We start from the raw sequence: 72089 nt of genomic DNA, 5'->3' as shown, positions 1-72089 counted from the left end.
AAATAACATTTCACACAGTACCAAACAGTACACATATTTCTGGTTTCAAATATCTCATATACTCTGGTATTCAACATGTTCCAAATATCAAATACATGTATTAAACCAGTGCTATAACATTCCCAGTCATTTGCATAACAATCTCTGCATTATAAGTGCAAGTGTATTTGGTATGAACAGGCATTAGAAGAAGTCGTCATGTCTACTGACAACAATATGAACTATGTTGGCATATTGCCTTTGACCAACATCTCACACATAGTCCCTTAGGTACGGAGGGCGCTGTCGTATGGTTCTGGAGGGGTACCTTTGTGGCCTTGGTGAGGCACCAGCGACAGTGTCACCATCATCCTCTTCGTCGGGATCTGATGTAATGTCCTGTATCTCTGGATTCACTCTTTTGAAGAAATATGAATTGCGCGTAATGGAATGTCCATCTCTGGTCGCGGTGACCAGTGAGCCCTTCACTTTTGAAACAGTATGTGGCTCACTGTTGTAGGGTGTAGTAAGCTTGTTGTGCTTGGGTTGTTTGTGAAGCACTGTGTCGCCAGAAATGAGGGGGCGTGGTCTCGCGTGACGGCGTGCGTCTGAGTCGCGCTTTATCTTGGCCTTAGCTGTGTTGTCTCTGTCTCTGATCGTGTGGTCAAGGTTCTTTTCGATGGTTGAGGTGAGTGTGGAGACCTTTGTGTGCATCTTGTACCGTAGTACAAGTTCGGCCGGTGATATTTCAGTGATGCTGTAAGGCGTAGAGCGATACTCACAGAGGAATGTGTTGAGTGTCTGCTTCCACGGGATGCTCACAGTCTCTGACACTCGGATGGCTTTCCCGAGTCTGCGCATGAAACGCTCTGCTGTCGCGTTGGCCTGAGGCCAGAGGGGTGTTATCTTCCGATGATGGAAACCTAGGCAGTCAGAAAACTTGGAAAACTGTTCACTGTTGAATGGTGGACCATTATCAGTTTTGACCACTTGGGGTATACCAAACATGGAAAACACTTTATCAAACACTGGGATAACTGTTAGCTGAAGTAGACCTTATTATCTCAACTACAGGGTAGCGTGAGTACTCGTCTATAATAACTAAGAGATACTCTCCCGTAGGGAGGGGCCCACAGAAATCTGCACTGACATTAAGCCAAGGGGCTTCTGGTAGATCTGACATACTCAGGGGCTCTGACTGGGCTATGGGTGTGTTTGCTTGACATGCTAAGCAGTTCTTTACAGTCTGTTCTGCTTTCTGATCGATGTCGGGGAATCATACCTTTGACCTGAGAAGTGTCTTTGTTTTAACAATGCCCTGATGTCCTTCATGGGCTAACTGTAACACTCTGCGTTCAAGGGACGCTGGGATGATGATTCTCGTGCCTCGGAGGATGATGTCGTTGCTGGGCAGCATGCTCAGCTCTTCGCCGACTCGGATGAACTTCTTCAGAGTAGCAGCATGCTGGGTGTTGTCAGTGATCCTGTGCCACGTGTTGTGTCTGATGTAAGAAGCGACCTCCTGTAGTATCGGGTCCTTGAGTGTTTCTTCTCTGATCTCGGCGAGGGTCATTGCTTTGGGTGTAGCATGGTGGGTGATGAAGTTCACATTCTTCTGCTAGCTTCCCTGCTCTTGTAGATTCTCCCATTGGTGTCCGGATGGGGTTGACGTGACATGGAGTCGGCGGGGTTCTCTGCGCCTTTCCGGTACTCCACGCGAAAGTTGTAGGGCTGGAGTCTCAGTCCCCATCTCTCGATTCTCGCCGGTGGTTTTGATTTTGGGTTATTCCAGATCACTTCGAGGGCCTTGTGGTCTGTGACCAAGGTGAAGGGGTTTCCGTAGATATATAAGTGGAAATGTTCAACACTCCACATGATGGCCAATGCTTCCCGTTCAGTCTGTGAGTAACGTCTTTCCACGTCACTCAGAGCACGACTGGCATATGCTATGGTGTGCCTCACCCCTTTTTTGTCCATTTGATAAAGAATGGCACCTAGGCCTACCGGGCTGGCGTCCACGATCAGCTCTGTGTCCTTAGCTGGATCAAAGTACCCCATGACTGAGTCACTTGTGAGGCTGTCCTTGATTGTCTGTAGCGCAGCAGTGTGCTCCGGTCCCCAGCTCCCTTGCGTGTCTTTTTTTGTTAGCTTGCGTAGTGGTGCAGAGATGGTGACAAAGTCTGGTATGAATCGCGCACAGTAGTTTGCCATGCCGAGAAGGCTTCTGACCTCCGACGGGTCCTGTGGGTCGTTGGCCTGCTTGATGGTGGTGACCTTTTTGGCAGTAGGGCCGAGATCGTTTATTGGCCTGTGGCATGTGCCACCGACCACTGACATACCATGGCATATGCCGTTTAGGACCAGTAACTGCCGTTCAGGTGGAACGGCACATGCCGTTCAGGAACGGTAACTGCCATTCTGGAACAGCATATGGAGGAACGGTAAGTGCCGTTCCCAACAATGGTATATGACACCAGCACGCCCCGCCTCCTCCGTATAATTTCAAGACAAGTGTAACCGGGTGGTACAGTCATATAGGATGTACTGTAGTACTTGGGAATGGGATTGCGGTTGGTTTGCAACGGGAAGTGTGGCCATCTGGTCGCAGGGTGGCAGTATTGAGTCAGACTATATAATGCTGCGTTTTTCCCCAAAAGCATTTCTCAAGTATGAAAATAAATCACTAGAAAGCACAGACTGGCCCCTCATGCATAGTCTAAATTCTTCTAAGGCAGGAAAACGTAGAAGAGATACTGTCGAGTCAAACTGTGGTTTTAATTTTACTTTGGGGTTTAAGAAAATAAACTGGAAAAAAAGAAGAAATTAACGGACAAAAAAATAGTGATTTAATGTTAAATTGGGAGCGGAAGGACTCACCAGCTCAACTAATGGTTGACGCAAAGTTCTGGCCAACGGCAAAGATAACCTACGTCATACGCGCGACGCAGACACGAGCAGCACTTGAGCTTCAAGGAGGCACGAGAGGGAACAAGAGAGTGGTTAGAAAACCACAGCAAATGCGCAAACTAAAATCTCTTGGATCGTACATACTGAACATCTTTGAAATCTGGAGAGGCAGCCGGTAAGAGAATGTAGCCTACTTCCGATCTTTTCCATCAAAGTCCGCCGCTGCTCCTGTAACGTTGTTTGTGCTATTTATAGCTTCTAACCGCAGCATTCGCTGCAAGTGGGGATGCCAATGTTGTCTGCCTATACCGTAAACTGTTAACTAAGTTGTCACTTGTTAGAAATAAGGTGATGGTGAGGCTGCAGTAGCCATTTTTGTATAAGTGATGGTTTATGCATTTAGTATTTTATTATTGAATGTTCCACAATTGAAGAATGTAATTTCTGCGTTGTTTGTGTACTTTTTAAGTTTAAAATTCCAGTTTATTTTGTACAAGAATTTATATCTGAGAAAGTCAATTATTTGCACATGTTGGTGTCGGTTTATTGTGGTGTGTATTGCTGATATTCATGTGTGTTTTCTATGTTTCTGTTTATCTTTAAAGGTTTTTTACCTAAAGGTTAATGGCAAGAGAAAATAGCAAGCTACTGTTTAACTGAGAATAAAAAGGAAAGAAAAGTGAAAACGTAGCCATTTTACATTTTGAGTAGAATCCAGTTTTCCCAAAACCTCCAATAGATGTCAGTTCCTCTTTCAAGTTGGGGAAAAAGTACAAAACACCAAAAAACACGGACAACTTGACAGTAAAAAACCGCGGAGTGCAGGAACTGGAACCAAGGAAAATCAAAGACGGATTAAAATCCAAATAATAAACAAACTCTTATCACCTACGTGTCACCTGCAACAGGGAAAAGATGGCGGAGGAGCTGAAAATGAGAGAACAGTTGCGAAGAGAGCATTTTCTCGTCTGGCCAACAGCTTGCAGAGGACCTACGAGGATCTCTCTGAGCAGGAGCTTGAAAATGGGTTTAATGCACTCTCTAAAGCTGCTGAAAAAGTCTTAGAGGTAAATGATGACTTGGAAGCCAAGCTCATTGCTGACAAGAAGGCGGAGCTGGGCGCTGAAGAAGAAGCAGTGTTAACAGAACAGCAAAAGACCGACCTGACACACACTGCCATTGAAAGTGCATCTAAATTAAAGGGAATCAAACATCTTGTCCAAAACGTGCTGTGGTCCAACTCTGGCGCCAATGAGGTTGTCACGTCACTGGAAATCGCAGAGTCAGAGTGCAAGCGCACTGCTGCAGTAGACCGAAGTACGAAACAAGAGGCCTATGATTTCATGCTCAACCACTTGCAAGACCTCACAAAGACGGCAAAAGGATTGCATGATCGCTGGAAGCGATGGATTCCATCAGATCAGAAAAAAGTCATCCAAGACCGACTTAGAGAGCTAGACCTCACAGTACCTGTGCTTGTGTCTATGAAGGCTGAATTCATACAGGTAAAGCTGAAAGAAGAGGATAAAAGACAGACGTGGACTGCCCCCCTAAATCCTACCATGCCCACAATCAGGTTAAAGCCAATAGCTCTCCCCAAGTTCTCTGGCGTTAAACGAGATTTCCATAGATGGAGGAAAGATTGGGAAGCGCTGCAAAGGCAAAGTGAACCCACAGGCTCAAGAGAGGTGAAGAAATTCCAGTTGCTGGACAGCCTGGATGAAAGAATCACCAGAGACCTCAGGCTCACCACCTACAACACTGCAGAAGACGTTTTCCGTGTCCTGGGAAATCGCTATGGAAACCAAACCGCCATCGCCATTGAAATTGTGGAAGAGTTGCAGAAAATGCCAGCTGTTAGGAGTCACCAACCACGAAAGATAGTGGAATTGATTCAAGCAGTTGAGAAGGCATTGCAGGATTTGAGTGACCTGGGAGACACAGGGGCAATCAAGAATCCGTTGGTCATAAAGTCCATCGAATGTAAGCTTCCTGAAAATCTGAAGAAGGAATGGCTTGTCTATGTGGCTGATAGTCAGAATGCTGTGTTCCCAGACAACAGATTTGACAGTCTGTTAGCATTCCTGAAAGAGCAAGAGTTCATTTACGAGCAACTCGAGCAACTGATGGATGAGGAACCAAGAAAAGAAGCAAGATCTGATTCAAGACACGCCACAACAAGAGCCACAAAGTCTGATGGGGCCCAGGCAGGATGTGTCATCTGTGGTGACGAGAAGCACAGAGCAAAGCTGTATTTCTGCAAGCAATTTCGAGCCCTAAAGCCAGCAGAGAGGAATGCTGCCGTAAAGGAGCTAGGGGCATGTGAGAGGTGCCTCGAAATCCATGATGACTTGGCATTCTGCAAATCCACCTTTCTCTGTAGGCATCCATACTGCAAAGATGGTCGTGATCATCACTACTACCTGTGTCCAAATGCTGATGAAAGAAGCAGTGCTGTCCAGAACAGGGGTAGACGCCATTCTGGGGAAGCAAAGGAAAAGTACACTGCTGACCAGGAGGACTTCATAAGAAAACTCTCCCCAGAACTTGCAAAACAGTGTCGGGATGCCTTCTCGAACGCCGCCTCAAAGACCCTCAGCACAGTCACCAAGCCATCAAGCCTTCTCATTGAAGGTGGTCTACAAGAGTTCCCGGTCATAATGATGCTCCTTAATGTAACAGCCAATGCTGGACAGAAGATCGGGACCTTGATCGACCTGGCATCGGACACGAACTATATCACCCACAAAGCTGCAAGCAAGCTGAACCTCAGAAGCGAGGAAATCACCCTTGTTGTCCATGGGGTTGGGGGGATGAAGGCTCACGTGGAAACGAAGAGGTACCTGTTGAAGATCAGAGTAGAGACTCCCAGAGGAACCCTTCAATCCCACCAGTTGATTTGCTATGGACTGGACAACATTGCAGATGTCTACAAGGGTGTAACCGCGAGACAACTGCAAAAGTTCTTTCCTGACATCCCAGCCGATGACCTCACAAGACCCAAGGAGATAAGCTTGCTGATTAGTCACAGAGAGGGTAAGCTGGCACCTCAGCGAATTCGAGTTGTTGGAAACCTTGTGCTGTGGGACGGACCGTTGGGGAAGACCGTTGGAGGGACTCACCCAGACCTGTTTGAGAGCATCGCCGTGTCAGCCCACGCATCCAACACTCACTTCGCCAGGTCAATGAGGACTGCCGCCAGTAAATATGAGGAACTCCCCACCAGGATCTTAAAGCAGCAGCAAACAAACAGTCGTATCTGCCACGACATCCAGGAGTCAACCACCTTCACAACTGGGCAAGACTTCCTGGAATGGTGGAGATGGGACAGTATTGGCACTGCCTGCGATCCAAGGTGTGGGGGCTGTCGATGCGGAAACTGCCAGCCAGGTGGGAAAGAGATGACCCTTGCTGAGGAACGGGAACTCGAAGTGGTGAGAGACGGACTCACGTACGTCGCAGGTGACTGCCACAGCAAGGACCCGCATTGGCATGCCAAGTACCCCTGGATAGAAGACCAAGTTTCACTCCCGAACAACAGGGGAGCTGTTGAGGCCACTTTCCTCAGAACAGAAAAACATCTTGCCAAAGAGCCCAAATGGAAAGTTGCCTATGCTGCCCAAGTCCATGACATGGTCGCTAGAGGTGCTGCAATGAAGCTCTCCAAAGATATGATTACCAACTGGACCGGGCCAGTATGGTATGTCAGCCACCTCATTGCTCCAAATCCACACTCGATCACGACACCAGTAAGGCTCGTCTGGAACAGCAGCCAGAAATTCAGAGGTGTGAGCTTGAATGACATGCTGATGAAAGGTCCGGACGTCCTCAACCCGATCCGTGCAGTCCTCCTGAAGTTCAGAGGTGGGGTGTACGCTGCTTTGGGTGACATAAAAAAGATGTACAACTCTGTGTGGCTTGAGGATCGTGAAGTGCACCTCCACAGATTCCTGTGGCGAGACTCTGAGAACGAGGAGCTGGGAGAATATGCTGTCACCAGAGTGAATATTGAAGACAAGCCAGCAGGGTGTATCGCACAGCTTGCAATGCAAGAGACCTCCAACCTCCCTCAGTTCATGCACCTTGAGGAGGAGCGCCGGGTACTCCAGCAGGACAGCTATGTCGATGATATCCTGACATCGCAAAATGACCTCGACCGCCTGAGAGCCATCACTGCAAATGTCGAGAGCATCCTGAAGGCTGGAGGATTTCAGCTCAAGCCGTGGGTGTTCTCTGAGCAAAGTGGGAGGCAGGACGAGCCAGACAACAGCGCAAGAGCCAAAGAGGGAACCTTGGTCCTCCCAAATCAAATGGGTGATGACGACAATAAGGCACTCGGCCTTGGCTACATTGTTGGGGAAGACAGGCTTCATGTCTTGACTTCCATAAACTTCTCAAAGAGGAAGCAAAAGATGCGGCTTGGTCAAAACCTCCTGCAAGAACAGGTTAGGCCTCAGACTCCCAATCCCCTGACAAGAAGAGAGTTGCTCAGTCAGGTGGCTGGATTGTATGACCCAAGTGGGCTGGTGACGCCTGCAAAGCAGAAGGGAGCTATCCTGGTGCGCCAAGCATTCCAAGAGGCAAAAAACAAAAGTTGCCCAGCCAAAGACACATGGGACACGGCGCTCTCAGAGGGCCTCAGGGAAGATGCAATTGAGCTTTTTGAACAATATGTCCAGCTCGGCAAGGTCAAATTCACCAGGGCTCTAACTCCTTCATGCCATACCGGTAAGCCGTGGGCAGTTACATTCTCAGATGGGAGCGAGCATGCCTACGGAGCAGTGATGTATCTGAGGTGGAGCTCTGATCAAGGCCCCATCATCAAGCTGGTGGAGTCTAAAGCCAAACTAACCCCTTTGGATCAGAAGAGCGATGCTGTGAAATAAGAGGTATGTGGAGCAGTCTTTGCGTCCCGCCTGAAGAGGTACTTTGAAAAGCACAGCCAAATCAAAATTGAGAAGTGGTTCCATCTTGTCGACAGCCAGACCGTTCTTGGCGCAATCCAAAGAGAGAGCTATGGCTATCAAACTTTCTTTGCAAATCGGATAGGAGAAATCCAAAGCAACTCACAAGTCCAGGACTGGTGGTGGATCCCTGGTCCGCAGAACATTGCAGACCTAATCACGAGAGGAAGCGGCCCCAAACAACTTGATGAAGACTCAGAGTGGCAGAATGGTCCAGAGTTCCTGAGCCTTCCTGTGTGTGAGTGGCCGATCAAATCTGCAAAAGAAATTGCTACTGCTGCCAGAGAGAACATCAACAAACTGCAAAAGAAAGCCTTTGTCGCTGCTCTGACGAGAGCCCAGACAATGGGACCAGGACGGAAAGGGGACCATGTCCAAGTAGATCAGCAGAGACCACCCGCAGGGTCAGCAATCCAAAGCCTTGTGGACATCAAACGGTTCAGCAGCCTTACCAGACTTGTTAAGACCATTGCTTGGATCTGGAGGGCAGCTAAAAGGTTCCTTGGACCAAACCGGATCCCGAATAGACCAAAGTGGGAGGCAGTCCATTTAACCGGAGTCGTCTCTGTCCAAGAAAGGAAAGATGTGCTACGAGACCTTTTCCTTGCTGCACAAGAGGGCGCAAATTTCCCAAGTTCTACAACAGACCGGCTTGTGGTCTATAAAGAGGACTCTGGGCTCTTTGTCTGTGGTGGAAGAGTGCAGGGCTTCAAAGAAGACAGTGTCGCCATCCCCCTCTTACCTTGTGACTCATGGGTGTCTACATTGCTAGCTCGAGAGTCTCATGGTGAGGGTCATGACGGAGTGGCTGGGACCCTGCTCAAGATGAGAAGGAAGGCCTGGGTTGTAAGAGGAAGGAGAATAGCCCAAAAGGTCGTTGACGGCTGCCTGGTCTGCAGGAAGGCAAAAGCAAGAAAGTGCCAACAAGTGATGGGTGATTTGCCGCCTGAGAGGACTGAACCTGCAGCACCTTTTGAGTACACCTCTGTGGACCTTTTTGGACCCTTCCAGGTGAATGATGATGTCAAGAGAAGAGTGACTCTGAAGGTGTGGGGTGTGGTCTTCTGCTGCATGGCCAGCAGAGCCATCCACACTGAGCTGGCAAACTCTGTGTCCAGTGAGGCGTTCCTGATGGCCTACCAAAGGTTCACAGCAATCCGGGGGCATCCAAGGAAGATCTGGTCAGACCCGGGTACCAACTTCATAGGTGCAAAGCCGGCCCTGGAGAACTGTACAGATTCTTGGATAGCCAGAATAAAGCTGCCTTGGAGGAGACTGCTGCAAGGAATAGAACCGTGTGGGAGTGGAAAATCCATCCTGCTGATTCCCCACATAGAAACGGTGCTGCAGAAGCCGCTGTGCGCATCGTGAAGAAGGCGCTCCAGAGTCTTGGGAAGGAGTCTGGATTGAGTTACAGTGAGTCTCACACAGCCCTGTACTTGGCAGCCAACCTTGCGAATGAGCGTCCAATTGATGCAAGGATGCAGAGCCGGGAAGACTGTATTCAGTATGTAACACCGAATTCCCTTTTGCTTGGACGAGCTTCTCAAAGTGGAGACGTCAAGACCTTTGACTTTACTAGCTACCCTTACAAAAGGCTCAGAGCGATGCAATCTGAAGTGACCAAGTTCTGGAAGAGCTGGAGTCAGCTGGCTGGCCCCAATCTTTTCGTGAGAAGCAAGTGGCACATCACAGAGAGGAATGTCGCTGTTGGGGATATCGTCTGGCTGTGTGACCAAAACTCAATGAGGGGGCAGTTCAAGCTTGGCAGAGTCATCAGCACAAATCCAGACGGCAAAGGCATTGTGAGGGATGTGAATGTCAGGGTCTTCCCAAGCTACAGTGTTCCTGTGATTAGACCTGGAAGCGTGAAGAAACCAAAAACTGATGGGCCAAACTTGAAGGTCCAGGCTACTATCCTTCACAGAGATGTCCGGCGACTGGTCGTTCTGTTGCCTGTTGAAGAACAAGTGACTCACTGACGGTAGATCTCCTTTAAATTGAGTTTGACTTTGAGGTGGCGACCTTCCCAGTATGTCTACCGGAAAGATCGAGTGGGAGGTGTTGAGTCAAACTGTGGTTTTAATTTTACTTTGGGGTTTAAGAAAATAAACTGGAAAAAAAGAAGAAATTAACGGACAAAAAAATAGTGATTTAATGTTAAATTGGGAGCGGAAGGACTCACCAGCTCAACTAATGGTTGACGCAAAGTTCTAGGAGCTTCAAGGAGGCACGAGAGGGAACAAGAGAGTGGTTAGAAAACCACAGCAAATGCGCAAACTAAAATCTCTTGGATCGTACATACTGGACATCTTTGAAATCTGGAGAGGCAGCCGGTAAGAGAATGTAGCCTACTTCCGATCTTTTCCATCAAAGTCCGCCGCTGCTCCTGTAACGTTGTTTGTGCTATTTATAGCTTCTAACCGCAGCATTCGCTGCAAGTGGGGATGCCAATGTTGTCTGCCTTTACCGTAAACTGTTAACTAAGTTGTCACTTGTTAGAAATAAGGTGATGGTGAGGCTGCAGTAGCCATTTTTGTATAAGTGATGGTTTATGCATTTAGTATTTTATTATTGAATGTTCCACAATTGAAGAATGTAATTTCTGCGTTGTTTGTGTACTTTTTAAGTTTAAAATTCCAGTATATTTTGTACAAGAATTTATATCTGAGAAAGTCAATTATTTGCACATGTTGGTGTCGGTTTATTGTGGTGTGTATTGCTGATATTCATGTGTGTTTTCTATGTTTCTGTTTATCTTTAAAGGTTTTTTACCTAAAGGTTAATGGCAAGAGAAAATAGCAAGCTACTGTTTAACTGAGAATAAAAAGGAAAGAAAAGTGAAAACGTAGCCATTACCTGGGACTCAAGTCATTACATTTTGAGTAGAATCCAGTTTTCCCAAAACCTCCAATAGATGTCAGTTCCTCTTTCAAGTTGGGGAAAAAGTACAAAACACCAAAAAACACGGACAACTTGACAGATACTATGTAGTCACACTTTTCTTCTGGTTTCTGCTCTCTGGACCTCAAGACCCTTTCAACCTCTTCAATAAACTCTTCAACTGATCTCCCATCTGTACCACCCTCCCCACTAAATGGTGTGATGTGACGTTCTCTTGGAACATAGATGTACGAATGTGTTGGTGCGGGATTACTATTATCCCTCTGAGCCCTTGTTTCAGCATTTAACCGGGAAAGCTCATCACGCAATGTGGCGATCTCTTGCAAATGACCCTGCATTTCCCCTGTAGCCACGCTACTTATACCTGGAACCTGGCTTGGCTGGGCATTTTTATCAATAACAGTACCCTCATCTTCAGATTCACTCGACATGATGAGACTTTTAGGTCTATGCACAGTCCGGTTATACGGTGAAGCAACAGTTTAAATTGTGAGTTAAGGATACTGTGAACTGAGACAGTCTTTAACTTGAAGTCTTGCGGAATGCTTTTCTTTGCAACTGAAGTCCTAGTCTGTGAATCCTCTGCACAGATGTTCTGGGACCGATGAGTCGTCTCTACCCGGGAACAGCAGCACACCTCGGAGCACCTCAGAACGTCTCCCACTGCTCATCCCCTCCACCGCAAGCTGGCCTCACCAACTCAATCACCAAAGGACCTGGAGTCTTCACCACTACCGTATTTTCTAAACCAAAACTAAATCACTCTGTTGCCAATTAAAAAAAATATAGTTTTGTTCTTGCTACACCCCACTCCTGGTACCAAATTATGTAGCCCGTGGAATTGGATACCACACAGGACACAATGACTTTCGGGGTTTCTTGTAGCATTAATTTATTTTGGAACACAACGATTTTTGGAGTCAGAGTGTTATATATTCTTTTAACAGATTATTTCTACTGTGCTCAACAGTTGCACTTCAATCTACATCAGCTCGAATAATAAAGAGGAATAAAACAAATAAAAGAAAACGCCTAATAGAAAGATAGTTGGTAACACTTTATATTAAGGTACACCTATTCACCATTAATTAGTTGCTTATTAGCATGCAAATTAGCAACATATTGGCTCTTAATTAGTCATTATTAAGTACTTATTAATGCCTTATTCTGCATGGCCTTATTATACAACCAGTAAGCCATTAACTAAGAGTTTTCCCTCAATAACCTCAGAATTATTGCTTATTAGCAGTAAGTAAGGAAGTTGTTGCATACGAATTATGATCTTAATATGCTTTGCTTAGTATGGACTTTATAAGGTGGTAGTACCACAAGAATAGTTATTCTCCCTTAATAACACTTAATGAATATGGTCTGTTCTTACATAAAAAATACACATAACTACAAGTGTTAATAGTGTCCAAATAACTCTAAATTAAGTCTTTGTTACTTAGAATATGTTCCCCATACTAAAGTGACATCTTGATCATTACTAATTCACTAGTAATTGAACACTTATTAACCAACACATGTTCCCTAATCTAAAGTTGCCTCCTTTTTACACTTAGTTAATATATTATAGCACATAACTACTGCAATGAACAAGCGATGGGTTACACCTTTGAAAAAAATGGATCTATCTATAGGTTCCCTCTCATTCAGTGGTAGAATAACAAAGACAGCACAAGTACAAATACCTCATTTATTAAACCACTGGTTCAGGTTTTCCCAAGGCTGACAACAAATACTGCCTGAAAATTCAAACACTGACAAGTATCAATGTTTATAAACATGTCATACAATATGGTATCAAATGTATAAGCAGGTCATACTGTATGATAATACAGGTACTCTATTGTTGAACATCTGTGTGATCCTTTAACCAAAATCTGCCTGCTTAAAAAAAACACAATATAAAATACTGCACAATATTAAGTACAAAAATACAATAAATTGCACAATCTAAAAAATATAAAACCTGCACAGCTCAACATGAACTTGCTCTTCATCAGCTAAACTACACATGTCAAAGCTTAGAACAAATGTACTGAACTGTACAAACATTGCACTTTCACAGCCTAAACTTGCTCTATAATTACTGCATCAGGTTGATTTATTTCCTGTGCACAAATATTTCACTTTTCCAATACAATATAACAGAATTTTAACTGAACAAAGAAGCTCACTTGCATTTTAATACTTTAACAAGGGAAGGAGTTGGCCTTTGGCCTTCATGTCCATGATAATAGTATTTTTCTCAGAGGTAACAGTACATTTAGTGTGTCGAAACTTTTGACTGGTAGTATAAATATCAACTTGATATCTGCATCTACATTTCAGACAGGTTTCATACTGGATATTTTTTCCTAATGTCATGCAAAAGCATTCCAAGTGTTCCGTTATTGTGATGTTTTCCACGCCAATAAGTCCACTCAATTACATCTAAGTGATCCCTCAACAGTTTTTGTGTGCGGTTCCCTCTTTGTCTCCAGATAGTTGACTTGCAAATAACCCAAAATCTCCCCAGGTTTTGTGTATGTGCACCTGTAACAGGGTCGACAAAAAAATCTTGATGGTTGATAGTCAGGTGATTGTACCCTTCATCCTGAAGACGGCGGTAAGACCTCCACCCATCTGAAATGACAGAGCTTCCACGACGAACATACTTCTTTATTAGAGGCAAGAGATGCCTGACTGAACGGTGATGCACAATCTTAAGAATGGGTCTCCTCCTGTCATTCTTAATCCCTAGCATTCCGAACACCCAGGAACTCCTGTTGCTTGCCCGTCCTCTGTTGTACTGAAATTCACAAGAGCAAATATTTCAAAATGAGGACAATGGCACTCACAATACAATGATTCTGCAATAATGGTGGGAAATGGGAGAGAATAAATCATAAGTCAAAAATTCAAAAGTTCTCTCTAGCTTTGGAGTAGTGGTGCATGTTTACAAATATTGAACTGTTCTGGGGTGTAGGAATAATGTGGTTTCTCAAAAACTGACATTCCCCTCTATTGCATCAATGAACTACAATGTATCTTATTTCATAATGCAGTAGTTACTTCTCGAGATACAGCAGATACACCTCCAAGCACCTCAGGCAAAAACAGGTTTTAAATGTATGTATTGTCTCTACTTTCAGTAGCTGAGTTTAGCTCAGACTTAACCAACATCGAATACATGTTTTTAGACACAAAATCATGTATTTGGCATCAAAGTAATACTCATAATTGTTTAAGTAACTTTCATACCTTTCTTTTATGGCCAAATTTGCTTTCATCTATCATAACAATCTCTGCTCTTTGTCCAACAGTCTGCTTGCCTCTTCTTCTCATTCTTTTCATTCCTGATTTGCAAACTCTCCGCAGCTTGTCTGCAAGTTTACTCAGAGTTGCAGAACTCCGAGTAATTCCTTCCTGCAGCATGTCCACTTGTCTCAGTCGAAGGCCTTGGGCGAATCTGTAATAGATCAACCAGATAAATATTTCAATGACACAATTTAGAAGTGGGGGGTTAAAACCAATTTCTTAAGTTGTCATAATTATAACCATAATTTCTCATTTGCAGTCCCACTTGCAGACACAGCAGATACTCATATCCTGAATACAAGAGTGTATTTAACCGGAAACAACAAATCTCAAAAGCAAAGTAGGGTGAAGAACATTCCCTGTATGAGGGGAGGAATGGAATAAAATCCCAAAACAAATTAAATCTGCTGTATCTTTGAAGAGTTTTAAGAAACAACCGAAAAAATGGATACTGAGTAAATTAGCACAGTGAAGTGTCTGTTTAGAAAAGTTAAGTTCTTTTGAACTTGTGTGGGTTTTTTTCTCGCCAATGAATTAAGTTATTTTGAGACAATTTCCGGGAACCACCTAAAACCTAAAAATCCACAAGACCTTTGTACTACATTGGACTCTTCACAACCCAGTACTTATACAATTACACATAGTTGATAAATTCGACCAATGTTCAGAATTCTTCCCATATAATGTATAAACTCATGTCTCGTAAGCATTGGCTCTTATAGGACCCATCCCAACCAACAGTATAGTGAGAACATTCAAAGAAAACAATATGGTCCGAGTTTGTCTTTGATGGCTTTTGTTATTATACAATGTAAAACCACGCACCTGTAGATGTAATGCATCCACGTATGCAGTCGAATGTGAGAATTCTCAAACATTGAGCCACTTCGGATGGACCTCGACACCGTTTTCCCTTTGTGACAGGAATCTCGGCATGTCCTGATGATTAAATCCAAAGGTTAATGTAACAAAATAAAAACCTATGATACTGTGCTGATTTCACTTAATAAAAATGTAACATAAATGAAGATGGAGAGGGGGACATAGATGTTTATGTATAAGTGTTGAAACAGCTAAGATTGGGATTGAACAAGGTAGTAGTCCTTGTGATTCCCTCCCCCCATGCAATCTCAAAGCACAACAGAACAGTCCCATTTCTAGGCCTACTTGACAAGTAATATCTACAACTGTTACACCTTAAATTGGGACATTTGAGTAAATTTAGCTGTCTACTCTACTCTACTTGTCACCACTTGTGCTTACGTGCCACGCAGCATGAAAAGGGTGATATCAATCAATTAATCCCTGTGCATGTACAAGTTTAAAGTCAAGCTGATTGGTGGCATGTATTGTTAAATAGGTGAACAATATGACCAGGAACGTGATCTAAAATTGGTAAAAAGGCATTTTTCATTTCAGATTTTGTACACATATAGAACTTTGTGGATACATTAACACCCCTATCTCTACCAAATAAACAGTAGCTTACTTAAAAATTAAAATTTGCAGCTGTGTGTGTGATTTGTATTGTGACTGTCTCGATGTGACTTAGCATATTTTGTGTGTACACCACTCATAACTTCTGTATTAAAAAAAATGTCGTAAAATATAGGATTTGCCACTGAATTCTAGCAGATATAATTGGATGGCTGCATGCTGCACACTCCCCTATGCTTACACACAAAGAAAGAGTTAATAAATAAGGCACATGTCTAGTTGTTCTACTCACCATGCTGCCTCCTTTTTGCCGTAGGACCGTTTCAACTTCATAACATGAGAGCAAGAGCGGCATTTCATCCATTTTCGAAGTAGGCCTTCTTTCATTAACCATCTGGTGAACTTGTAGTTTTCCTTGGGGCACCGTCTAAAATGTATTCGACTCAAAAACTCGTAACCCAACAACATATTTGTTAAACCTATACCTATGGAATAATATTAGATTCAAAGCTCATAATATTGCCCCGCGCACCCGTCTTCTTTGATGTCTAAATGTGTAAACAGTCTCGCAGTCCTGCATCAAAGAATGGCGCGAAGTGCCATTACAGTAATTGACATAACAATCTACCAATCCGTAGCCGTGTTCGCCGTTGCTCTCATCCAATCATTGACTGTTACTATGCTGTCATGTGACATCCTCATCCAATCATCCAAAGGGAGCCACCAGTCACGTCAAAGATTCGGAGAAGGTGGGTATTTGCCGTTTCGTTCACAGTTTGGAGAGTGAAGAGGGAAATTCGTGTAACAAAAATGGTAAGTTAAGCGCTAGCCTGTTAATTGAAACTCCCCCTGAGTTTTGTAAGCACATCATAACGCCCGTCCTCGGGCCGTTTACATAGTTAAAGAGTAGTAAACCCTCCTATTTATCTGCAGTGTGTAGGCTAATTAGCTAATGTAACGTTAAGCTAGCTGAGTGCGTGAGTGTGCACGTGAGCTGGGTGAATATTAGGAAAGAAACTAACATTAACATAAAATGTGAATGTAGGTGCATATGTAATGCTTTAGTATGAACCATATTTTGTAATGAAAAATAAATTATGCACTATGCAGTCATTCGAACAAGAAGAGCTTTTGAATCTTGTGTAGATTATTTAAGTTACATTTTGCCGGTTATAGTGACATGAATTTATTTATATTTTTACAGCCTAAGGCCAAGAAGAAAATGTCCCTAAAAGTCCCTAAAAATGACTCGATGACAGAGGTGACCAAAAATGATTTGGATGGTAAATTTTTCTTTGTCAACTTTCAAGTAACTTTAATACCTAAATAATTAGCTTGTCCAAATGTGTTTAAACATTGAAAGTCCTCTATTCATATGTTGATTTTGTTGTACCTATGCCATACTGTAGGTCCTGAAGTTGAAGGAAGCTCTGCTCCAAGTCGCAGCAGCATAAGCAGCATTGGATCAGGTAATGATTTCTCATTTTCTAGCAGTGTATCTTAGCAGAGTTTCATTTTTTGCTAGGGATTTTTCCTGCCTGAGATTAAAGTTGTTGGCAGATTTTGTCAGTATACATGTGCTTACAAATCAAGTTGAGGCAGCCGCACACACCATATCTGGTCCACTACCTTTGTTACATGCATGTCATTCTCTCTTCCTCTCTCACTCACTCACTCACTCACTCAATACTGTCAAATCATAATATTTTTTGTATCCTGCTCTCATTTTTGTTTTTAAGGATCAATCTCCAAAGTGGAGTTCCTAGAAGCAAGGATCCAATGGCAAGAAAAAATAATAAAGGATCTTGAGCAAGAGCGCAATTTCTTGCGTGAGCAAATCATGGGAAAGAAGAAATCATGTGAGTGATTTGGGAGCAACTTGTATCTGCAAAATGTAATGTAATTGTAATGAAAGGTGTGATATGTCTTCATAACAATCTGATCTTTGTCTCATCTATCCTCCTATTTGATCAAAGCTCAACCAAAAGTATTTACTTTGGAGGACGACGACGAGGATGACGATGGTAACATGGATGAAGATGACGTCATTCCCCCATCTTCTCCAAACATCAGTGAGTCCTCGGACAGTGATGTTGTCATCCAAAGACGGAAGAAACGTTGGACACAGCCACCTGCATCTGCAACTGTGGCTGTGCTTGGAAAAGCTCATGTGAGAGGTAAGAATGGCATAACTTGAACCACCTGCCCTGTTAGCAACAAGTGGTCATGAAAAGTAATTATTAATAAAAGCATTGGAAGAGCTGTTAAAAATATATGTTCTGAAGTAATTATGTGGCAAAAATACAGATCTTCAGTTCTAGAGTCTGAATATACTAGGAATTTGATGATAAATAAAAATTAAATGTCTAAAGTAAAAAATGTGGCTTTCATCAAGAATAAAGCTTCATTTTATTTTGCAGCATTCACACTAATTATTATTCAACATCAAATGTATTGCTAGAAAGATTTGTCTCTCAGAAGTAAACATAATTCTGAACCGTAAGACTTACCAACTAAACAGATCTTAGAGTATCATTTTTGTATTGAATTCTGAACCACATATTGTGCATGTAATCATATCAGTAGATGAGCAGATTGTCCCATTCCTAGAATATGCTTCATACTTTTATCAAAAGAGAAGTGACCGGTTTGAGCAATTTCAGCTGACCTTAAGCCGTTGTTTGTGCTCATTTCTCGTGTTCTTTTGTTTTTGTTTTATATATTTTTCAGCAAAAGGACCAGCTGAGGTTATCAGCAGATATAAAAAAGTCTTGAAAAGCTTAAGCAAAGTCCGCACCATGACTGAAGCCTTCAGAATCAATGGCGTGGACCGGGGAACCATCAAGATGACTGCTGCAATTGCAGAGCTCAGCATTGTGGATCCTGAAACCTTCAAGACCCTGAAGTATGATCCTGCAACTGAGACCCTGCAGTCCTTTGCTAAGAGGTGTGCAACGCACATTACCCCTGAGAAGAAGAGCATTATAGAGGAAATGAAGGCCAAAGGCCAACTCCTCCCCTTGTTGATGAAATATTAAAGACTTAAGTGATCTGCTTTGTTCAGTTAAAGATCGGTTGTATTGTATTGGAAACGTGAAATATTAACCTGTGCAGATTTAGTTATATCCTTGTTAGTGCACAGGGGAAATAAATCACCTGATGCAGTAATTATAGAGCAAGTTTAGGCTGTGAAAGTGCAATGTTTGTACAGTTCAGTACATTTGTTCTAAGCTTTGACAAGTGTAGTTTAGCTGATGAAGAGCAAGTTCATGTTGAGCTGTGCAGGTTTTATATTTTTTAGATTGTGCAATTTATTGTATTTTTGTACTTAATATTGTGCAGTATTTTATATTGTGTTTTTTTTAAGCAGGCAGATTTTGGTTAAAGGATCACACAGATGTTCAACAATAGAGTACCTGTATTATCATACAGTATGACCTGCTTATACATTTGATACCATATTGTATGACATGTTTATAAACATTGATACTTGTCAGTGTTTGAATTTTCAGGCAGTATTTGTTGTCAGCCTTGGGAAAACCTGAACCAGTGGTTTAATAAATGAGGTATTTGTACTTGTGCTGTCTTTGTTATTCTACCACTGAATGAGAGGGAACCTATAGATAGATCCATTTTTTTCAAAGGTGTAACCCATCGCTTGTTCATTGCAGTAGTTATGTGCTATAATATATTAACTAAGTGTAAAAAGGAGGCAACTTTAGATTAGGGAACATGTGTTGGTTAATAAGTGTTCAATTACTAGTGAATTAGTAATGATCAAGATGTCACTTTAGTATGGGGAACATATTCTAAGTAACAAAGACTTAATTTAGAGTTATTTGGACACTATTAACACTTGTAGTTTTGTGTATTTTTTATGTAAGAACAGACCATATTCATTAAGTGTTATTAAGGGAGAATAACTATTCTTGTGGTACTACCACCTTATAAAGTCCATACTAAGCAAAGCATATTGAGATCATAATTCATATGCAACAACTTCCTTACTTACTGCTAATAAGCAATAATTCTGAGGTTATTGAGGGAAAACTCTTAGTTAATGGCTTACTGGTTGTATAATAAGGCCATGCAGAATAAGGCATTAATAAGTACTTAATAATGACTAATGAAGAGCCAATATGTTACTAATTTGCATGCTAATAAGCAACTAATTAATGGTTAATAGGTGTACCTTAATATAAAGTGTTACCAGATAGTTAAATAACAGCTTAGACTATAGTTCAGAAAATACGGCAGTGGCCTGACTTTAAACAGGAAATGCAAAATAACACTGGTTACATACACATTTCACCACTATAGACATTAACAGGCCAATCAACAATGCAAACATTAAATGACTGACTTCACACATAATATACACATTGACTTATAACACTTACATTTCAGCAAACTTGAACCCAGGCAAACCCCTCCTGACGTTTCCAGCGGACTTATTTCCCTAAAAGATTAAACATTGTTCAACGGCACTGCAATTCACAAGCCCACCGCGCGGTGCCACACATCTCAATGCAAGCGGACGCCCATGTTGGCGACCGGCGCCGAAAATACCCAGACAGCCAACGCAAACACGGCCATCCACCACAAATACTCACTGTTATCGCCACCCAAATGCTCTATACCGCAGCAACCGCCAGCATGTGTCCATAGTCCACTCCGTTAGCCCACAACGGAGACACACCTCGTCTTCTCAGCAAATACCAACACTGTCCGAACGCTAACAACCGGCAGAAAAGACCAGGATGCACCGGCCGCAGCATTATATAGTCGGACTCAATACTGCCACCCTGCGACCAGACGGCCACACTTCCCGTTGCAAACCAACCGCAATCCCATTCCCAAGTACTACAGTACATCCTATATGACTGTACCACCCGGTTACACAAGTATTGCCGTAAATGTAAATCTATATATATTTGGTCTTTATCGACACTATATCACAACATAACGCCGTAAATAAAGGGATTTATACGTTTCTCGTGTCCGTTCTGTTGTTAGTATATGTGCGATCTGTTTGTTGTTGCTTTTGAAATGACAGATGCTTTTGAAAACAGCCGGACTTGCTCCGGTGACTAATCGATAACAGAGATTTAGAGCTATAGTCTATGACTACAGAGGCAGGTCCCTATATCTACCATGGGGTGGAACTGTAGCCTATGGCTAGACAGTCATCCATTTTTCCACTCGTGTTTTATCAAGGTGTCCTAGTAGCGTAGCCTATATAGCCTACTGTATGACTGCTTCAACTCATAACTATTCAATAGTCCAAATATTAAGTTTTGCATTTGTTCTTATTGGTGTTTAACCCAAAAATTGAAGTAGGCCTACAGGTTCCTATCATTTAACACTGATCCAGTGTCATAAACTTTTCTATGCTGGCATGCGAATTATGTTAATCGGAAGTTCCATTTCCTACTGGAACCACCGTTTTTCCCCTGGCATGCCGCTCATGTGAAATGGTAATTACCAGTTTATACTGGCACCTACCGTTTTCCCACTGGCATGCCACTCATGTAAAATGGTAATTACCAGTTTATACTGGCACCTACCGTTTTTCCACTGGCATGCCACTCATGAAAAATGGTAATTACCAGTTTATATTGGCACCTACCGTTTTTCCACTGGCGTGCCACTCATGTAAAATGGTAATTACCATTCCGTACTGGCACCTACCGTTTTTCCACTGGCATGCCACTCATGTAAAATGGTAAGTAGGCTACTAGGGATGTGCATTTCTGGCAAAAATACTAATAATATTTTCTGATAAGTATTCGAATAATATTCGAAAATCGGTCAATCAAGAACCCCCCACGCACGCACGCACCTCGGATACACGCACACACAATGACACAGGGAGAGGCTTGTTGATTTGTATGAAATCAATCAAAATTATTAAAATATCGCTATTTATTTTACTGAACACAGCCTGCATGACGGTGAACTAGACACGTCTTTAGCATATGGCCAAATAGATTTACACGGTGTGTCTTTTTACAATTTATTTGTTACCAGCATTCGTAGTGTTGATCAGCAGAGAAATAATTTGTCCGCAAAGACGGTGACGTCGCTTAGCAACGGAAGACGCTGGGGTTGACCAAAGGTTGATCCCGGGGTGTAGGCTAGTGACAATGCCCCCCAAATTCTGAGATACCCCTACCGGAGGTAGAACTAAACCCAACAATGTTTTTCCTCATCTCTAAGGTCTCCCATACATGAAAGTGATTCTTGGTTAAAATATTTTTACTGCTAAGATTGTGAAATTGACAGATATTGTTATATACCTCCAAACAAAAAAAGGCCTAAAATATAGCCTGTCCGTATGGGAGTTAAGACATATAAACTAATGCAGAATGATAACACAAGCTCTGAGAGCTTTGAGACTTGGCAAGTTTGTAGCCAGGGAGTCAATGCACCTACTGGAAAAAGCTGGATGTGAATATATTGATGTATGAAGTAGATGGAGACCTATAAACACATACCTAAAATAAGCGGACAGTGAAAAAAATTATTTCTATGCAGAATGTTATCATTTACTTTGTAGTTGCTTTGCCAGGCATTATCATAGGAACACATAAGATGGCATGTTGGAAAGGTGGGATTGTGCTGAATCCAGCAATACCAAATATGTATATATGGTATGAACAATAAAGATGGTATGTCACTCAATGTATGAGGTGTCCAAATTGAAAGAAAATGAAACTCTGATATAAAAGTCCAAAGCTGCAAATTGCAAATTAAGTAAGAGGTTAGTGCTGCTCTATACTACACATTTAATAATGACACAAATAATATAGCATATTGTATATATACTGTATATATCTATACAGTTCATATGGAAACAAAGACTGAAATTGAAAGATGACACGTTTACAGTGACTACTTGTACTGTCCTCGAAACTCATAAAATGGCTTGTTGGAAGGATGTCATTGTGCTAAATCCAGCCAACCAAATATAAAAATATAATATAAATATATTATATATATAATATAAAATAAACCATGCAACCATTCATAATTAGATGTTTTAGCTGTCCCAAATGAAAGAACTCATTGCATTGCAATGTGCTGTAGTGTCCTATCTGAGGCGAGTCTAGTTATGGCTTAGGGCCTGGCAATAGCACACACAGGAGACCAGGAGTCAGGATTGCAGTTTGGCATTGATGAGCCTTTTAATAAAACTATTACTTAAACTATAACATTTCATTGTCACTCATCCACATCATCATCAGTGACAAAATGAGTCACATTTGGACAGTCTGGAAAAGAGCAAGAGCAAAACTCAGTGCAAGTCAATCCCACTGCAAGACACTGGCATTTGGTGGTATCATTGCATTTTCCGTCTTTACAGTACATATGGGTGATGTCTCTGACTTCTTTAGGTGCTGGTTCCTTCTGGAACATCACAGGTTCAATGGACCCATCTTCTCTGAGCTTCCATCCTCTACCAACTGGGTTCCAGAGATGAGGCCTGGCCAGGTGGCTGTGACGCCACACTGCTGTTTGATACAAGGCTCTCAACACATGTTGCTGGAAGGCATCTTCTGTTGGAGGTAGATTTGCTGCAGATGCATCTGTGGTAGATGCAAGTGTGTACCTCAGCTCATCCAGATTGGTGCAAAGATGTCCATCCACCCTTTTCTTTTGGCCATACAGGAGCAGGGCATATTTTCTTGCCACAGGCAAAGCTTCTTGCAGGCTTCCAGAAAGTCCAAACTTAGTCATTTCCTTCAGCTCACTCAGATGGGACTTCAGTCTTGTGAAGGCAGTGGTCTTCCCAATTCTGTATAAGCTGCTTGTTGTATCGCAACCTGTGAGGGCATGGCATGCAGGCAAACAATCACAAAGAACCGGTCCAAGCTTCTGAGTGATTGAACAGACTGGGATGAATCTTTCCTTCAGGCCATGTCCAGAGTGCATGAAAACTGCAGAGGATCCAAACATTCCTTTGCTTGTATAGTAGATCAGCAAAACCAGCACATCTGTGTCATCACATTTGACTATTAGACGAGAATGTGACCTTGCAAGGTGTATTGCATGTAACACCAGTCTCGTATCTGCCTCCTCCTGGTCACTGTAAAGCTCTGTCAAATTGTCGATGCCTGACTTCCTAACCCTCTTTACTTCCTCACCATTATCAAATCCACCAGCCAAGATAACTGTATTCTCTGAAGAGAGTCTCATCGGCCCAGTACTTGTGATGTAGTTACTCACAAAGCTACATAGAGCAGCCTTGTTTCCACTTATCTTAAGGTATTTCCTATAGTTTGGAACACTTGCTTGTCCTGTGATATGTGTTCGTGTGGTTTGAATGGTGCCTCTTCTTTGCCTCTCTAGATCTTTGACTGAGTGTTGATGGTCATATCTGTCAAACACTACAACAACACAGCTGATGCCTTCCTTTCCCATTAACATTGTGATCTTTTTCCAGACACACTCGGCCAGGTCGTTGAATGTTTGAAAGGCTGAATCATGGAGAGTCTGTATAAGAGCCATGCCATCGATGATGTATGCTGATGGTACGTCAACATTTGGCAGCTGCTGTGACTCTTCAACAACAGCCTCCAGTTTCTTGGCAAGGTCAGCTTTAGTTGTCTTCCTCATGCTTCCATCATCATAAAACAAAGAGGGCGGGACAGCTGCGAGTTCATGAGACATCACAGTTTCCATGGACACCTCTCGCTGCTTGGAAACAGCCAGTAACCTTCGAAAGAGCACATCTGAGTCCATGTGAACCTGTCTAGACTGGACTCCAACTGATGTTTTCATATCCTTGAAGGTTGCACACTGGTTTCTTTTCTCAGGCTCCCAGAAGCTCTTTGTTCTTTTTGATTTTGCCAGACGTTCTTCAATAAAGACGGCATTCTGCTTTGCACCATCTTGGAGGAAGCTTGAGAGCCCTTTTGCAACCTTCTCAGATGCAACCTGACCACTTGCAATATTGAATCAATTCCTCAGGAATGCTTTCAAGATCAAAAGGATTCTGTCTCTGCTCCACAGCTTCCATTATCTTCTGTACGTCTCTCTCGTCTCTTTCCGTTCTGGATGCTCCATGCTCCTGGTGTACTTTTTGGCCCTTTGCATCAGTGTCACAAAGCTCTTTCATGGCATCCACATATGCTGTGGTCACATGTCTTGTCATCAGCCATCTTGTGAGAGCTCCCTTTCGCAATGTAAAACCAACAACTCCACCCTGACTCTTGCCTTCACGATTAATGGTTTGCTCCAGTGCCTGATCAGATGCCACACAGTTGAAGCTTCGATGCTCAGACCGGCGAACAACAAACCCACCTTGCTGCATGAATGTGTATGCTTCTGGTTGTTCATGTTCAAGAGCTTTCATTTCTGCAACATAGACAGGCATGTACTTGGAATAATTGGTCCTTCCAGCAGCTCTGAACCAAGGCATAACTTCACACATGCAATTCAGGTGAAGTTGAAAGTCAGCTTCGCGTTCTGAGCGAAGGATCCGTAGCAACAGATCAGCACCATTTAGGAACATTATCCAGTATCCAAATGTTGCTGATTGCTTAACTCCCTCATTTGTGAACTTCTGGATTTTCTTCTGAATCTCATGGAGTTCAGTCTCCACCTCACCGATGAACTGTTGAGCAGTGGCCTTGTCATTACCATGAAATGCATGCTGTACATCTCGTAGGAGTTGCTCTTGTTCTTCAGTCATTGCACATTGGCCTTGTTTTTCAAGCCATGATTGCATAGCTTTCCAGAAGAGCCTGAACAGAGCCTCAGAGGCTAGCTTTATGCTCCTTACTCCTCTTGCCAGCTGTTTCCCTTGAAGCATCTGTCGAGCTGTTCCCTCTGCATACACATCTGACTCAGTAAGTATGTCAAAGAGTCCACCATCGCCATACAGCTTTCCGATGCTTGCCAGGTAAGCCATCGTGATATGCATACCTCCCAGTCTCATTGTGATCTTTCCTTGTAAAGGAAGTGGTTTGCTCCACATTATCTGTTGTGCTTTACTATAAATAGCAAGGTCTGCAGTCACAAGAATATGGTCCTGTCCCAGGTCTGCAGCAAGCTGTACAAGTCTTATCAAAGATGTATAGATGGTGGACAATTCTGAGGGTGATTCTCTTATGAAGGGCATGTAGAGTACACTGGCTACTGAACAAGCAGTGTCTGACGTGAAGGCATTGAATGCAAACCATGAAGGGACATGCTGCTGATTCTCAATTACATTTCGGGACAGCTTCCATACCAGATCTCTGTCTTCAGCTGCTTTAGAGACTGTTGTGTTTGTGTTTAGTAACTCAGGAAGTTCAGGTGGTTCTGGTCGCTTTGTTGATTTGATGTATCTGTCAATTGAAATGAGAGGATAATCTTGTGATCATATGCATTGAATATTATGTCACTTTAAAACTTCACAGCATACATTCACTTCACTATTAAACATTTCATCCACCCATTATATTTTTAGCAGTGCATGTGAATAAGTGGATACCATAACATTAAAACATAAAAATAGATTTAAAAAAAATGTCAATGTCAAAAATAAGTACCTGTGAAGTGTATCTCCATTCAGGTCGAATGTGTTTAAGGTGGTGAGGGACCTCTCTGGAACCCGTGCAAGGCATGTATCTGTTGTGGAGACTTGGCCTCTTCGGAACACAACAGAAGCCATAGCATGAGTTGTATGCTTCCCATCCAGGGTATCTTCATTTTGGTCAAAGTTGTCGATGGCTGCATCAACAATTCCATGTTCAGCGACTCCAGTGAGGCCTGTTGGGATGTAGACACCTCTTTCTGTCCTTGATATCTGGTCTGCTGCCACAGATGTGAGGAAATGCCTAACCTCTGTATAGGAAACACAGTGCCCCAATTCACTGAGCTCATCGATGAGTGTCTTACTACCAAACTCATGATGAATCAAAATGGCGAGTCCCAGTGTGATTGGCGTATGGATGTGACGGCTCTGCCCAATGAGATCATGACAGATTGCTATCACACACAGATTGTCCTTCGAAGCTGGGTCATCATCACATGTTTGGTAACCTCTGTGGGCACGTGAATCAACACACCAGTTCACAAAATCATACAGGGTGTTAGGTACATACTTGCTGCATTGACAACGTGATAGACGATCACTGCTGACATATGATTTACTGTCATGCTCTACCTGCTCCATGCTTTTCCTCAATATAAGCTAAGCACTAATTTACTTGTATGATTCTAGGTCAGCCTTTTGACATGAAATGTAATGATTGTAATGCAATGATTTACCTGTCAGTTTAGGAAAATATCCATGAAGACAATGATGTAGCTAGCTTCATCATTGGTCACATCAAAGGTCAAATCAAAGGTCACATCAAGGGGGTAGTGGGTTCTACTGCCCACTTCTGGTCTGGAGAGACCAAAGCTGCCAACATTATTTCCCATTATTCAGTAATTACTTGACTACAAAGAAATTCAAGTGGATGTAAATATTTTGATATAGGTGTTCTTTTCAATTATAACCTGATTCAATTGAATCTTTCTTTCTGTATGAACTATATAATACAATGTGCCATATTAAAAATATAATCATTAAATGTATTATAATATACAGCAGCACTTACCTCATGTAAGTTAATTTGCAGTATTATTGAATTTATCAACATTCCTCTGACCACTGATATTGGGCATTGGACTGGTTTCATTTTCTTTCATTTTGGACACCTCATACATTGAGTGACATACCATTTTCATTGTTCATACCATATATAGATGTTTGGTATTGCTGGATTCAGCACAATCCCACCTTTCCAACAAGCCATCTTATGTGTTCCTATGATAATGCCTGGCAAAGCAACTACAAAGTAAATGATAACATTCTGCATAGAAATCATTTTTTTCACTGTCCGCTTATTTTAGGTATGTGTTTATAGGTCTCCATCTACTTCATGCATCAAGATATTCACATCCAGATTTTTCCAGTAGGTGAAGTGACTCCCTGGCTACAAACTTGCCAAGTCTCAAAGCTCTCAGAGCTTGTGTTATCATTCTGCATTAGTTTATCTGTCTTAACTCCCATACGGACAGGCTATATTTTAGGCCTTTTTTTGTTTGGAGGTATATAACCATATCTGTCAATTTCACAATCTTAGCTGTAAAAATATTTTAGCCAAGAATCACTTTCATGTATGGGAGACCTTAGAGATGAGGAAAAACATTGTTGGGTTTAGTTCTACCTCCGGTAGGGGTATCTCAAAAACTAAAGCCCTTTCTGACTGTTTGTCACTAGCCTAGTGGACCCGGGTCGGGTCGGGGCTGGTGCCCATGTTTATTAATGTGCGCTGACCCTTATACAAAAATGAAAAATGAATCTAAATAGAAGTAGGCCTATAGAATGGAAAATAAAATAAACATAAAACCTGAAGAAGAAATTATGAATTAAGCAATCCACATTTTATTTTTAATTTACTTGGTTGAAATCGAATAGGCGCAATTTAGGCCTAGTTCCGCTACAAGCCAGGAGTCACCCTGCTTGCCATGTGGTCAGTCGATGGGCCATTAGCACCTGGAAATTGGCCCCGTCATAACCCCCACCGGCTGCGACAGCCGAAGTGAAGTTTTGACGACATGGCTGGTAAGTCTTTAGTGCTTTACATGATTTTAAAGTATGCTATTTCTCAAATAATGAAGTATCAGTCAGTATATTTGTTAATTGTTACTAAAATATCGATTTAGCACAAGTTAATAGTTATTTTTCAATGAACACAGTGTCGCTGGTTAGGGTTAGGGTCGTGTGTTTGGGTTAGGGCCGTGTGGTTAGGGTTATGCAAACAACTAATATTTAATTAATGATGAGAAAACTATTAACTTGTGCCAAGTAGATATTTTAGTAACAATTAACAAATATTAAAAAAGGGTTAGGTAATGATTAGTTTGCTATTTATTATGGCACCTTATTATAAAGTGTTACCCAACACAGTAAAGACTTTAATATTTGCATTCTATGATTTGTCATGCGTGATACAAAATAACTTGATATTTTTGCTAATATTAGATATGACTTAAGTCTAGTCTTAGTCTTATATGCAGCGAAAATTGCCTAATAGCCTACATATTACATTATATTAATAGTAAATGGACTGCACATGTAGATAGAATTACATGAAAAACCATGTAGGCCTAGGTTTTCTTTTTTTTTTACCCCTTAACCCCATACCCCATACACTGCAGTGTGTGCATGTAGCCATTGTCAGAACTATTTTGCCTGTTACAGGTTCTCATCAGGCTTTTACAGACGTGGACACATTTTTGTCTTGCACTGCTGAGGAGTGTGTGTTCTGTCGGACGAAACAACTGGCCAATGACGACCACCTACGGAAAAAACACCTCAAAAAGGCAATCTATTTCGCGGATCAAACCACAGGTATCAAGACACATGACTATATTGAAGTTAATAAGAGTAGCATTTAACTACAAAAACAAGTACTGGTGAGTTGATTTGTTCTTTATTCCACAGAAAAGTTTGTGGTGGCATGCTTCTGCAAGGATACCGCAGATACTTAAAGAAGCCATTACCACTGCCCTTTCTGTGGATATCGACCATTTACAAGGAATAACATATTTATGTACCACTTGCAAAAAAATAACGGTAAGACAGATATTGGATTGTCAGTAGGCAAAGGATTACATTAGGCTATTTGTATACTCTCTGTGATGCCCTACATGTGACTGTATTATTTCCCCCTTCTGTATTTCCAGTTATTGCTGTGGAAAAAAGGAAGGTATGGCATTACACAATAATGTTGTTTGGATTGGAATGTATTTTTCTAATTTACGTGTTAACCTGTTAGTATGATATTTCTATGCAGTGAACTCCTTGACTAGACCGTGACATTAACTTATAATGCATATTCCCAACTGAAAGAGTTTTCTACAGCCCATTGTAACACACCAGTTATTAATTTGTCTCATAATGTATAGTCATTAAAAACAGATATTATTAAAGTAAAGGGTTTAATATTTGCATTCTATGATTTGTGACATGTACTTTAGTTGGTATATCTTTCCACTTACATTAGATATTTGACCTTTTCCCTGAGCAATTAACACTTGTTGATGTAGCCTTTTTATATTTCACAGACGAAAAAGACAGCACTGAACTGAGCACTGACAATCGTTCTGCAGGCAGTTTTCCATGTCGACACTGTGATTCAACTTTCAATGCACCCAATAACCTAAGGAAGCACTTCAGAGAAGTTCACAATGTAAACACCATGCCCATGATGTGCATCGACCACCAAAATGGAATATATGTCACCCCTAAATACAAATCTGGCCCTCTATTTCCCACCCATGTGAGAAAATCCACAACCGCACCTGTCATCAATTGCGAACTTGAAAACTGCCAGCAACTTATGAAGAGTGGATGAGCATCAGGAAACCCAGCTAAAGAGTGCATACATCTTGAGAGGACGAAACATGCAGACCCATATGCACGACCTGCAAGCCTAAGCCTTCAGTCTTTAAAGGAAATGCATGACAAAGGTCTCATTTCAAAAGAGTGGAGTGAAATGGGTGAGGAGTTACATGGCACTGCAGTTGAACATGGAGTAGATACTGTTTACCCCATCATTTATGGGGATATGGGCTACTCAAAGAGATGGGTGTTCTTTTCTGTGTACACTGACAAAATAGACAACTGGTGCAAATTTGGTCGCACAAGAGTCAGCTTTGATTCAGGGTCTGGAAGGTGGAACTGCCAATGTGGAGGGACTGGGCGATCCCATCGCTGTATTCACCGTAAGATGGCAATGTGGTGGATTTTCCAAGAGTCCACACATCTTCTCTTACCAAACTCAGAAGATCTGACAGATGGAGTAGATGACTTGGAAACAGAAATTCACATGTCTGAGGCTGAAATGACTTCCTATGCTGAAAGCCACAAAAAGGTTTGTGAAATGACAGAGTATTTGTTTTCAAGCAAGAAAATTCCACCACCACATGACCTTTCAGTGGATCTGAGAAGTAGGGAGAAGGAAGCCCCCACCTGCTTCATCCCAGAGGAAAAAACATGCCCCTATTGTCCAGGGCCCACTCCACCAGATCTTTTGCAACATGAGATAATAACCAACCAGGCCACTGTGTATGGTTACACCTATATTAAAAAAGGCAAGTGCTGTAAAAAAAAAGGTGTCTACTCTGTGGCTCTAACACCCGTTGGTTACACACTGTGAATATTAAGTCGTTCAATGTGTCCTCTTCATTTTTTAGTTGTCTTAATTTGATCATAATATATCTACAGGCATCTCTGTTGCCATCAAGCAGTGCCCTGTCTGCCAAACCATGTAAGATTCCAGGAATACCAGTCCGGGTTCCATAATTTCAACGACCATGTGTTCCTGACTCTGCCATTATGTGAACTTCTTCTTTCTGCACTGGCCGTAGGTGTAATTATTCATTCTAAATATCTTAATTCAACTTAATGTTAGTTTTTTACTATTTAATGCAAATAATGTTCTACTTCTCCCAGTGTCTAAGGTCTTTATTTGCAGCTGTCAAATTTCATGCTGTACAAATGTGTTATTAAAGTGTCTAATTCAGTTACACATTACTTATATTAGTTTGTGCCAATGTGACCACCATAAGTATATTGTAATCACACTTTTTAAATTACTTTACAGATCAAAACTGCTCCAGGGCGCATGTTGTCAACCCTGACTTTCTTCAACGATAACCGCTTCCATCACCAGACAGTTCGAAAGGCTTTCCATCACTTTCTTGCCCTGACAAATTACGAATTCAAGTTCAGCTGCTATCAGTATGGTGACTCTCCACCTGTGATTATTGCAGATGCAAACTGGAAAATAGCCTTTGACATCCCAGGTACATCTGCAACTTATACATGAACTTTACATGGAGTTAATAATCTACATCAGTTTACTGATGTTTGCAATGTATTTTATTATCAACCAGAAATATGGTTCCGCACTGCTGTTCCAAATCTGATTACTTTTTGCAGTTGGTACATTTACACGGCCTGATCTAGAGGAAATAACTGACAAAGACCTCAACATCGATATTGTCACAACATGGGCAAACCTGGAAAAAGAACTCATTGCTGAAGGCTTTACATCGGGTTAGTCAATCTATGTAAATGTTGAACATTTTTAGACATTATCGCATAACCTTTATGAGCAAATGCACCAGCCCAGTTGTATTCATGTTGGCATACAATTTTATCTCCAAAGGAACAAATGGGAGAAACTCCCAAGAACAGCGAATTAGTTAAAATTAAAGTGTGACTAGATACTTGGTGTGTAATGAATGTATACAATTTAGAAACTATTCCGATACATCTGAAACGCAGACTTTTGGTGCAAGGTGCAAGTGGACCATATAAGTAATTATTTTCAGATTCAGTCTTTCTCTGTAGTGCTTTGAGGGAATTTCCATACTTTTCCCCATTTACAATACTTAATATTTTGCATTTAAAATGGTCAGCACTATCATGGAGCTACAGTAAAGGAACAGTATAACCTAGTGCACCAGGAAAACAGTACAACTTTCACCGATTTTTAGCTTGCACATAGAGTGTGCAGTACACAGTAGTCTTAACAGTACTTATATGTGTAATTGATACAGTATGTTGGTAATACTCATGAATATTATGATTGTATTTCAAAAATATCACCAGGCACATCAAAAAGAAATCCTTATCAATCCAAAACTTCATATTCTACACTTGCTCCATGGATGGGGGAGGATGTGAGGAGGGGTGACTGTCTTCCAAAAACTGAGGTTAAGAAAGGCATGAAAAAAAGAAAAGAGGATACAAAGGTTTCGACTAAAATGGTGGACGAGGACACCATTCTGACCCTGATTGAGTCCAAGAAGGTATGTACTTTTTACATTGGTAGTAGTTATTCTTGTTATTAATATTTTCCATGGAATGTAACACTAAAAACATACTTTTCAAAACACCAACAGCCACAAAAGAGAAGCCTGCAGGACGCCTGTGTTGCATTAGGGGTGAGTGATGAGGGATCCATCACTGACCTCATGAACCAACTGGAAGAGCTTCTAAACTACAAAGAGGTGTATCCAAAGCTATTTTTGAAGTTGCAAAACACTGTAGGTGTTTAAACCCATAATGTCTTTATTGGTCTATTTTCATCTGTAGACATGTCTGCAAAATCTGTCTTAATACAAAATATGTGCCTCATGATATCTGTATTTTCAGGGAAGACATCTAACAATGTGACATTGCCATTTACACCTACACCTACTGCAACAGACAAGGACACAGACAGCACATTTCAAGCCAACAATTACAGCATCTCAGAGGAGGACAAAGGTTAGTACATAAATGTTTTACCATGAAATCCATCCCCTAAATGAGCATACCATAAATCACTTTCTGAATTGTGTACTTCATGAATATACCTTGTGTGGACTAATTAATATACTGTCGTCTATAGGTATCTTTGAAAAGTATTTTCACTGGATCTCAGGATGAGTCCCAAATTGTGAACAAAATTGGGGAAAAGTTCCCAATTTCTATAAGAGACTTGAAGAGTGTATGTCCTCTGGATGTAATGGAGGAGACCTCGCGGGTGATGCCATGGTTGACAGATGATGTATGACAGTACTGTTTACATTGAAACATCTGATCAAAGATATATGTGTATAGTCAGTTATATCCTGCAAAAATGTATATCACAATAATTTCTAAACTACTCAGGCTGTCAATTTCCGGGTGGCACAGCTTGCACTGGACTGTAGTAAGGTAATATAAAGTAGTTCTATGTGTATGATGAAATAAATTGAATATATTTAATGTTAAATAGTGTATACTATAACATGTTTGCTAATGCTAAAAGACAGTTAGCCTTTTAATCTTTTTTCCCACTGCACAGTCTGTGAGTTTGGGGCACTTTGACTTCATTATCTGGAGCTGTGACTGGTTAAAATATGGCAATGTCCAGGACAAATCTCTAAGAAACTTGGAGGTGGGTTTTACCTTTTTTGTTAGTTACATTGTATTTACAATTTAATGTTTTACCATTGACATTTAATGCTGAAATCACACTTGTATCCACCACCCTAGATTGCTGACAGAATCTTTCTGCCAAGGATTGTGGGTCACAGGACCACCGAGACTGGTAACCACTTCATCCTTTGGGTAGGCACAAATAAGAACACATCAACCATCATGCAAAATGTTGTCAAAGAAATGTGGTTGACGAGGATAATGTGATAAGAATGTTTAAACAAGATGTGCTACTAACGAATTTTCATGTACAATCTATGTTTATGGTACTTTGTAGCAACCAAATCAGAATTACACCACTGCCTAGTCCATTAATTTTCCCCTGACAACAGCGGAAAAACGGTAGGTGCTGTCACAACAAATTTGTACCGGGTGCTGTCACACCAAATTTGTACGGGACTCTCTAAATCGACGCCACTTCGACCTGGGCGGGACTTTACGTCCTACGTCACTCGCTATGGGTGTGCATGTGTGCGCGTAGCCGTTTGTCTCAGGGATCTGTGCACGAACTCCCTTGTGTCGAACGCGATGGGCGGTGTGTGACATTCCTACAGTCTGTGATGATAGGCTATATTTCTACAAATGACTTACTATTACTAGCGATTAACATGACGAAACAACACGAACTAAGCTAACATTAGACTATAGCCACACCAGATAACGCAATACCAGCTAACCCTAACTATTTCTATTAACTTACTAACATTAGACTATAAAGCAAACACTTTTGGCGGGTAAAGGGGAAACTGACTTCAAAAAGTCAACATTGTCAATGGTGAAATTGTCCAGATCATTAGATTAACATTAATCTTTACTCTTTTTCTCGATCATCTTATAGATCCACCCTGGGTACCGTCGTATTTTAAAATAATAAATACAAGCAATGGATACATTTCTGGATTTGTCCAGACTCAAAAAGAATTAGAGAGTCTGCTGGAGGTCCACTCAAGGGCCATACTGACATCGTTTGTCAAATGGTAGGTGTAAGACCAGAGTGTGATGTATGAAGGAAAAGGCATTTGATGGATGGTTTGTGTTGTGTTTATGTTTTTTTTAATTCCATTAACATTGAGAAGAACAAATAAGCAAATATTCATTCTAATAAATAATAATGTAGCCTAATGAAGTTTGGGTAATTATAAAAGCCCCTTTCATATTATCCTACTATAGGTCTGAACACATAAAAGATGGCACCAAAGAGAGGCATCTATGGCAGGGAGAGGATTTCAATGAAGACACCCCTCTATGTGTAAAGAAAAGAATGGTCCTTGCTTGTCAGCATGGCAAAGCTCGACAGAAAAAAGAAAAGGTACATTGGTAAACAGTATAGTAAACAAACCCTCCTGTCTGGACCCTCAAATCAGAGAAACTTTGGTCTGTGGGTCCTGTAGACTTATAATTGAACACCCCTGATCTAAAGTAACACACACTCACACACCCCTGTTACTTTAGATCAGCGGTGTTCAATTATAAGTCTACAGGGTCCACCGACCACAGTTTCTCTGATTCGAGGGTCCAGACAGGCACAGGTCAACTGTTCAAATTACATAACATTTTGTGGATTTAATAATTTTTTGCTGCAATGTCTTCAGTTTTAATGGATGTCTAATAGGTGCAGGCCTATGCAAAATCTACACCTGACTTGTTTTGCACTTGTACAACTTGAAAACCGACATTGTATTGAAAATCTCATTATTTATCTTGTCTAGGAGAAACGTTCAGCAGAGCATGTATACACAAAAAAACGTTTTCATGTCCAAAATGGGAAGAAGTTGGACTGCCCAGCTAAACTTTTCATTCGGCATGTGCTGAGGTAAGCTTTTTTCAACCGCTCTGTCTCCTTTGCAGGAGAAATCCAGTGTGAATCGATCAATAGTGAAAGTGATCTGATTGATCAATATTGTCAATCAGACCATGGGGTAGATTAATTTTTGCTTGCTTGTTTGTTTTGCTTTTTAGATATGACTCATTCAGTGTGAGAGGGGATGCCACAAAATCCCGTAAAGAAGACGCTATGAGAAATCTTAAGATAGCACTTCAAAACTCAGAAAACCCACCAACCTCTACATTCATTTATCTAAAAATTCCTCTATTGGAAGTTCACAATCATACAATTGGAGCAGGATCCTGTTTTTCAAGACCGATCCACCCAAAAATAAAAAATCAAATTCAGGTGATGGTTGGACAAGGGATAACTATAATAGCTTTCGTGAAGAGAGCCTTGAAGCAGTATGTGCTAAATGACTTGTGTGGAGAGGATCTCCAGCGGCCGCACAACAACGATGAAGCATATTTTCCATCGAACACAACTATCCAGAATCACATTCACATGGCATTAGTGGCTGGTCGTTACTCTGCGCTGGATCAGGAGAATCTCGCAAAGAAAGTGGCAGAATGGAAGGTTGAAGATGAGGGCAATTGTTTCTTCTTTAGGAAATGCACAAATGGAGGAGATGAAGATCTAGAGCATCAGTTTCTTTTCATACATCAGCACCACAAACAAATACGGCTCCTGCAGCGATATGGGGAAATGGTTCTTTTGGATGCCACATACAAAACCTCAAAATATTCCATGCCACTGTTTTTTTTGGTTGTTCGAACCAATGTTGGCTACAAACCTGTAGCAGAGTTTGTATGTGAGAGTGAAAGTACAAAGTCCATTGCAGAAGCACTGGACATCTTGAAGACATGGAATCCTCAGTGGACTCCAAAGTACTTCATGACAGATTACAGTGAGCAAGAGATCCAGGCCCTCGCCCAAGTGTTCCCCACTGCAGTAACACACCTATGTGCATTCCACAGAGAGCAGGCCTGGCTCCGCTGGACTAAAGATGGTGAGATCTAGTAACGTGCAGAGATTTTATTGGAATCTTGTGTGTTTTTTGCAACGGAAACAGTGAATACTGCCTGTATGACCAAATTATTATGATTGTAGGAAAAAACAAGCTTGCCGACAGGGAGCAGAGAGACCTGTTGACACTTCTACGCAGTATTGCTTGGGCCAGGACAGAGGAGAGCTGTTTGTTAGCATTAGGGACATTGAGGGACAGTTACCTATATAAAGACAATCAACAAGTGATGACGTATGTTGAGCAGAGATGGCTTGCCATCAAAGAGGTTAGATATTGTCATTGATTAAATGTGTGTGGGGGGGGGTCTAGCTCAATTGCTGGAAGTGTGGTGTGTGTTTGTGTATGTGTTGTGTAATGTGTTAGGATGTGTATATGTTTTGAAGAGTGGATGTGTGTAGTGACAGTATAGTCTGTATGTGAATATTAGATATAATTGTTATGTATGTAATTATTTGATACAATTGTTGTCATCACTGTTTGTTTTTTTTGTTTGTTTTTTTCCAGAAATGGCACAGAGCCTATGCGACAGAGGCATTTAATGTGTCAGTCACCACCAACAATGGAGTTAAAACAATGAATAAAAACTTGAAGGCATTCTACCTGAAAATCTCAGGTACTGGGACTCTCTCTTCTCTACTGGGAACAGTTGTTCGAGAATTTATTCCTGACAAAATGAAAGGCTACGAGCGGCTGAATTACAATCAATCCACAAGCCACAAGAGCTACAATGAGGATGTACCAGAGCACCTCTAAAACCGACCAAGAGATGTGGTCCTCCACTGCTTGAGAAGCATCAGTTCTGCTTCCCATTTCACTGCTCAAGATGTTGTGGATAAAGGTGATGGTACATGCCTAGTCAGAAGGGAGATCTCCCATCTTTTACTCCAGTATTACTCATTGCGCGGCTCGCAAGACACATGCGGCTCGCCAAGCCTCTATTTGCGGCTCGCATGGCGGTAAAAATATACAGTGATATGATCATGCAGTGAATACAGATATTTAAAAAAACAATACAATTATTTTAAAAATAAATCAACAGCGGCATTAAAAGGTGGAAATATAGCCTTGTCTAGAAAATATTTTTAAACTTGCTCGGCTCTACGCTGACAGCGGGGTTGCCAGATTGGCGGTTTTCCTGCATAACAAGAGAGAATGTGCTCTTTGGATGGACTTATTCTTATTAACTTATTCTTCAATAGCTTCCATGTTATGTGACCCAGTGTCTCCACATTATTCCAGAAAATAGCACACAGTCACACAAGTCTTAATTTTCCTCTCAAAGTGCAGTGCTTCAGGGAGGACATATTATTAAGCAGGCATACTTATTTATGACTGGATTTATAACTTTTGATACTTTGCGGTAAAAATGGCTCTCCTGTTGACGTCGTCCTGTCAGTGCGGCTCTCCTGAAAAAAATAGTGAATACCACTGTTTTACTCCATCAACCTTAGAGGGCCGTTGTGTGAGTGTGGTGCATTTCAAGATTCTTACCTACCATGCAAGCACATTATTGCCATTTTTAATTTCACCAACTACTCATGGGATTTTCTCCCTTCAACGTACACAATGTCGCCATATCTTACCCTCGATACCTTCGAGGATGGAGGAGGAGAGAGGATGCTGGATGGAGGAGAGAGGATGCTGGATGGAGGAGAGAGGATGCTAGATGGAGGAGGAGGAGAGAGGATGCTGGATGGAGGAGGAGGAGAGAGGATGCTAGATGGAGGAGGAGGAGAGAGGATGCTAGATGGAGGAGGAGGAGAGAGGATGCTAGATGGAGGAGGAGGAGGAGAGAGGATGCTGGATGGAGGAGGAGGAGAGAGGATGCTAGATGGAGGAGGAGAGGATGCTAGATGGAGGAGGAGGAGAGAGGCTGCTAGATGGAGGAGGAGGGGAGAGGATGCTAGCTGGAGGAGGAGGAGAGAGGATGCTAGATGGAGGAGGGGAGAGGATGCTGGATGGAGGAGGAGAGAGGATCCTGGATGGAGGAGGGGAGAGGATGCTGGATGGAGGAGGAGAGAGGATCCTGGAAGGAGGAGGGGAGAGGATGCTGGATGGAGGAGGAGGGGAGAGGATGCTAGATGGAGGAGGAGGAGAGAGGATGCTAGATGGAGGAGGGGAGAGGATGCTGGATGGAGGAGGAGGAGAGAGGATGCTGGATGGAGGAGGAGGAGAGAGGATGCTAGATGGAGGAGAGAGGATGCTAGATGGAGGAGGAGAGAGGATGCTGGATGGAGGAGACAGGATGGTGCAAGGTGGATGCAGAGGAGAAATCATGGTAGACAGATTAAGGATCAAATCGGCCCAGGTTGCAATGAGAGAAAAACTGAAGAAGTTAACGGATGACTCGTATTTGTGTGATGATTTGGAGACTTTACAAAAAATGACAGTAGCTCTGGACAATATGACACAAACAATTGAACAACTGTGCAAGAGAGAATGGACTGATGCTTAATAAACCGGATGACATTGTTATGTTGAAAAAATATGATCTTAGGGCACTGCCAGTTCAAAAGCACAAGTCAAAACTGTCCAGAAAACGAAAATGGACCCAAGGTACAGTATGTTGTGTTTTTGCTTATAATAATTGCTTATAATATTTGTTAAAATGCAAACATGTCAAAACGGCAATGACTCTGTTCTCCACCATACCTGCCCCCTGCATGCTTAATACTTGCCTTCCACTCCAGGGTTCCTTCTGCTCATTATAATTTACTTTCCTCTTTTACATGTTTTATTTGTACAGCTCCCTTGTCGCCCCTAATCCAACATTGCGAGGAGGAGACACTGGGCCACAGCTCTTCTGCTGTCCTGCACCCAAAATCCTGAGGATGCCATGGAGCTCGGCAAAAAAATCCCTAGCTAACCCTAAATATTTATATTAAACTCTGAACCATTTTGCAAAAGGCAACTGTGTGTTGGTGTGTCTTATTGCTTCCTACGTCTGCGTCTGCATCTTTCCCACTCCTGGCTAATAGTTTCAGCTTTTGTACTGTATATCAGAAATGATCACCCTGTACCACACTGCTGACTTGTTGATGTTTTGTGAGCACTCACACATTTCTCTAGGTATCTTAAGTTTCCTACTGGAGTCATCAAAACTTTGGACTTTGTGTTATTGTAAGAAATATTGTGTTGCAAAAACACTTTGTGTCTTACCCTTACCGTTACCCTAACCTTAACCCCAGTAACATTTCTTCATCATAAACTAAAAGTTACGCAAAATGGCATGCAAACATCCAGTCCAATATGAAAGAAAAAAGCTAGCTTCATTAAGGAATCAAACCCCTTATTCCTGTGTTAATGAGTTCTCTGACCACTAACCCATCAGGTCTTAGTACATGTGATTCAAGAGTTAACCACTTGACAATCTTTAAACTTTGGTTGCCTAGAAATTGTAAAGACAGTGATGTGTGTACATTGTGCGAGTATCCGTCACTCGCGATGTGTGTGCAGTCCAAAATGAAAGAAAAAACCTTGCATCACTTGGGAATCGAACCCCCAATCAGCAGTCTTTAAACGTTGGTTGTTGGTAACTGTAAACAAAGAGATCGCATTTTGTTTAACTGCTAACTAACAAACGGATTTATGCGTTCACTGAACAAAGATTATGGAAATAAAAGACCACTTTTCCATCAGAAAAATCATCAGAACCGTTATTACCAACCCATAGACGCTAAAAGCCAAAACCTTTCTCACATGCACACCCATCGCGAGTGACGGCTACGCGCACACATGCACACCCATAGCGAGTGACGTAGGACGTAAAGTCCCGCCCAGGTCGAAGTGGCGTCGATTTAGAGAGTCCCAAATTTGTACCGGGTACGTAATCCATACGTAATCAATTCCAAACCTGCCTGGCAACAGATGATCGCGGACGATCGCGTCGCTTGACGTAGGAAGGTTCAAGAACATTCGCGGTTTACTACACTTTAAACACAGAGGTTACTAGCTAAATTCGATTAAACAATTAAATGCAATACAAATATAAAGTTGGGAACGCTAATAAATGTAATTTGTCCCACCAAATTTGTACCGGGTGCCAAATTTGTACCGGGTACGTAATCCATACGTAATCCATTCCAAACCTGCCTGGCAACAGATGATCGCGGACGATCGCGTTGATTGACGTAGGAAGGTTCAAGAACATTTGCGAAGTCGTTCATTGAGTTCAAGAACATTCGCGAAGTCGTTCATTGAGCGCGACAAGACAGATAGCCCTAACTTTACAAATTACATTTATTAGCGTTCCAAACTTTATATTTGTATTGCAAATATATTCCTATGAGCAATGCTCAAAGGCATTGCAAAGAGACTGACACAAAACACAAATTGAAATATGGTGTGGTATGTTTAAGTTTGATTTTATTTTTCATTATTAATAACACCATCATCTGGAACCGCCTTCTGTCATTTATCTTTCCTACAACAATATACAGAGTAATTGAGACATTCCGGGCATATTTACGAATGGTAATTAATCGTGAATAATCGTGATTTATCCACAGCTACCATGTGATTAATCTGATTAAAAATTTTAATCTTTTGACAGCCCTACTTAGAATACATCTTTAAGTCAAATATTCTGATCAGAAGTACATTTTAATTACTTATTGAGCGGGCTTTCTTGTAAAAACAAATGCAGTCAGATGTTGGGCTTGCAAGAGTTTAAATTCAAATAATAATAGATACATTATAACGCTTGATTCTTAATCGTACCCACACCTTTTAGCATATAGAATCATACAATTGTATTCTAACTAAATGTTGATTATCATACACTAAATATTTGAAAGGTAACTGCTATCGCTAACAGCTAGCTGTGTCATGCTAGAGTGATTATTTGTCATTCCTCATTCTACTAAAAACAGTTGTTGGCAGAGTTGTCTCGTTTCCTCTTGGCAAGAGACTTCATGTCCGATTGTACACTGGTCTGAATAGATCTCGTAGTCATTGCCACCCTGAACCATAAACCAAAAACAAACAGGTTACGCAGATTATCTAGCGACTCCTGCATCCACAGTACCATGTGAAAGACTCTTCTCAGTGGCAGGCCACATCGTGCAAAAGAAACAGTCAGCCTTACTTTCAGAAAATGTCAACCAGTTAGTTTGTCTCAACAACTGGCTAAAAGAAGAATAGCCAAGAGTGCCACATTTTATGTATGAAGGTGTGGTAGTTTGTTAATTTAAAAAAGGGAAAATGTTCAACCATTCTAAACTCCTTTAAAAAAAAAAAAAAGAGCAATGGCTAAGATGCCCATAACGTTTGGGAAGACGGTCATCTTTAAGTTTGATTTAAAGAAAAAGAAGTGATTATTTGTCATTCCTCATTCTACTAAAAACAATTGTTGGCAGAGTTGTCTTGTTTCCTCTGGGCAAGAGACTTCATGTCCGATTGTACGCCGGTCTGAATAGATCTCGTAGTCATTGCCACCCTGAACCATAAACCAAAAACAAACAGGTTATGCAGATTAAACATGAGCAGAACCAGTCGCTTGACAGGCCCATTTGAGACTCCTATTATTCACTGTTGATTGCAAATTGTATAGTAATACATTTTGCTTGTTGATTGTCCCAGTGTTTTGTTCTTGACCAATATTTAATGTCTTCATCCAAAACAAGAAAAATACAAGTACATATGTCTGGTGGGATAACACAGGTATTCTGATTCAGATTTTACATCCAGGTTGAGGTTACAATCATGTTTTGAACAAGAAAGATAAAACAGAATGTAGTGCTTTATGTCCCTCTCAGCCGTTATAGTTTTTCATAGTCCAGAAGGACATCGAAGCCTCCTTGGGACTGACCCGTTCAATGTTAATACAGGCAAGAAATTCTTCGCTCAGGAGGATAAATCAGATTATTGGCAGAGCTAATTTTACACCAATGCAGACATATTCATGAATGAAGACATTGATTTTGGCCAATACATTACTTAAAACGCTGTGTCCCTTCAAAGACTATTTATTGAAGTAATAACAGTGAAGGGGTTATTACTAGGGTGATTTGGCACTGTTTGTAAGGGAGAAATATGATGAATCAGTGGAGGAGAGAGGGAGCTGAAGTGTTGACTGACCAATCACCAGTTCCTTTAAAGAGCCCTAGTACTGTTCCAACTCAAGTTTGCATCAAGCAAAGACCACTGAAATGTCCTTGTGTTCTTGCCATGCCCTCAGTGCCATGGATGCATCGATAAGTAACTTGGGTGAACTTGCAAATAGGGATATCCCATGATCCATTTCAGGCTTAGGACGGTCAAGAAATGGTTGACGCAGCACATCAATAGGTGTTAATATTTCTGTAAAACGTTGTTAGTAAAGTTATCTGATAACGTATTAGGTGTTAAAGTGGCAGTTTAGGTAAACTTTAATGCATACAAGCAAGAATGTTCTCTAAACATTCATAATAATTATATTTAACTTTTTTGTTACAGCTCTGGGGCAAATTTTACAGAAATATGGAGAGCCATATTGAGAGTGCACCTTTTTGCAAATTTGATTATTATAAGGGCACTTTCAGACCAGCGCTCGGTAGAACCATACAGCGACGATCAATCTCTCTTCTATCTTGATCTCCAGCCTACTTGATTGGCCATCACAACATCACGTCAGGTTGCGTTTCTCCAAACGTTGATTCTATTTCAACTATTCGCCGTAGGCCACTGCATTTTTTTACCTCACGCAGCCCCCAACACCGCAGCTTTAACACACAACCCCCCTTAAAATGAATGGTTGAACTGGCGTTTCCCCTGCAACGCCTCATTGGTCTGAATGAGCACCAATACATGAATCAGAATTGTACATTCTGTAATGGAAAAAAATAGTTAGATTGTTTGAATCATGCTTACAGGTTTAGTCTTGTCTCCAAAAAAGTGAATAGTATTATAGCTGTCCTTCTCCACGATGTCCAGACAATATCTTTTATCCCAGCCTTCGGGAAACACATCAAAACTAATCTGACCACCTGGAGAGAGAGGGGGAGGTTATTTAGTTCAATAAAATCACACAGAAAGAAACCAAAAGTAGAGGGTAAGAGATTGAAATGTGTTCTTTGTAAATAACCCCATCTGCTGTGCATAATGCAGATCATTTATCCTTGCATATCGACCAATCTTCTGAACGTAAATTATGCTGTTATTTTGAAAGGCAGAAAAACCCCTGAATGCGGGTAAAACAGTGCTTAGTAATTGTTATTTTTCTGGCCAGCTGCACTTGTATGGCGGTATAAAGTAGCTTAACCCATGTCTAATATTTGAAACTTTCAAGAATAAGAGTTGTAGTACGCAACATTTTGACTATCTCCTAGCTTAAAATGTGGTCTGGCATTTTAAAAAAAATCATATGTTTTTACCAATCTCTCGAAAACATGATGTGAACATTGCCCTTTGCTCCAAACGCAGTCTTTTCGTGACGATTACCCTTTTCTTCCGAGGCTCTTCTAACTCATGTCCAAGGGGCATGCGGTGGCGCGGTGTGTGTGGACATGTAGAGCGCTGTCTGGCAGCAGTGGACTGCAGCGTCTAAGATAAAGTTTAGCTTCTTGGACACCTATAGTATAAAACCACTGTGTGTGTGGATGTTCGGATCTGTGGAGCTCGTTCGGGGAAGCCAGAGTTTGATGTTCCATCCGAACACAACAGTGTGTGTGGAAAGTAAAGCTCCGTCTAACCAGCGGTTTAATTAACGTCCGTGTCCGAGTGAGGGTTGTTACAATTACAATTAGGCTATCCAAAGCAATCAGGCTATCCAAAGCGAAACATTGACACACCGACGGCAGGGTCAACCATGCAAGGCGACAGCCAGCTCGTCAGGAGCAGTTGGGGTTAAGTGTCTTGCTCAGGGACACATCAACACTCAGCTAGGAGGAGCTGGGGATTGAACTAGCAGCCTTTCGGTTACAAGACAACTGGTCTACCTCCTGAGCTAAGCCAACCCCCCATGGTCCCGACGGCCCTAAGCACTCTACAAAGGAGTCTTTCAAGGTGGAGGATTTCTCTCCCCCACAATCACCTTTATCCGTCTCTGAAACATAGGATAGATTAGGTCCACAACCATACCTGTTTGAGCCATTGTCCGACGGGGCAGAGGCTACAGACAGAGGCTTAGAATTGAACGACAGATATTCGTAATGTATTTTAGATCAAGACTATTGTAAATATGCAATCAGTATGTTTCATGTATTCCTTTTGACAAATATTTGTATATCAAGGTTTGACAAGGCGAGATACACAATTACAATTATACGACTCAGCTGATTCCTGAGTCCCACCTACTACTAGACTATCAACATTTAAACCATGCTTTCTGCAGGATTAGCCATCTCCGTATTGAAAAATTGCTGACTGACCTGATCAGACTTCCAGGTCCGATCAGGTGACATTATTTTTGTGATTTCATTTTTTTTTAATCACATTATTTTAGTAATAGTGATAAAATGGCATAGATTACTATGTTGATGATCATATAAGACATTACCACGTTTGAGAGCAAAAAAATGGTTTTGGGATCACTGGCTCTTTAAGTACACTTGCATTATTGTGTTATTATATTCTCATTATATCAGTGACATAAAAGTGTCTTAAAATTACAATATTGTTTATCGCAATCATTTCTGGGACAATATATCGTCCAACAAAAGTAGTTGTGGTGACAGGCGAATGCAGCAGCAGCCATGTATCTGTACATTAGTGAGAACATGACTCACCAATAGAAAAGGCCAATCCTCTGCCTTTGAACTCTTCCCTCAGCGCAGACACAAACTTCTCCCTGATTTGCTCTTTCTGGGAAAAAAGGAGGTTACAAGATTTGAATCAAAAATGGCAACTAATATCAAAATGTATCAGATTGAGGCCGTCCCAGTTAGAAGGCAGGAGACCTTCATAATAAATAAACTAAATGAGAAAACAAGTGATACAGTTGCATCCTTACAGGTCGATTAGCTATACCATCCTTTGCTGTTCTTGAAAAATACCATATTATTGTTATTAATACAACAATTTTATAAATCATTGTGATAAGTAGTTATTAGAAATCCCATTTAGAAAGTCCCCAATCCTAGTGTCCTGAAGCCTTAAAGTAAGCAAGTGAGTGAGTGTTACCTTGTCTAACTCGTAAAACTCAATTCTCTCCTCTTGTGTGCAACTTCGTCCGATAGGCGAGATGTTCAGCATGCCATTTCTAAATTCAATAAACGTCCCCCTACAAAAACAAGAAAATGTACATCAACATCAGTACAAAATCGCCCCCCCCCAAAAAATGTGTCCTTTCAGAATGGTCCTTCCTCACAACATGGCCCATTTCATTTGATACATCAACTAACCAAACAGCATTTCAAGAGTTGGACATTTTTGCGTTCATCACTGGCATCTAAATGCTTATTTTTTTGAGGTAAAGTCACGACCCTGCAGCAAGAGCTTAGGAAAACATTGCATTAAGACGTTGTCGTGTTAAATGATTGTTTAGAGATCCTAGCTCTAGTTGGCCATCATGAAGTGCTTTCTATTTAGTTGTGACATATGTTTGGGTCTGACATACTCTCTACAAGATGATAGGATCACCTGAATTTCGTCCTTCAATAGCCCATTTAAATCAACAGCATATCAAATCATATGCAGTTTGATTATAATCTTCTGTCATCAGAAATATTTTATACATTTGACTTATTTGCTAAAATCATATAAAAAGGTGCCCTTATCACAAGGCAGGCCTGCTAAGACCACTAAGCAACACTACTCCACGCATAGCCTCAAATTCTCTTCTCTCCTTCTTATCACTTTATTATTCGTGTTGTGTTTCAACGTTCTTTTCTAATTAAAGCGACGAGCCTCTGTCTTATGCTCTCACTCATTATGAAAATATTAAAATCAAATTCACAACTTAAACATTTCTATCAATTAGCCACAATTTACTCACACAATTATTAATCATAGAGAATTCATAAAGTATGAAAATAATATATAGCATCATAGAGCATCTTCAACCCCCACCGGGCAAAACCATGTGAGGCTTACTTTGAACCTGATGTGTTACCAGTTTGTTACTACTATGTTATTGAAAACTGATGCAAGAATATAAGTATATAAAGCCTACATAGTGTTTAAATTGTATGTATTTCAAATCTCATGACTAAACGTGGCTACAGCTCTATGTGGGATGTTAAGTATGTTCAGTTTAGATATTGCCAACCTTAACCACTAACCTTACCATACTGTAGTTACATGCTGTGCCATGGTGTTATAACATATAAAGTGTTATTACATATAAAGTACATGCTGTTACATGGTACATTGCTTACTAACCTTTGTAATTACACTGTAACAGGACACTAATGCAGTGTAGCGGTTACGTGCAGTGATTTATGCCTGCACTTGTATTCTATACTGTGTGTCCCTTTTAATATCGCAACAGAATCCAGGAGAGGCAGGATATTTCCGGATGCCACCCACATGACAGGCCCAAGTGAGGGAGACTAACTTACGCAGATACAAATGTTTGCATTTCCTGTAGAAGGCAGATGAGCACTTGCTATTGCCACAGAGATCTAACTCTGCTATTGTGTTGGAAAGGCTATCTTTGTTTATGCAAATGATGCTGTCCCTTAATGTTTTGGGGCCTTTACATGTGCAGAGAACACGCAGGTTTCTCTGTTAGAGACATTAGGTTAGCGGTGTGTGCCAACCCTGTATTTTTGTTAAAGTAGAGGGTAGGAAGGTTTGGTTTTCATTAATTCCTAGTTACCTCTACTTTTAGGTGTTATATTAAAGGAGAAATATTATGGTGTTTTCCCAACAAGTAAACATAGTATTTGAGTTCCAGAAAACATGTTTTTGAAGCTGTTTGCTGGAAATAGCGCTTCCCTTCAGAATGCGCTGTTCCTGGTGTCTGTAGCTTTAATGTAAATGGGCTGCTGCCCATTGACCAATGAGCAGTCAGAACCACAGCATGGAGGAGAAGGAATTGTTGCCGTTTGCGGACTCCTGGGCCTTGTTTCCCGATAACGATGGATCCACGCTTGTACGATCATTGTAGGATTGTAACTGTCTACTGACACGGTGCTGAAATGGGCTCCATAGGAGCCCATTTAGGGTTAAAATATCTCCCCATCAAGGCCAACAGCAGAGTAACCTACAAAAAGAATAGACTGCAATAATATGAATGCTAAAGATATTAAAACACAATTGATTAGGCCTAAACCGACATATGCTATATCAGTCCTAATCCTGAACGTACTGTTTGTACATTTTTTCACTGCATTTTCCCCCCTGGAATAATTCCATATTGCAAAAAGCAAAAATAGCTTGTGTGACAACTACATTTATCTTTATGTACTGATTTCTGAAACATGCTTTTCGCAGCAAAGAGAGCTGACTGCATCTGATTCCGCATAAGGTTTCATTGATTGGCGCGCACTCTCTAGTCTCGAAAGTCTCTGGGGGTCGGCTGAGTGTTGATGTGTCCCTGAGCAAGACACTTGCTCCTGATGAGCTGGCCATCGCCTTGCATTGTTGACTCTGCCGTCGGTATGTTAATGTGTGTATTAACCGTTGTAAGTCGCTTTGGATAAAAGCGTCTGCTAAATGCCCTAATTGTAATTGTAGAATCTTTGGTGTAAACATTAAAAATGCAACATTCCATTAATTCATTATCATTCAAACGCAGAGGCTGGGCATTGACACACGGCTATTGCTGACCCGATTAGGAGAGCTTGGTCTAGATCCTGCCCATAGTCAGGGTTCGAGTTAGGATTCCATCTCTGTGGGGGTCTCTTAAAGTTGTTGACGGGGGGGGGGAGAAGACCGTGCCGGCCTCAACGTCAACATCTTTGGCTAACTATTTCTCTGCTGATCAACACTACGAATTGTAACAAATAAATTGTAAAAAGACACCTTGTGAAGTTATTTTTTCGTTTGGCAAGTAGCCGCTCATTATCGAAAATAAGCCCTTTCAGGTCGAAGCAAGACACCTCCGTTTCGCGTCGGTGTCCGGTTCGCCCTGTCTGGGCTTATTTTCCCGATAATGACCGGCTTCCTATTATCACTTACTTAACGCCAATATTACTCTGCATGTGGAAGGGAAAATAGCTTTATTGGTAATTACAATATTATGCTGCTGTATTTTCAGAGACCCCCACAGATATTTGAGTTTGCTGCTTTCATCGGAGCCAGACCTCTCTCTATGGGAGCTCAGCTCCCACTGGCTCCCACCTAACTCGAACCCCGCCCATATTGTTGGGCAGGATGATGTAGGTAGGCCTTTTTACACTGCTAAACCAGGCGATTTCACCGTCTTATCTCAAGTTTCCTGTGTAAAACCGAGGGGGTCAAAATCCACCGTTCGTCACGGCGCGGGCTTTCTTGGTTCACTGGAGAATGCGGGGCTGCGCACGGAGTCTAGACCTCTTTAAAATAATTTGCATAATCCCGAATGTTTTTATTTTTTTTATATGTTTTTTTATATGTTTTTATAAAAGACACCTGCATGCAAGAATGAGTGTAGGCTAAAAACGCGATTAACTATTTACAACTGCAAAAACGCCAACATATTCTTTATTTTGCTGACCACTTGTATTTTATCCCAAGGAAAGTTCCTCTGCGTCTCTCTCGTAGATCGCATCACATCAGATTCAGAATCAAACGCAATAAACCGCAAATGTGGGCAGGGTCCGGGAAATTAAATGGGGGTGCTATCTCAAGCAGGCAATTTACCTCGGGCAGTGTAAACGCGCGGACCGTGCCGCGAAAAAGGCGTGCATACGACGGCCTATTTGGCAGTGTAAAAACGCCTTATGATGGTGCTGGTAAGCAGGAAAGCTTGCGGCATTCAGGCACGCATCGCGGCACAGTTTCCCACAGCAGTCTACATTCACTGCAGAAACCATGCTCAACTTGGCGATTGTGCACTGTCAGGGATGTTTGTAACTGTCTAGACAGGGTCCAATAAATAATGAACTTCATCACATGATTACCGAAGCGCCTACAGTGCTTTATTGAAAACAATGCAACAAAAAACGCCTGCAGAAATCCCGCTGGTCTCAGCATGATTCGCGTACAGTATGTCTTCTGTCATTGATCAATATGAGGACATTTTAACCACGATGGTTGAATTAAAATCAGAGGGGAGACAGACAGCAGGAGCAGCTCGAAAGCGACCTCCAAAACAAGAGCAATGGAATCAATTGATTTTATTATATGCCTTGTGAGAGGGTTGCCTTGTGACGTGGCGTTTGATCGGTACATTTCGGCTGCGCGTGCTTTTTTGGAATTTTAAATTGCTGCAATAAATTATGTTGTGGTTGACTTCTAACATGTCTGTCTTTATTGTTTAAATGTAACAGTAGGCTAATATATCGGCGGTGACCACTGTTTTGGAGGTATTGCAAAATTGAGCCGGCTGGACATTCCTTGGTATTGGATGTGTTTTAATAAAACGCATCCAATATATGGAATGTCCGCTGGTGACGCCACTGAGGCTATAGTAGACTAACGATGCTCTTAGCACCCTATGAGTACCCCTGGAGTCCTCGTTAGCTACGAGCGTTTTCGCAACGATCTTTACCAACGATGCTTTCGGGAAACGGCCAAAAGCTATGTGCGCCTCGGATGATATTACGAATCATAAAGACTGCGTCTGCAACTCTTGTACTTCCACAACAAAAAAATAGAACACATTTGTGAATGAATGTTTTAAACTCTGAATACTGGACATGGTGAGCTTAAAAACATTTAAGCGACCACAAGTGAGATGGCCTAAAACGGAATGCAAATGAATTATTCTAGGAAATAGGCTTTCAGGATCAATTCAGATGTTCAACTGTTCTGTACTGCTTAGAAATGACTTTTTATGAAGCTTGTTTATATGCTATTTCCCATGATGATAAATTAACATTTCATTGCTGTGAGTTGTGAAGATTCTACAAATAAATATTAAATCCGTTGAATCAGAATACTATAAAATCTTTAGTGATGGATTGTAACTGCCCGTACGGAAGTACCGAACAATAACTACAACTTGGAGGTAGTTGTATTTCACTTGAGTATTTAATTAAACCGAGTTATCTCCAGATGTTTGTGATAAACTGGAGGATGATGGTAGAAAATCCTCCTAAATAAATTATTGAAGAACCCCCCTGGATCGGCTGGGAAAGTCATAGTCACGCTGATTACAGGTGTTTTTAAAATGCGTACAGCTCTCACAGGACAGCCACGCAACAGACATATGGTAATCTTACATAATTTGATGTAGTGCTGTAGATTATACTGGCAAACCATCGCAGGGAAATATAACAAAGCTGTAGCTGAAAGACTCATCCACAAACCACAAAAATCAGAATTGAAAAACACTGGCAGGGACCATTTTAGCGCATAATGACTATTGCTTCCTGCTTGTGGCAGTAATGCAATTATGTTGAATTATTTTGAGGACTTATAGGCTTCTTGTAGTGAAGTATTTTTAACAGTGTGCAGCTGATCACTTTCACTGGCTAAGCAAAATGAATCCCGAACAACATCTGAATTGATCCTGAAAGCCTATGTCCTAGAATAATTAATTTGTTTCCGTTTTAGGCCATCTCACTAATAGTCACATAAATGTTTTTAAGCTCACCATGTCCAGTATTCAGAATTCAAAACATTTATTCACAAATAGTCTATGTTCTATTTTTTTGGCAAGCGGAGCCAGCCAGTCCTGTGCGAGTGTGCAAATTAGCCATGTGCGCCAAACAGAAGAAAGACGCAATGTATAGAACTGATTGTTGTGCATAGGTAGGCCTACTGCAGGGTTAGTTGTGGTTGGTTGTGGTCTTAGTGAAACAGCCTAGTCTTGGAGTTGGAGTAGTTGGAGTGATTGTGTGATTGTGCGAGAGAGAGCGCACCTGCCGTGGTGATGTTTGGCTTGTTGTGGGCTTTGTGTATGTGTTCAATGATGTATCTGTCTGATCGTATTAGCTGTAGATGGATGGTTAATTAATGTCACAAGATCGGTCATACTGCAGGTTCTCATTTGCAAGTGCACTGATTGTGTGCCCGTCTTCAATATGCTATATACCTGGCATTTATTCAGTTCATTGTTCTTCTGAGTGCGCAGAATGGTGCCAATTATTGTCGTGTTTTCATTGTAATGCACAACTTTGCCTCTCCCTGTTATAAAATAACGTGCATCCCAACAATCCCAATGCAGGCTCCTATGTTAGTGTTGCTTTAAGAGTGTGTGTGTGTGTGTGTGTTGTCATTTAGGCTATAGATATAGACTGATTGTCTTGGCTTGCATCCATGAAATACTGTAATGTTATGGCTTAGGCTACTGCATATTGAGAACCTTTAGATCGATGTTAAGCAACAATCTGGGGATGAGGACATCCCTGAATATTGACGGGTATTTCGCACACTGCCATCTCAATATATAGCCTAACGTATAAAAATATAACACTGTACTAGACACAAATGTATTTTCCACTAGCTAGTGGTGGTCAATACATTGTTGTGTATTATACTGTAGAGAAACTAGTAAAGTCACACAGCTTTATGTTACGGCGTAACATGGCAGGCACTGCAGCTCTCGACAATGCATTAGGGTACTTTAGTCTGGCATTTCTCTTCACTGATTGGTTAGAAAGCTTTCAAACTTAGTGGTCAAGAAAAAATTAGGGAGGGGCTCATACCTAATAGCCGCGGCTATTAGGTATGCAAAAGCGGCTTATTGTCCGCGGCTCGTCCACGGCTAAATGCGTCTAAGCCACGGCTTGAGCATTTAAACCGGCCGGATTCCGTACGGATTCTGGCCGGCGTCCGGCCGGTTTAGCCCTTTTACTGCGCCATTCTAGGGCCGGATTGTGGCCTTCTTGGCTTTCCATAGCTCGGCGGCAGTCCGGCAGCTCAGCTCCGGGAGTACAATCCCTTTCTCCTCATGTCTCCTCCTCCGGACTGCCACCGAAGCTTCGGCAGCAGTCCAGCATCTCCGGCATGGGGGAGCTCGGCAGCCCGGCAGAGAAAGGGATTGTACTCGATTGTACTTGAGCTGCCGCCGAGTTCCCCCCGCCGGAGCTGCTCGTACGGTGGTCCACAAAATCTTAGCTATGCTCTGATTGGAGGGGAGTGGGGAAGTGGGAGGTAATATTCAAATGTGCCCCCTTTCTACGTAGGAGGGGGCGCTGAAACTGACTCGCTCGTTTGGTAACTATAGGCGGGGTACTTTCAGAAATGCATATCGCACTCAAAAAAAAATCATATACAGACTTTTTTCAAAGTTTGTATGCGTGTGGGAGCACCAGAGACCCAAATCCCAGGAAAAGTGTTTTTTTCATAATATGTCACCTTAAAGTTATTTTATTTGGCACCATCTTCAGTTCTTTCCCTCCACCACACCCCCCTGCCCTTTGTCTATAAATAGTCACTGTGCACCAAATGAAACTACCATGACTCACCACAACATTGTACTTGGTTCTGTTAACGTTACTTCTGCCTCTAGACAGCCTTAAGGGTCGTAACAGTAGCCCAATTATACCAAACCAAGGGGTTTTAAACCCCAAATTCATATTATGATCTAATGTTGATGAAAATGGTATATACCTCTTCTTAGGTAGTTTAATTGTTGCCAGGTAATTGAGACAGAAGTTGATGAACTCTTGTAGTAGCTCTTCTCCCATGTGGGCCTGGATAGACTGTAGTGATGAAGTGAAGTTGTCAATGGATTTTATAGAACATTATGTGGCATTAGTGGTACATTTAATTCAAAAACAAAATCACTGTCTACAAGGTATTTTTATTTCTTACCTGAACTGAGAGTAATTGTCCATCTTTATAGGCCACCAGACCATTCTCAGCAAACAGATAGTCTACTCTCTGGATCACTACACATGCAACAAAAAAGGTCAAAATATTAGCATGTTTTGCTTGCATCCAATTAAACCTACAGAATATAAGTAAGGAGAGAGAGCGACAGACCGGACAGACAGGACAAACAGGACAGACAGGACAGACAGGACAGACCGGACAGACCGGACAGACCGGACAGACCGGACAGAGAGAGACAGAGAGCATGCACAGGCATTGTGAAATACATTTTGAATGTTTTCTTTTAAATATATTAATAAACTTTTTGTGTTAAAATAGTCCAATGTTTTTACATTTACATTCAAATTATTTTATAAAAGAACCTTAATGACTGCAGTTGTACCGCTACTTTTTAATCATGTGATGCTATGCTGGGAACTGGAAATGGTGCGTGGTGTGGGGTGGTAGACGCTGTATTTTAAGCAGCTTTTCATAAACTGACACAGCAAAACAGCGCCCTCTGGTGGCATAGTAAAGTTAGGGTGCCGTGACAATAGGCTAGGCAAATTCAAGTAAATCTGCTGAATAATCTCTACTCATTTAGATTTCTTATAATACTGCTGATTCCTTTGAAGTTTGCTAACTTTGTCTTAACATAGGCCAAAAAACGTTGTATATTACTCGAACAAAATATTGAATAAAAACAAAACTGATTACCTTTTTAAATTAACCACAAATATTCACAGCTTTCACATAGACGCCCATGTTCAGAAGCAAAGTAAAAAATAAAATGGGAAAATATTGAGTACCGTTGGTTGTGACAGTACCGTTGGATGAAAGGTGTTAAACCTTTTTAACAGAATATGCTAACATGTTTATGTTTTTGGGTGATCCCAATTATTATTATTTTTCCCTTTAATAGACAGCTATTTCAATGTATATCTTCCCACAAACAGACATTAAAGCTAGGGTGGGTAATATTTTTACTGTAATATTTGGCAAAACTGTCATAATAGCCAGTCAGCTATATGTAGGTGAAGTGCTCTGACAATATCTGCCCATTACTTTACTCTCCCCTGCCTCTGTGTGCCGCCCCCAAAAATTGCCACCGCTCATGTACACTTTGACCAATCAGAGCGAGGCTCTGATTCTCCGTTCTTATTGGCTGTGGGACTGTCCGTTCACCTTGGCAACGACGTTGGTGCGTCCCTGCGTGAGCGTTCACGAGCCTAGCAGTCTGACAGTTTTGCACTACTACGGCGACAACAAATGAATAGCAATGTCTTCATCAACGGCCCCTAAATTTCCCATTCCCTGGATACCAACAACTAACACCGCTAAGACAGCGAAAAAAAGAGGAAAGACACTTGTTGAAAGGACTGCTACTAAAAGGGAGGCGGAGAGAGCTCGAAATAAAACCAGAGTAAACATTGACGTGGCTTATGAGCGATGGAGAGAGTTACGTGACCTGAGAAACGTAAAATCGGACGCTGAGATGGCTACATTTCTTATAGACAGGTAAGGAATAGTGATATCTCTCACTGGTATATTGTGAAGAATATGTAAAGTGTCGGCTGGTATGGTTTTTGACTAGGCAGAGCCACGATAACTGTTACATTACGGTTCTTTAACGTAACCGCTTACAATACGGTTCCGTAGGATGTCTTGCATCGGCCCATGGTTCTTTTCTGGTCCGTTTTATGTGTTAGTTATGGTCACACTAACCTGTCGGAATAACACAGAGATTGTGCTCATACGTAGCCTAGGCCTCACGCAACTGTGGATAATGTCAGAGTCACGTTTGTGTAAAAGCTACTTTGAAAAAACTGCCAAGATAAGCACAGCGAGGGAAGTGTAACATATGATATTCCATGTATTGTTATAACTTTGTTGCAATGGTGTTACGTCTTCCTATCAATGTAACTGAATTCACATGAACGCGCATAACTGACGTTCGGAGGGAGGAGCTACAGCAGGTAGAGTGTGGCAGGGAGGGACCAGAGAGAACACAACGGAATCTCAACGGCTGTTTTCTCCCAAATTACCCACCCTATCTTTAAATTGAAGAGAATCAGGTAGCCTTCTTGCCTAGCCAATGTGGGTCATGGTCTTACAAAGCTAATTTTACAAAAAAAGCATATCGCATCACAACTTTACAATAATAATTCAAACTCACGGTGAGACTCGCATAGTGCAGAGTTATTTTCCACCAATAGCGAACAACGATTTAACTCAGGGGCTTTATAGTACATCTCACCGTCTTCTCCAAGTTGTTCTTTGATCTTGTTGAGGTCGGAGCCGCCCACTACTCCGACTCGAATCCTCGCTCTCAACCTCTGGAGGAACTGCTTCATGTCTGAGGTAACATGCTGAGAACACAACAGCAGGGACATTAAAGCCCAGGAAATAACAGGACAACATGAAACATCTTGCCATATATTTCTCAAATGATCAATCAAAATTGTTCTAACAAAGAAAATACATGTAGTTGTTACAATAAACAATGAGTTAAATATATTTACTACACACTATTACTTGTATTATTATAACATATGTTAAAAAATAGAACAATCTGTTTCTGTTTTAGTTCATCCAAATGTTAATTATATAATTTGATCCTCTTATTATTCTGACTGATAGCTGCTACTATAACTGATGGCGACTAAATCCAAGATGCACACTTTGCTGCAAGGGCTGGAGTTGTTTAACAGGCCATACCAGGATTCCCGGGATGGGCTTTATATGGGCCTCTGTAAAGTACATTTGTGATGCGGCTGAAGATATGTTCCAATTTATCCCTATTTGTATAACTAAGAATGTATACAGGGCAATGCTAATTATGAGAAGCGTTATGATTGTTAAAATAAAAATATCTTAGTTTGTGGCCAAAATATTTATTTAATGTAACATGCTAATAGTTGTTAAAATGTAAAATAAAGTCAATCAAATGTTGACTATAGAAGTCTAATAGTGGCATATGGGGATAATGATAATGATAAGTATTTAAAAAATAGTAATTTGCTATATGCAACTAGCCATTCATTTTTGATGACAGTTAGATAAATTGAGGTGTGAGGAAAATAATAGTTATTGACTCTGTCATGCATTTATTTTTACATTTCGGGGACCTTTTCCACTTGAGCCATCTTTAAAATATAATTCAATTTCATTGGCTTTAGGGAGTGAATCTGTAACGCACACTAACTGTGGGCTCAGGCCCTTCGACAGTCTCCTAATTCATGGAAGTCTATGGTGCATACATCTCTTCATATGTGCCGTGTTCCAATATCCATACTATTCGTACATACTAGCCTTAGTGTGAGTACGTATGGCGTTCCAATTCGGATCGGGCGAAAATACTGTACTGAAAGGACCCGGATGGTGTACTCAAAACTGCCAAGTGGCTCCGGCTACAGATAGACCTACTTGGAGTGGTGTACACTTTTCGTACTCAACGGCAGCCATCTTAGCTACGTGGCGGAAGAGGGCGGAGCCAGGCTGATCCAAAGTCGGCGCATTTTGCCACATAGCCTGCATTGACAGTCATTTTGTAGTTTTAATAGCTTTTATAGCTTTTTATAGCTGCCAGGCGTACAGAGTTCACCATACAAAGCGGGATGTTTATTGCGGGGGAGGAGCCGCGGTGGCAGTCGTGATCGTAATTTCCGGTTAGTGCACCACGGAGTATTCCATTTGGAACACTGACATCTGAATATTAGCGTACTTAGTGAGTACGGATAGTGTACTACGTTTAAGTGTACTCATGGAAGTATGGATATTGGAACACGGCAATGGTGTCGTGGTTTCATTGTAAGTTTGCAGACAGCTTCTCTTCAACAAAAGGACTCATCCTACTACTGAATGCTCCATGGATATATCAGTGGATCCTAAGAGGAAGAGTTCTACATATTCTCTGACCAGGTCATCTGACAATTACATCGTAAACGCTGTTCCACTTGTCAGCTCCACTGTCTCAATGTCCCATTATGCATTTATCCAAAATGACTTGTGATACATGTATTAGGCATCTAGCGCAAGGATGTATGAAGGTAGCCTGGACGTTGGGGTCGAGGTCATTAGACACAAGTCAGACATTAGAATAGTTAGTTGTTTAATTAAAGCTATGAACTATGTTTGACCCATTTGTAGTTTTTGAGTTTGCAAGTAAAAAACAGTCACAATGAATGAATTGCCCTGTTTTCTCTTCGGGCTTCCTACCTGTCTGGCGGCAGTTAGGGTCCCGTCCACATCGAAGAGGCAGAGTACCTTCGGGTCCAAAGGAGCCTCAGCCATCGTGGGTCTGGTTCCTGGTCTATCAACACATTCAGAACTAATCACAAATGATTCGGTCTGAGTCGCTGTAACTCGAACAGTCAGGAAATAGAAACAGATGTGAAGCGTCAACAATCTGTGATTGGTCGATGGTCACGGAAGTCAAGCGTGTGTGGGTGTGAGAGAGGTGGGACGCATGCGCGGGTCTCTGGACATGAGCCGTTTCTCAATACCAAGTACGCGAACTGCGGACTCGTGGACTTGGAAGTTTGCACTTGAGTTCACACATCAGGCCATGAACCCAAGCACCCAGGAAAAGTGCATACGTCCGCAATCTACCAGTGCTCAGCGGCCCAGCCTGATTTTGCAGCTGTTTCAGCGGGCTGTGGACGGGCCCCTCGATTCAAGGGTCCCAGAAGTAGATATCTCCGTTCACTCCAATACAAGTGGGGAACAGGAATGTGTCTCCGCAAAAAATGTCTGGATATCAATCAAAGGCTCATAATTATCTTTGTACTAAAAAGTTTTCTCTTTTCAAAACGCCACCTCAAGCGTTTTATTAGCCGTTTTATGTTATTATTTTTTGCTGGCGAAGGAGGGGTGGGCAGCTGAAAGGAGTCGTAGTGAAACAAATGTCGTTTCGGCCCGGCATACGAGAGGGCCTAGTGCACGGCTCCGTTACCTTCTATGCTGTGTTCGAAATCGTTCTCTATTCGCTCACTCACTATTCCCTATATAGTGTTCATGATATAGTGCACTATATAGGAAACGAACAAACGAGAATTCGGACACTACGCTGAGCATTTCTAAACGTCATTTGCGTCAGTAAATGCGCCGGGTATGTGTGTGACGCAGACAGATGCGCCCACATCATGTAAACAAACCGGGCACTCACGAGGAAAGCTGGAGGTTGCATTGATGTTGAATGTTACATTTCCTTGATCAAGTTTTTTTTAAAATTATTTTTAAATGTTATATTTTCCATGTTAAATCCCAAATAAATTGTTGACATTTCTAAACGAAAGCCTGAGTCTCCATCATTAAATGTATTCGTTCTCGCGGTTATTCAGTTTCTTCTCCGGAAAAACAGGACCGCATTGTGGTATACGGGAGTAACATGTAGGGAACAACGTATGTACACTCAAATTTGGGGTATTTTAAGTCCACAAACACACAACAAAAGGAAGCATGTCTCTGGAATGGAATGCTCTTAGTCTTGGTGTTCTGGACTGACTGGGGTTGACTGCAGCTTTCAAAAAGAGATTCCTCCTTCTCGTTCTTGGAATGCAAAACACGACCGACGTTTCCACTATGTAAATATTGATACGCCTCGGTGCTCTTGAAAATTTTCATGGCCGACCCATCGACGCCCCCCGACAAGCACTTAATAATTAAAAAATATCCCCATATGACACCTGAGGCCACCGCCGCATGTCATCCATCCACCCACTCGGTGGAGTTCATTAACCTCGGGTGGCGAAGTACAAACCCTCCATCCGAACTTTTGACATGTCTTTTTGTCTCTACCCACGTTAGCCTCTCCATCTTAATTCGCCGGGTATTTCATTGTCGCTATCTATCTGTAGCTCGCCGACCGGAAGTTTCAACACAAAGCGGAAGACAATAACATTTAAAAAGGGGCGTGGCGGAATAGTACGACTGTATTTAATGCACGCATTGAATAACTGAATTGCGATACCAACCAGAAGTAAAAAGTGAACCAGGCCACCGGGCATTCTGATTATATGAGGCAACACAGTACGGTGGCTCCAGTGGCTCATAATGAACAAACTGCATTATCATTTAACCAAATGTTCTACATCCTTTCCTTTCAGTCTTTAGCACAGTCAAACAAATTAGCACTGGTAAACATATGTGTGCAACTTAAATCAAACAAATAAGGTTAACTGAATACCTCTTATTTTACTTCACATTGAGGCCTCTTCATAGCCTACTAATCACCTTGAGTGTTTAAGTACATCAAATATAACAATATGACTATATATTTTTTTTTTTATAAAAAAAAATATGCATTTCTTCTATTATTTAACATGTATTTGGGGGATTTGGTCTGCAGATGCGACCTGAGCGTGTGGTGTATTGTGTGTCTGGATTCTCAATGGGTGAGTGCGCTGTAGACTTGGGCTGGAGAGAGGATGGAAGTTGTGGTTGTGTAGCTGGTCTGGCTCTGCGTTGTGTGTTGTGGTATGGAGTAGGACACGGGGACTCTGTGTTTTACTTTAGCCGAACTGTAGCGACAGTGGCGTATTTATTTCTGCATGAAATAAATGCACAAATAATGCAGCAGCATTAATACACCGGACACTGCAGCACGTCAGTCTCCTCACAGCATCAAAACAAGAGAGCCTGGCCAGAAATGCCTTAAAATACATATATTCAAATATATGAAGTCACAATAGTTCACAATACAGTCACACAAATTCAAATCCACCTGAAATCTATACACCACCGGCTAATTAATATTTTATATTAAAATAAAATACAACATGGGAGCAACATCAACATACCTGCATAAAATAAATGCACAAATAATGCAGCAGCATTAATACACCGGACACTGCAGCACGTCAGTCTGAAATGGCGGGAAACCAACAATGAACAGGCTGCAGTCACTGCGTGTGTATCCTCACAAGTGCTGCTCAACAGTGCGCTAGGCAAATAGTTCGCTAAAACACTCAAAACTCTTGCAAAGCAAATGCATAGGAACACATGAGCAACATTAGCAAGTACAGAATCACATTATAACCTTATTTCACCGTTTACACTGATCATTTTCTCTTAAACAACTTTAGAACAGAAAGCTGCACAGAGCAGAGGAAAAACACTCACCTCCTCACAAGCATCAAAACAACAAGTGAGGAATGGCGAGCGCAACGCAGGAGGATGACGTCACAACCGAGACTTCAAAATAAAATAACAAAAGCTCCCAAACGAACTATTTACAGAAAAGATCACAACATACATGAGGGAATTTTGGTGGAATGCATACATATATCTAATATACTGTGGCGACCACGGGTGTGGGCGCCATGTTCCGGAGCCGCGGGGATTCTGGGAATTGGGGTTGTCAGTTGACAAAAGGGGTTTTGTTAATTTATTCTGTTAGGTTAAGTGGGGTTAACGGGTTTGGGGTCTTTATTGGTTGTGTGTTAATTGTGTGTTGTTCCATTGTTGTGTGATCGGGACCATTAGTGAGAGTGTTGTGTGTGTTGGTCAGGTGTCCCGTGTTTCTGTAATGTTCGGGGTCGTTAATAAAGGCAGTCCGTAGTCGTGCGGTGTATGGGGCACGGAACTGCATAATTGTTCAACCTGGGCTCCCGTCTCGTCCTTCCCGTGCTGCTCGCCACAATACCTACTACAGTTGCACAGTGTATAGTGCCGGCATTTGTGGTGGGGGAGAACTGTCCACTGTAGGGGGGCTGGTGTCCTGAAGGTCTGGGTCGCCAAGGAGCTGCGGTGATGGTGGCTCTGCGACAGGAAGTGTATGGTGACGATTTCGCCTATAAGTCTTCCCATCTGCTTGAACTATGTAGGACCGTGGCTCCTTGCTCATCTCCTTCACCGTTCCAAGTCCGTCATAGCCTTTCGCTGTCTGCATGCGGACCACTCTTCCGTCTGCAAGTGGTCGTAGTGGGTGACTCGATTTGTCAAAGCAGCGCTTCAGGGTGAGCCTTTTGTTGAGCAGTTGGGCGGTGACTTGCTTGACATTCCATGTGGTAGGCTCCAGCAGTTTAGAGCTCACTGGAATGGCTGCACGAGTTTGGTGTGCCATAAGACGCTCGGCAGGAGAGCCTAATGTCAAGTCACGGGGAATGTTTCTGAAATTCAGGATATTGAGAAACACATCAGATCCGTCCCTGTGCGACTTCTCCATGAGAAGTCTGCTTGGCACTGCGGACTTCTCATGGACTTCTCAAATCTTACAGCGATTTTGTTTGACTGGGGAAACTCTGGGCTGCTTGTGGTATGAGTTAAATCCCATTGCTTAGCAAAATCCCTGAAGTTCTGACTTGTGTATTGTCTAGCATTGTCCGTGATGAGGATGTGAGGTGTACCATGTACCGAAAAGTGTCTTTTCAATTTGGATATGACGGCTGATGAGGTCAAATCTCGGAGCAGGTCGACTTTGATCCAGCCGGAATACGAATCCACGAGAATTTGATAATGTTTGCCATGCCAATCAAGAACGTCCGCAGCCACTGTGGACCATGGCAGGTCTGGAACAGGGTGGACTTGGAGGGGATCCTTCCGCTGATGCAACTTTGCCATTGCACGCTGCACATGAGAGCAACGCTTTTGTAATGTTCTCAGACATCAAAAGCCAAAAGATCACACCTCTAGCTCTACGCTTGGTTGCCTCAATACCTGGGTGGCCTTTGTGCACGATGTTGATGTACTCCCTGTGCAGCGATAAGGGGGTGACGGCTTTATGGCTTTTCATGATGATGCCATTCTCCACTGTCAGCTCATCTCTGTATGGAAAAAAATGGCTATTGGCAGGCTGGAGCTGGCTCTCTCTGGTGGGCCATCCACGTTGAATGATCGTGGTAAGAGTTTGTAACATTTCGTCTTCTGCTGTATGTCTACGGAGTTCCTCCAGGCGGGCCAGGTACATGTACTTGCCCTTCTTGTAGATCAGGTCGATGTCGTAACTTTGCAGGCAAAGCAACATTCTCTGGAGACTGGCAGGAGCGGCATGAATGGGCTTTTTCATGATGGTCACTAAGGGCTGGTGGTCGGTTTCTACGATTATGGGCTTTCCGTAGACATAGTCTTTGAATTTTGTGCAGGCAAACACAACTGCCAGAAGCTCCTTTTCTATTTGAGCGTATCGCGTATCAGTGTCTGTGAGAACACGCGACGCGAAGGCTACTGGTCTGCCATTCTGTAAGCATGCTGCTCCTAGTCCATAACATGCCGCGTCACAAGTCAGTGTAACCGGGTCTGTGACATTGTAATATGCCAATACTTGTGGGCTGGACAGGCATGACTTGAGGCACTCGAAAGCTTCTTGATGCTGTTGAAACCAGCACCTTGCTGTCTCTTTGCGGGTGAGTTGCCTAAGGGGTGCTGCAATGTCGCTGAGATTTGGGATGTACTTGCTAAGGTAGTTGACCATACCCAGGAAGCGTTGTAGTGAGGTCACATCCATAGGGACTGGCATGTCATTGATTGCCGCAGTTTTAGACGGGTCCGCTTTTAGGCCGTTGCTTGTGAAGATGTGGCTTACGTAAGCTACCTGATCCAGGCGAAATTTACACTTGTCCGGGTTTGACCTGAGATTGACCTCAGTCATCGATGATGACTGAGCAGGGGTAACCCGCGAACAGTTGTTCCATGGAGCGCTGAAATACTTCACTGGCGGAATTTATGCCAAAGGGCATCCTTAGGAATCTGTAGTGCCCAAATGGAGTGCTGAATGTGGTCCACAGTGATGATTTCTTGTCGAGACGTATCTGCCTGAAAGAATTCTTTGCATCCAGGACAGAAAACACTGTTGCCCCAGACATTTGGTGATGGGGTCTTTTCAATGCGGTGTTGAGTAGGGATGTTAACCGATGACCGTTTGACCGATGGTGGACTGTATCAACATTAATCGATCAATCTTGTCGCTTGTCGGTTAAAAAAAATTGGGGTCAGTGTGGTCTGTGGAATGTGTGTTGGTTTCACTTCACACAAAAAGATGATCAGATGAGGTGACTTATTGGAAGTTGGACGGACACCGTGTCTCTAGCCCACTGTTTAATTTCTCCTCAAGTCTTAATTATTCCCGCATGCGAGTGGCAGAGAATATGATCTCTAAATTATTATGGACAGTAGACTACATGCTATAAGACTACAGTTAGCCATCTCATTCCAAGTTCTTTTTTGTGTGAAGTGAAAAAAAATATCCATCACACTAGGCCCCGTTTACACGAGGACGCTTGCGGGTAAAAACAACAAAATATTTTATCGGAAGTGCCTTTCGTTTAGACGGTGACGGCGTTTTTGGGGCTTAAAAACGCAAAGATCTGAAACCACCCTCCAGAGTGGAAAACTTGATTACGCTCCGCCGTAGCGTTTCCGTCTACACTGCCAAGACGCAAACCTCTGCTCAGATCTGCTCACGTCGCGTACGCGTTTACGTCACATACAGCGCCAGTACAGGGAAATAAACAAATGTGTTGTATTATTTCCATGCGTTGGACCGTCAAGCTGCTCTGGCAGCTCTAATAAACTTACAGGAGTCTTTCCACGAAATGTACAGGATATGTACAGATAGTATTACTGAACAGAGAAGGATCTGTAATTATGTTTTGGTTTTCGTGGCGCAGATAAGAGAAGAAGGAAGATTCTACACATGCGCTCAAACATGGTGGTGTTGTGTGATGGTGTATCACAGCACCACCTAGCCGCCTGACATGCATACCCAATCGAAATCCACACAATTTTGCGTCACCGTATGCACGCAGATTTCCTTCCGAAAACGCTTGTCTAAACGCGGAATAAAAAGAAGACGCGACGCCACTTTTGCGTCTTCTGTTCAGACCGTCATCATGTAAACGTAGCCTAATTTTTCCGTCTCCAGGACAGAAAACACTGTTGCCCCGGACATTTGGTGATGGGGTCTTTTCAATGCGGTGTTGAGTAGGGATGTTAACTGATGACCGTTTGACCGATGGTGGACCGTATCAACGTTAACGATCAATCTTGTCGCTTGTCGGTTAAAAAAAAATTGGGGTCAGTGTGGTCTGTGGAATGTGTGTTGGTTTCACACTGCCAAGAAGCAAAACTCTGCTCAGATCTGCTCACGTTAGGTTGTTTCAGCCCGGCATAATAATTGTTAAATAATAATTGTTGCCCAGATGGCAGGAGGAGTGTAATTTAAAGATCACATATAGAGAATCATTGGGGGGGTTAGCAACTTATTCTTCCAGGGTCAGTAAACAATGTGACTGTGACTGTGCTCGAGCTCAGACCTCTCGCTTATGATGCTACAATGCGAATATGGAGAATATTTCTACATCCGACACGTCATGCATTAGGGAGTGGCTAGGCACCCATGATGCGGAAGCAATGAATGGGGAACATTTTTTAATCCGCTGTCCTTTCCTTAATAGGTCCATGACAAGCCCCCAGGAGCAGGGCATACTTCCGCAATCCACCAGTGTTCAGCGGCCCAGCCTGGTATTGCAGTTTTTTTTAGCGGGCTGTGGATGGGTCCCTCGATTCAAGGGGCCCAGAAGTAGATATCTCCGTTCACTCCAATACATGTGGGGAACAGGAATGTGTCTCCGCAAAATATGTCTGGATATCAATCAAAGGCTCATAATTATCTTTATACCATGTGCTAATAAAATGTAAGTTTTCTCTTTTCAAAACGCCACCTCAAGCGTTTAATTAGCCGTTTTATTGAAAAAGATTCACAGGAGAAGGAGGGGTGGGCAGCTGAAAGGAGTCGTAGTAAAACAAAAGTTGTTTCGGCCCGGCATCCGAGAGGGTTCAGTACACGGCTCCATTAACTTCTCGTGTCCAAGGTTTTTCCTTTTACTTAACATGAATGGCGTTGATGGTTTATAGGCACTGTGGTGACTTTGTATCACTAAAAGTCGGCGAGGGCTTTGTAGACTGGTTCTTTGTAGACTCACATTCCTCTGCTGGCGATCATCGCGCTTCACCATTTATGTGTATATATTTGGTAATTTGATTCCCGTTTCAGAAACAGGAAAATATATTAGAAAATAGTGGAAATTATGATTATTGTTTTAAAATACAAAAATGAAATTTTAAATGCATGGTGTTTTTCTTTATCAGGTCAGAAATTGACAAACTCATCTAATAATAATCTAAATAATACCAATAGTTAAATAACTGTTGCCTAAATGGCAGGAGGAGTGTAATTTTAAGGTCACAGTTAGAGAATCATCGGGGGGGTTAGTAACTTATACTTCCATGGTCGGTAACAACGCTACTGTGCTTGCTCAGACCTCTCGCTTATGATGCTACAATGCTTGAGAACGAGAATATTTTTACATCTGGAACATCATGCACTAGGGCGTGGCTAGGCTCCCATCATGATGCGCAAGCAAATCTCTCCTTGACGATTGCCTTGCGCCATTGAGCAGTTTTCATAGGAATGAATGGGCGCCATTTTTGAATCAGCTGTCCTTTCTTCAATAGGTCCATGATTCCCTTTGCCATTGAGCAGTTTCATAGGAATAAATGGCATCCTTTTTTAATTCGCTGTCCTTTCTTTAATAGGTCCATGGATACAGATGCCTCGGACACCAGCCTTCGGAGTTGCAAGTGTGATGTTTTTTCTGGTCTCTGAGCTCTTATAGCGATCCCATTCGACTTTGTGATTGTGTCATGAAATTGGCTAGTCGTTGTTTATTGTTAGCTACATTAGCCTCTTTAGCAAACCAGCTGGAAAACAAACAACACAACTTAACATGGTATTGCACGCACTGCAAGACCGTGCAATGCATAAATCGGTGACCGGAATAAAGTAGCAATGAAATCAAGTGTGTAAGAGCATTTAAAATCGACATTAAAATCACCAACTTGGTACAAATACAAAGAAAAAAACCTCTTCACGGGCGTAGCCATTTTGGTTGGGAGCGTCATCACTGCTCTCGGTTTACTCTCAGAATTCCGAGAGATGAAGACAGAAAGGTGTTTGCCTCTGAGAAATGCCGGATGAAAGCTGGGAGGTTTCACGACTCCCGACTTGCTGTGTTCTTTTTGGAAAAGGTCTGCCGAGTCAGGATCGCTTTAACTCACTTTATTTGGTAAAGGTTTGGACTAGTCTCTATGAAGCAAAAGGTGGGGAATTTTATAGGCACGCGTGGAGATACACTTAGTGGGGCATTCTGAAGGATGTGTTACCTGGAGCGTTCTGGCCCCCTGGGCTATGTGTTGTGACTTTAATACTGGGCAGGCGTGGACTCAGTTATGTGCTCTGATTGGCTAAGCATGGCGCTGAACTCCCGCCTCCTGGGTACCCGTATGTGTACTCTACGCTGATCTCTTGGGCTATGTGTTGGCATTGCAACTTGGTTTGTGGCTTGGTGCGGACCTCTTGTGGCTATGTGCGGGAATTACACTCTTTTATGTGGCCTTGAGCGTCTGGGTCTCTCGAACATCTTGACCGCTCGTATCTCTAGAATTCACACATGATGAATGGCTTCCTGTATGATTTGGACGCCTCCCTAGGCTCAGGATCCCTCCCTAAGATGAGAAAGAAGCCTCTTAAATTGGTAAGGGCATATGTGGCCTGTTGGTATGAATGTGTGAATTATGTTGCAGACTCGGAAGGCTGGTGTCCGAGGAATCTGGAACACACCACAGGTCCGAACCGCCCGGAATTTCAGACCGTTTTGAAGGCGGCAATAGACCGAGAGCAGTGATGATGCTCTCAACATAAATGGCTGTGCCCGTGAAGAGATTTATCTTCTTTGTATTTGTACCATGTTGGTCATTTAAAAGGGGACACATTATGAAAACAACACTTTTCCTGGGATTTGGGGTATTGTTTTGGGTCTCTGGTGCTCCCACATGCATACAAACTTTGAAGAAGTCTGTACATGATTTTTTGAGTGAGATATGCATTTCTGAAAGTACCCTGCCTACAGTTACCAAACGAGCGAGTCAGTTTCGGGGACCCCTCCTACATAGGAAGGGGGCTCACTTGAATATTACCTCCCGCTTCCACACTCCCCTCCAATCAGAGCATAGCTAAGATTTTGTGGACCAACGGACGAGCGGCTTCGGCGAGGGGAACTCTGCGGCAGCTCAGCTCTGGGAGTACAATCCTTTTCTCTGCCAGACTGCCGCCGAGCTACCCCCGCCGGACTTTTCAGCTCCCGCCGGAGTAGCCGGGAAGCTTCGGCGGCAGTTCAGCTCCCGGAGTACACCGCCGGCGGGGGGAGCTCAGTGGCAGTCCGGCAGCTCAGCTCCCGGAGTACAATCCCTTTCTCCTCCATGTCAGGTTTCTTGGACTTCAGAGAGTCACGGCCAAACTTTCCCCCAATTCTTCTCAACCATGGCCAAGATATCCCCCACTACGAGTCTTTACTTGTTGTGGAAGTGCCAGAGACTTCAGACGCAGTCTTTGTGATTCATAATATCATCCGAGGCGCACATAGCCATGATATTGTAGGGTAGTTGCCTTTTCGCGACCATGGATGGCGCTGTTGTGTTGTTGTTGGTCCTCAGCGGTTTAGCGATTGTGGCCTTTTGGCCTTACGCGCCACCGTTTTGTTGCAGGGATTCGCCCGCGCAAGCGCCATTTTTGTCAGTTGTTTGTTTCTCTGCCGTAAGGTAAGCTGCATAAACGGTGCTCTGTGTAAATGTAAAGTACTTATGTTTTATCCGTATGTTTTGTGGTAGAATGCTAGCCGTAGGTGAATCCTTCTCTTCTTTTTTTTTTTTTTTTATACTTATGTCAGTTGTTTGTTTCTCTGCCGTAAGGTTGAACGTTTGAGCTGTGAATGAGAGAAATAAACGGCGGCGTGGTCCGAGCCATAAATCAAGAAAACCATCCGTGTGTCCCTCCTTCCGCACCCCCCCCAACACCTACACCAAACACAACGCAGAGTCCGGGTGTGGAGTGGCGTGAGCTCGCACGGCCTGGGTTACAATATCAAATATCATTCGGCCATGATATTTGATATAATTTTATATAAATGCCCATATATAATATTATAATTATATTATATTATATTATATTATATACAGTAGATATAGAGCTCCAGGAGTCCGCAAACGGCAACAATCCCTTCCCTTCCCCTCAATGCTGTGGTTCAGTCTGACAGCTCATTGGCCAATAGGCAGAAGCTCATTTGCATTAAAGCTACAGACACCAGAAACCGTGCATTCTGAAGGGACTGAAACAATGGGGAATAGAGGTAGGCAAGTTTTTTTTCCTAAAAGTTATTTCCAGCAAACATGTTTTCTGGAACTCAAATACTATGTTTACTTGTTGGGAAAACACCATAATATGTGTCCTTTAATGTCGATTTAAAATGGTCTTACACACTTGATTACATTGCTACTGTATTAGCAATGTAATCAAGTGGGGGGGGGGGGGAATTATCGCGTTGTCCTGCGTACTACAGTGAGAGTTTCTATACGCATTAATCCCCCGTCCCCTCCCTTGTCCGTTCCATTTGGGAACATGTTTGGTACACATGTTTTATTTCGCTTGTTTCATATAATTGTATTAATTAATTAAGGGCGCCACCAGAGGGCGCCCCCAACACATTTGCCACCCTAGGCGATCGCCTAGGTCGCCTAGGTCGCCTATGCCGATCGCCGATCAGTTTGTCGTTGCACTTTATTCATAACAAGTCGTTGTCTTGGGGCCTTCTCGCTACGGGCCTGGCTGTGCGTGCAATACAATGTGAAGTTGTGTTTTTCGTTTTCGAGCTTGTTTGCTAAAGGGGCTAATGTAGCTAACAATAATCAACGACTAGCCAATTTCATGACACAATCACAAAGTTGAACGGGAAGGCTATAAGTGCTCCGAGACCGGAAATGACGTCACAACTTGGATGGCTGGTGTCCAAAGCATCTGGATCACACCATGACTCCTAACCGTAACCCTAACCCTATCAGAGAAGTGCATTTGATTAATGTTAGGTTAATATACATTACAATTAAAGTTACCTTCCCTGCGGTCACGTGACAGATTTTAGCCTTTTTGGATTGGATCATGGATTTAAACCAACGTGATTGTATAATCTCCGGCTTTCCCCTCATTAATATTCATGATTTTCCCGGATTCGGTGGAATGCGAGCCTTAACTGAGCTGCGCCTAATCGCCCCTACACTACCGGGTTTTATCGTACTGGGCCTAGCCGCACTGCCCGGTGGAAACGCGCCATTAGTAGCTTCTTTGCTTTTACTTTTGGAGTGGCCCAGTTGGTGCGTGACCTTTACATACAATTTTTGTTTTTGTTATAGGAAAATCAGTAGGGAAATTAATATGGAAAACATTGAAGTAAACAGATTTATTTAGATGCTTGCTGTGTATTATAACCTTAGGAAAATTCACATTTCTCACTTAGTATAAAGAAATAAAGAGTACAATACAAAATAAATGGAAAGAAAATACATTAGTTATACACCCCAAATAAAGTAGATACATTTTATATTCTAGCGTCCGGTGTAGGAGTGTTGGTAATTTCAGTGTCCCTCCTTCCATTTATTTTGTCCCTTAATTGATTTGAATGCTGTCCCTTTTCTCCTGTTTCCCATTCTTTCCCCCAATCCATTAAAGATAAAAAGATAAGATATACTTTATTCATCTCAGCCGAGAAATGTAGGTGTTCCAGCAGCCAGCATACATACACAACACAACACATGTATACATACATATCCCACCTAAACAAAACCATGCACCCACAATACCTAGCCTAGGATAGAAAAAGTGGAATGGATGGTCTATGTGCATAAGTAGAAGTAGCTGTTACTCAGACATAACAGTACAAAATGTGTGCAAATATACAGGTGTACAAATAAACAGGTGTGCAATAAACAGGTGCAAAAAAAATAAATAAATATATATATATAAGCATATATAAGTATCTAAGTTTGATTTATATAAGCAGCGCAAGCTAAAGTTTAAATGAATATTCTTCTGTCCTTACTAAAAAGGGGAGTAATTATAAAGTGCAATTGCAGTAGGTAAAAAAGTATTCTTAAATCTGCCCTTTCTGCAGCTTAGCTGTCGTAGCCTCCCACTAAAAACACTCTTTTGTTTACTCACTAGATTGTGCAAGGGATACGTGTTATCATCCATAATACTCAACAATTTCTGTACCATCCTTCTCTCCATCACCACCTCCAGGGACACTACAGCAGTCCCCAGCACATAGCCAGCCCTCCTAATCAGCTTGTTAAGCTTTTTAGAGTCACAAACCCTGATGCTGCTGCCCCAACTGATGGCTGCAAAGAAAATGGCACTTGCCACAACAGACATACATAACATTTTGCTACACACATTAAAAGACCTAAGCTTCCTCAAGAAGTAGTCTGCTCTGACCCTTCTTGTAGACAGCCTCCGTTTGTTGCTTCCAGTCCAGTTTATTGTTCATGTGCACACCCAAGAATTTATAGCTCTCTACCACCTGCACTTTATCCCCAAGGATAGAGATGGTGCTTAGCTCAGGCCTGGCCCTCCTGAAGTCCACCACCATTTCCTTGATCTTTGTTACATTTAAAACAAGGTGGTTTTCCCCACTCCATGCAACAAAGTTATCCACCGGCTGCCTGTATTCTGTCTCATCTCCACCACTGATACACCCCACTACCACAGTATCGTCTGAGAACTTTTGTAAATGACAAGCCTCAGAGTTACACTGGAAGTCTGAGGTGTATAGTGAGAAGAGGAAAGGGGACAGCACAGTCCCCTGCGGCGCTCCTGTGCCACTGACTGCCTGCTCAGAAACAGACCTCCCCAGCCTCACAAACTTGGGTCTGTCATTCAGGTAATCCATGATCCATGATATTGTGGTGGTGTCTATCTGTATCAGCTCCAGCTTCTCACGTAACAGTACTGGTTGTATGGTGTTAAAAGCACTTGAATAATCAAAAAACAGTGGGCTCTGTGGAGTAGGTAGATGATGGCGTCCTCAACCCCCACCCTTGGGCGGTATGCAAACTGCAATGGATCCAGATAGCTGGTCACCTGTGGAGTCAGGTGGGCCAAGACCAGCCTCTCAAGTACCTTAATGATGTATGATGTTAGGGCAACTGGTCTGTAGTCATTGAGGACAGAGGGAGAGGGTTTCTTGGGGACTGGAACAAGGCAGGATGTTTTCCACAGCACTGGCACCCTCCCCTGGCTGAGGCTGAGGTTGAAAAGATGCTGTAGAATGCCACGTAGTTGACCTGCGCAGGCTTTCAGAACCCTGGGGCTGATGCCATCTGGACCTGCTGCCTTGTTCTGGCCTAATCTCTCAAGCTGCATTCTCACCTGGCTGCTGGAAACATACAGACAGGTCAGAGAAGTGAGGGGTAGTGATGGGTCTTGGTGGGGGTCAGAACATGTTGGGGGGGCAGTAGGTGATGTCTCAATAACTTGCGGGGAGGGGGGGGGCTTTGTGAGTGGGGAGGATGTAGGGTCTGTGTGGCTATCAGAGGCCGGGGAGGTAGCCAAATGCCCCGTGCTGAACCTATTAAAGAACCCATTCAGCTCATTTGCCCTTTCCTGACTGCTTTCAACCTGATTTCCTTTCACCTTGAAACCGGTTATGGTTTTCATACCGTGCCACACATCCCTTATGTTGTTCTGCTGGAGCTTTCCCTCAAGCTTCCTCCTGTATGCCACTTTGTTTTCTCTCAGCCTCACCCTCAATTCCCTCTGTACGCTCTTCAGCAACTCTCTGTCACCGTCCCTAAATGCCTTCTTCTTGTTTAGCAGACCTTTTACGTCGCAGGTGATCCAGGGTTTATTGTTTGCAAAGCACCTCACTTTCCTGTGTTTTCATTATCGACACAGAAGGAGATGTACTCTGTTATACAGTCCGTCATGGAGTCAATGTTATTCCCATGTGGGTTGCAGAGCACATCCCAGTCTGTAGCCTCAAAACACCCTTGCAGGAGCTCATTGGTTTCCTGAGACCACCTCCTAACTGTCCTTGTGGTTACCGGTTACCGCTGAACAATGGGTGTGTA

General features: G+C 42.2%; 2 protein-coding genes across 2 annotated transcripts; one reads left to right on the top strand and one right to left on the bottom strand.

Annotated features, from left to right (window-relative positions):
* Positions 1-16749: 16749 nt before the first annotated feature.
* On the top strand, positions 16750-18535 carry LOC307092013 (uncharacterized protein; the record flags this gene model as incomplete). The annotated part of the gene is made up of 5 exons (XM_079758870.1): positions 16750-16780; positions 16907-16966; positions 17237-17356; positions 17474-17674; positions 18228-18535. The coding sequence occupies 5 exons, from the start codon at positions 16750-16752 to the stop codon at positions 18533-18535; spliced, it is 720 nt and encodes a 239-aa protein (XP_079614996.1).
* A 22683-nt stretch (positions 18536-41218) lies between these two features.
* On the bottom strand, positions 41219-58331 carry pmm2 (phosphomannomutase 2). Its single transcript, XM_079730809.1, has 8 exons — positions 57354-58331; positions 55393-55504; positions 53136-53212; positions 52932-53023; positions 45468-45567; positions 45074-45149; positions 43218-43333; positions 41219-41805 (listed from the first exon to the last, which is right to left on the bottom strand). The coding sequence occupies exons 1-8, from the start codon at positions 57426-57428 to the stop codon at positions 41698-41700; spliced, it is 756 nt and encodes a 251-aa protein (XP_079586935.1). The 5' UTR covers positions 57429-58331; the 3' UTR covers positions 41219-41697.
* Positions 58332-72089: the final 13758 nt, after the last annotated feature.

The sequence above is a fragment of the Pollachius pollachius genome (assembly GCF_949987615.1).
Source record: "Pollachius pollachius genome assembly, chromosome: 2".
Classification (NCBI taxonomy): Eukaryota; Metazoa; Chordata; class Actinopteri; order Gadiformes; family Gadidae; genus Pollachius; species Pollachius pollachius.
Note: the sequence above shows the minus strand (reverse complement) of the source record. Positions and strands in the feature narration are given on the sequence as shown.

Excerpts from the sequence above, each read along its gene's own strand:
- pmm2 (XM_079730809.1), bottom strand. The coding sequence starts at position 57,428 with ATGGCTGAGGCTCCTTTGGACCCGAAGGTACTCTGCCTCTTCGATGTG. Across the intron at positions 55,505-57,353 it reads CCCTAACTGCCGCCAGACAG|CATGTTACCTCAGACATGAA; the intron begins GTAGGAAGCCCG and ends TTGTGTTCTCAG. Across the intron at positions 53,213-55,392 it reads AGAACAACTTGGAGAAGACG|TGATCCAGAGAGTAGACTAT; the intron begins GTGAGATGTACT and ends TTGCATGTGTAG.